Raw genomic sequence first — 61,570 nt, 5'->3', positions numbered from 1 at the left:
TTTCATCACACACCATCTTCCTAGTTAAACATCTTTTATTTTAGCAATCCCCTGGAAGTCCCCCATAAGACAGGCAAGATTAAAAAAAAACCATGAAAAACTGAAATCAGGAGTATGCTGCTCTGGATCATACCCACAAAAAAGCTATGTCCCAGCCTCGCTTTTGCTCAGCGTGGAGTGAGCTCTCCACCTGCAGTACAGCTCAGACCTATTCAGCTCTGTTTGCTTTACTAAGCACCAAAGCTTGTTCTGAAACTCAACCCCATATCTGACAACACTGTGTGTACTTTACACACCATTAATAATGGGGCTGACCATGCCTGCGCATCTGCACATGCAGAGAGTGCTGACCTTGCAAAAATAAGCCTGAGGGCACTGTCTTTAACAGAGTTTATTCACAGGACAATAATCTCTTTCCATTTGTAGCATTCAAAATTTCATGCAACACAACTGCAAGGATGTCTTCAAAATACAGCTGGCACTTTAAAAGCATATAAAACTTAAGACAAATGGTAAATAAAGTAAGTATTTACTGATACCAGAAAGAAATGTTGGGTTTCCTATGTTCTTAAAAATCAGACTCCATCTAAAAGTTATTTATACCACCTCCCAGGGAACTGTTAAAAAGGGAAAGTATAGCCTAGGAAACGAGGTACCATATACTCATAATTAGACACCAAAGTTCTGTATTATTATCACCAATACAGTCACTGGAAATGTCATTTATCATGCCTTTCAGGCACTCTCAGGTTCGTATTTAGTGCAATAGTCTGCAACCTTCCTTTTTAAGTCAGCTCTCAGTACTTCTCTCAGTTATTACAGCAGAAGAAAAAAACACTTTCCTGATAGAAAGCAAACAAAAAAAACCCTAAAAGTCTGAGCCCAAGCAAGCTTTCAGCTGACACCTGCCATCCTGCTTGTTCTGGGCATACTCCACTACCTTAGAGCTGGGTCTTTACTACGGTGCAGTGTTTTGAGCAGGGCGGCAGATAAAATGCAGGAGCACCTCTGCTGTAAGGTGCTGCGGTCTCAGACCTCAGCAGGCTGCTGCAGAACAGGACAGAGGAAGACGGGATGAGAGCACTTGACTTTGCAATTGATACAGGAAGAAAATGGACAGGAGGTACTGGGTACCTATAGTTACAGTTACCACTCATGGAAACAGAGCTGGCAGCACCTTGGCATTCAAGATTGGCAGCTTGGCAGATGACGATGTGATTCAAAACAAAGGGGAGCTGTTAAAGGGAAGCTTCAGTGCAGAGATTTCACTTTCAGGAATGACAAAACTAGAAAAACAGAATCTTAGTAGCAGCTCACTCTCAAAAAAAGATCTAAGTTTTTGGAGTTAGTATTATTTCTTTTTCCCAAAGTCCCAAGGCAAGTCTTTGGTTCTGCAAAGTGCATGTGGAAACATATGCCTGGATAGAATAGGCACCATCATCTGTGAAACACTCACTCAGGTATTCCTGCCCAAGTGAAGCTGATGGAAAACCCACTCCCATCCTCAAGGCAGTGTAGCAGAAACGACCATGTGAAGCAGGTGATGAAGCAGGGTTGGAGTACACAGAATCTTACTGAAACATCTTACAGGAGGGAAAATCAATCACTTGAGTTGCTGCTTAGTATTGAAGAAAAAGTTACTGGCCTGCAAGCTGTGCTTTCCAAAGCCCTAGTGCCCAGTGGTTTAGCAACAGTACCAGCTCTTGTCTCGGTCCCAAGTGAACAGTTTGGCTGTAAATGCTCCCCAGCCACCCAGAACAGTAACCTGGCATACGTGGACTTGACGCCCCTGCAGGAGCACAGCAGTAGGGGGAAAACATCCCTGGGAGTATTGCTTAATTTCCAAAATGTCAGTCACACAAACAGGGAGGCTTATTAAGAAGAAATACAATAAAAAGGGGCAGCTGATAGGGCTAAATGCTTGTGGACAGCATGTTAAATGTGTTGAGAATCCAAAAACATTATTAAAAAGCCCCAAGCAAACCAACCAACCCAACAAAATTGTTAGGGAGACCAAAAAAGCTGATGTGGTAGAAAAATAGCAAAGGAGCCTAAGTAAAAAGTTTGGGGAACACCATTTGTTTGCCACGAAGCCTTTTTTCCAATTACTTTCCTTGGATTCTAATTCTAACAGAACAAAACCCTCTGAAGAGGCAATTTAGCATAGAAAATACGCACATCCTCAAAGGCAGAGCTCCCTACCCACCTCCTGCTACTGGGGACAGGGGTTGCAGAAGCAGAGGGGAACAGCAGCACCATCACAAGAATGCAGGACTTTGGGGAGAGAGCAAATTCTACAGCTCTCTTGGACAAAATCCTCATGGTCAGCGTACAGAAAGACATGGATGTGGCTGGATCCATGGCTACAGCCCATACCAGACCACTTCTGTCTGGCTCTATTCTCAACAGTCTGAGATCTGCCAAGGACTTCTACACAAAGAGAGCTCACTCAACACGGCCTCTGTGAAAAGCATTACATACACATTTTCTTTCCCATGGAATTACTATGTCAGGAGTTCAAATCACTGCAGTGACAAAAAACCTTTTTAATGAACTGAAATTGCCATGAGAAATAAATGCTGGTGGAAGCAAAGGCATAGCATCACTTTTTGCAGATGCAAAACCCTACTTGTTTCTATTCAGATTTTTTTTTAAGCAACTATCTCCTCAAATCCCAGAACAATGAATGTCAAAAAAAAAACAAAACACCAAAAATCCAAACAAACAAACAAAAAACTAAGAACCCTTCTGTCATATGGGGAAGACATTCTGGTTTCCTCCATTTCCAGTTCTGGTTTCCCCCCTTTCCAGCACCACAGCCCCACACCGCCCATGTTCCATTCCCCTGCATGCCCTTGCCCTGGGCACAGCTGGACAAGTGGTCACCCCCTGCACCATCACCTGCAGCAGCTAGGCCCAAAGGACACACATCCAGATCGCAGGACACCATGGCACAGCCTGACCCTTGCTGGGGACACGTCTGGGTCCTTCCCCAATCCTTAACACAGATTCTTATGACATTCAAAATTATTTCAGATACGTTCCTTTTGCATGAAAAGGACCAAAGCTCAGGAGTCATTAGGTAACAGCACAAACCTCCTCCTCTTTGGCTGTAGCTACCCCCCAAATCACACTGCCCTCACTGATTCCCAAACAGCAGAGCCAAGGAGCTGAAGCTGGACATGACAACTACAGGAACATGGGGGTTTTAAATACCTATTTAAACACCTATATATCACTCTTCAAGAGAAACAGGAAAAAAGAAAGATGACTCTTTGGTCACTTCAGAGCTTATTCCTCTAGGTTGCTGCAGCAAAGAAACTGCATTTGGTACTCTCGTAACCTTCAGCTTCTAGGAAAAAAAATACTGTGCTCTCAACCTGCTAGAGGTTTGTATTCATCTCTTAATTGTTTGGACTGCTCCTAAATGTACTAAAAACCTCTCTATATAATTTTATTTAAAAGCAGCAAAGGTTTTTCTACCAACTTTAAAGATGTCTTTTTTCTTTTTGAAGTGGACTTCATTGTACTTTCTTTAGATGTGATTGATCAAGGTAACATAAGATCTGCAAATCTGACACAATTAGAAGAAAATAATACACCGTCCGAGAGAATTGGAACAACACATTGCTTGTTCTGCTTTGACAGCTGTCAAGGGCATTTCCAGGCAGATTTAACTCATTCAGCTGGCTTGCCTGAGACAAACCAGTACAGCAAAGAAACATCTCATCACATGTTTCAATTAAAAACCACTAAATGATTTAGTTCAGCCACAACCTTTAAACCTAAATGTCAAGACAGGACAAGTAAACAGAAGCCAAGTGATAATTCAGCTGAGGCACATCTTGGTATTCCCCAAGCACACTCTATTCCAAAAATGGAAACATTCATTGTTCAAATTGACACATTTCAAAGGTGGAAGCACATTACAGCATCTGAGAAAGGAGACTGTTCTGGTCTGGAAAAATACACCTTGATTCTTGGGAAGCAAACAGGAAATACAAAAGATCCTGTCCTAGAGATCTAGGAATCCAACAAGCATTGGCTCCAAATTTAAACTCGGGCATGAACATCTGTGTCCCAGCTCACATCTCCATTGTAGTCTCAGGGAAGCTGTTAGGACAACTCTTCAGTCTTCATACGCCCTCTTTTCCAAGTCACAAACTGCAAAATTTACTGGATGCGCAGGATGGGGAGTATGATTTTCCATAAACTGGTTACACCACAAACACTGTCAATCCCAACACGTCCATAAATAGGGCCGAAGGGTCTCCATCTTTGGCAAAGGCAGACCGCTGTTCAGAGCTGATGGCCAGTGCAGAAGTTGTGGCTTCTTTGCTGAAGAGGGATGTCCCCTCCTCAGGAGGAGGGCAGACCAAAACCTGCACACTCTGTGTGTTCCCCCTTCTCCCAGCCACACAGTAAGGATTTATAGGCATCGCTTTACAGCTGTTTTCATACTACAGGAGAGACATTCAAGACTTTACATCCATCTACTTATTAAACACTGGTTTTTTTCAGTTTTGACAGGGTAATTCTTGGGGGACAACATCAGAAACAAAAGTATTCCAAAGAAGTGACTGTTTGTAAAGAGTTCTTGCTGATAAATAAGTGATATGCATCACATTTTTATATATCCCTGATACTTTCAGCTGAAAGTTTCATGGTTTTCCCATTATTAGACAGCTTCACAGAAATTCAGTTAACTGTTTGCAATAGTCTTTTACCCTTGGGCTTAGAAGAAGATTCTGCCTTAGTGAGGTTTCTGTGTTTCTTTTAAACAGTAAACAGTCATGCTGCACTTAAAAAATAAAAATGTCATACAAAAAAAATATATTTTTTTTTTTTAAATCTTGAAAATAGTGATTGTTCTTCATATGTTCCACTCAGCTCTCACGTCAAATTGACCACAAAGTTCTTGTCTATAAGCTTCTTCAAAAATTTCTGTTCAGCATTGATGTTGTGGTATTCATTCTAAAGAGATAAAAGGAAATAATAAAAAGTTAAATTCAAACTATTACCAGAAGCATCACTCTGTTGTTCTTTCCTTTTAATTACCTGTGGTACTTGGAAGATCTAAGAGTAGGAAAGCTCTGAGGAAAAGACTTCTCAGCAAAGTTGCAGCATATTCTTCCAAGAAAACAGGTGAGGGACTTTTGCTCAAAACTAGATTAGATTTTCCATTAGGACAAAAACCAAATTGGAAGATCCTTCAGTGGCAAGAATGGGTGAGATGTGGTCTCAGAGAAGACCTTCCATTGCTACCTCTCCCAACTCCTCCCTGTGCTGAGACGGAACAGCTGCATAACCACATTTACAACACAAGTGGTGAAAAAATGATTAATTCTCAAAGCTCAACGCAGGTTCTTGAAAAGCACTCATCAGGCATCTGGAAATCAGATGCATGCTGCCAATCAGTTTCAACAAGCCAAAACTAGCCCATCTTCTGGGCTGTATCCAGATCCTGGATACACAGAGACCACTGAGGCTGGGGGAGGACAGCACAAGGGAAGCCAGTTTACTGACAATCTTAGACACTGAATCCAGTAAATTAAAATGAATACAAATACTGCATAAAAGACTGTACATATACAATATTTGCAACTCAATGCCACTAAAGAATTGATGACCGGTTTAGTTAGTTATTTTTTAAAGTTTCAAGATCTGAGGAAGCTTATAGATACCTATTCAACTAATGATCAACCTTAGCCAAGCTTGGTGTACAGTGCAAAAAAGTGCCTCAAAATGAAGCAAGTTCAGTGTCAGAGCAGCAGTCCAGAGAGACACAAGAGGCCCCTATGAGCATTGTCCCTGTCCTTCCTCTCCAGGAAAGGGAGGAGGAGAGAAAACGGTGCCCATACACACTGGGCCATATCCACATGGAAGAGAAAACTGGTGACATTGAGGTAAAGGGCTGAGATGGAGTTGCTCACAGTGTGGAACTGAAGACAAGAGCAGAGACATAAAAGAAAACAGAGGCATGACCATAGCAAAGCAGGAGGGAGGAGAAGGCACCACAGATGTCTGCCAGCCTCCTGCTGCTCCTCTCCTAGTGAGCTGTGGCTTCCCCCTCCTGGAAGCAGCTCCTCTTCCTCTAAGAGCCGCTTACCTTTTCTGCTTTCCATTTCAGAAATTCAGTTCTTTTCCTAACTGCAAGTGTGTAGGTCTTAGCTTCTTCAGTTTCCCTTTGCTTTTATTTCTTTTTTAAAGAATTTTGGCATCTGTGACAAACTGCGCAAGTAGGTGCCAAGGAAAAAGAGAATACAAATAGAAACAACACTATTCATGTTCCGACAGCGCTAGCTAATACACTTCTACGAACAAGAGCTGTGTAGGCTTAAGGATAACACCAGCAAAGCAAACAGAACATACAAATGGTTGTATCTCATGCAGACATTGCAGAATACAGTGGTGCACAAGGGACATAAATACCATTATCCATATTTTTCAGAAACAAAAGCAGAGATGAAGAGATTCAAGCAATGATAATACATGAGCAGCTGACTCAGCATCAAACAGGAGGCCTGTGGACCTGGAGTCCACACTTCTATCTACTCAATTGACTTCCCCAGTTACCAGCTATATTTCTCTTAACATAAACAAGCGTTTGTTACCTGCATCATCTGAGACATTGTGTCATTGCCGTAGTAGTGCAAAGAACTGTTTCTGTCAGTGAAGTCGTACTTGAAGCCTGCCAGGTGAACTTCATGGCATATGTGAAATGCTAGTGTAATGGCAATTAGCCCTGTTGTTGGATGCTTGGGTTTCTAAAAGGAAACACAAAAAGCACACGTACATAAATAACCAGCAGCTTGATGGGAACAGCAAGAATAAAGACAGTGGAAATCAGACAGCCTCGCTCTTCTACAGATGGTTGGGTTTGTAGTTTGATCCCCTTGTGTCTCCTAAGGGGTAAGGTACTGCCTGCAGGTGTTTCATGACTGAGGTGTTGCCATACTGGCCTTTCCTGGCATTCTCCATTTCTAGCGAGGGCTGAGCCCACACTGTAGCCCTTCCCTCCACACAGGCATCAGGGAAGTCTCCCCATTGCTCTGCTCAGCACCTACTTTCAGGAAACTGGTCAAGCTTCAATGTATTGGAGACCATTTCACCCCATCATATTTGACATATGTGTTCAGAAGTTTCTAGATGATGGAGATCCAGATGAACAGAACAACATGACATTGCACCAATCTAAAAAAGCATGAATGCTACTGCTACATAAATTTCACTGCATTTGAACTTTTTCAAAGAAAGAAAATTCCAGAAGACCACAGCTTTAGAACTCCCCCCACTATCTGCATTAAGAAGAAAAGAAACTTTAGATGAAATTGCTTATTTCTCCCTACAGTGAGATAGCTCAGAAGTAAATGCAATGTAAAATATCAAGAGCAGGTCAGAAACAGGATTTAAGTGGAAAATTATGAGCATCTAACTGAAAATAAACATTTCTTACAAGAACATGGAGCAACTCATTGCAACCATCTGTGCTGTCTTGTGATCAAGTACATCATGACTGTTTTAGCAGCAGCAGGGGGTAACGTGATCTGGGGTAGTAAACGAGGCAAGGCTTGCAGATAGTGAACTCTTTCATGAGACCAACATGCTAAGGGGATGCTGGTCTAACAAAAGCTGCGGGGGGGGGAAAGCATCCCCAGAAATGGACGAAACTTTCAAGCACTGATGTCCTTTGCTAAAATAACAATTTTCTCAGAGACCAAATGAGCTGCACACTCTCAGTATCTGCAATCAAATCTCAAGCTGAGTGCAAAATCATGCACTTTTCTGAACTCCTACCCAAGGCTCAGTTAATTTGCCTCTGAAAACAAAGCAGACAAACCAGCATGAGACAGCTTTGTACAGAGAGAAGGCAGATGCACTTGATGATACAGAATATTTTTCTGTAAAGAATAATATACAGAATATTTTTCTGTATCATAAGATGAAAGAACCCCAGGAAAAGGCTACTAACATCAACTCTGTAAGCCTATTTAAAGTCACAGAACTGAACTATCAACTTTTATGTAGATTTTTTGGTACCATTATACAACTCTTGGAGTGCTCCAGAAATAACATCAACTTAAAATGCGTGCTATTGTCCAGGGCTCCTGCCAGTTAGCAAAATAACCTTTTGCCCTCAGGTCCCAATACCATCAATTTAGTGGTGACTCTGCAATGTCCACACTAAACAGAACACAAAAATGATGGCAGGAATGTGACATGTCAGGATTAGTGCCATTTGGAAATAACAGGAATTCCACAGGTTGCAACTAGCTCTGTTTACCTTTAACTATCATAAAGTTCATCTCAAAAAAAATAATATAAGCAACACTATTAAAATGTATTATCATGCCAGTGCCCTAGCAATATCCAGATATCCTTGGCTTGTAATTAAACTTGTTCACATTTAATGGGGATAAGCACAGCCCTGGAATGACTCTGCAACACTTTCTGACTTCAGTGCTGCTGGAGCAGCACAGCTGATTTTGCAGTTGTTCTCCCAGGTCTGCTAACACCACCACAGCTCCTAACAAAGAAACAGAAAAGCTTGTTGGACTACTCATAAGTGCCACTCAGGGAACATGAGGTTGGCTTAATGCAAAAGGCAGACAGCAATAGTGATCTTCCACATCTCCTGCAGGCAGAGGGAGCTTAAGTGCAGGACAGTAAAGGCAGGACCAGGGCTCCCCAAGGACACGCTAACTTGAGAATGAAGACCTTGCGCCCACTGTAGGAGAGGATCTGGTTCAAGACCATCTTAAGAACCTGAACATGCACAAGTCTGTGGGTCCTGATGAAATCCATCCGTGGGTCCTGAAGGAGCTGGCAAATGAAGTTGCTAAGCCACTGGCTACCACATTTGAGAAATCACGGCAGTCAGGTGAAGTTCCCGATGACTGGAAAAAGGGAAATATAACCCCCATTTTCAAGAAGGGAAAAATGGATGACCCAGGGAACTACAGAGCAGTCAGTCCCACCTCTGCGCCTGGCAAAATCTTGGAGCAGATTCTCCTGGAAGGCATGCTAAGGCACATGAAAAACAACAAGGTGCTTGGTGACAGCCAGCATGGCTTCACTAAGGGGAAATCCTGCCTGACCAATTTGGTGGCCTTCTATGATGGGGCTACAGAACTGATGGACAGGGGTAGAGCAGCTGACATCATCTACCTGGATTTGTGTAAAGCGTTCGACACTGTCCCACACGACATCCTTGTCTCTAAATTGGAGAGACATCAATTTGATGGATGGATCACTCGGTGGATAAAGAACTGGCTGGATGGCTGCACATGAAGAGTTGTGGTCAATGGCTCAATGTCCAGCTGGAGACCAGTAACGAGTGGTGTCCCTCGGGGATCGGTGTTGGGACCGGTCTTGTTTAACATCTTCATCGCTGACATGGACAGTGGGATTGAGTGCACCCTCAGCAAGTCTGCCGATGACACCAAGCTGTGTGGTTTGGTTGATATGCTGGAGGGAAGGAATGCCATCCAGAGGGACCTTGACACACTTGTGAGGTGGGCTGATGCCAGCCTTACGGAGTTTAACCATGACAAGTGCAAGGTCCTACACCTGGGTCGGAGCAATCCCAGGCACAGCTACAGGTTGGGCAGAGAAGAGATTCAGAGCAGCCCTGCGGAGAAGGACTTGGGGGTGCTGGTTGATGAGAAAATGAACATGAGCTGGCAGTGTGCGCTTGCAGCCCAGAAAGCCAACTGTATCCTGGGCTGCATCAAAAGGAGGTCAAAGGAGGTGATCCTGACCCTTTACTCTGCTCTTGTGAGACCTCACCTGGAGCATTGTGTGCAGTTCTGGTGTCCTCAACATAAAAAGGACATGGAACTGTTGGAACAAGTCCAGAGAAGGGCCACGAGGATGATCAGGGGACTGGAGCACCTCTCGTATGAAGACAGGCTGAGGAAGTTGTGTCTGTTCAGCCTGGAGAAGAGAAGGCTGCGTGGAGACCTCATAGCAGCCTTCCAGTATCTGAAGGGGGCCTGTAGGGATGCTGGGGAGGGACTCTTCATTAGGGACTGGAGCGATAGGACAAGGGGTAATGGGTTAAAACTTAAACAGGGGAAGTTTAGATTGGATATAAGGAGGAAATTCTTTCCTGTTAGGGTGGTGAGGCACTGGAATGGGTTGCCCAGGGAGGTTGTGAATGCTCCATCCCTGGCAGTGTTCAAGACCAGGTTGGACGAGGCCTTGGGTGATATGGTTTAGTTTGAGGTGTCCCTGCCGATGGCAGGGGGGTTGGAACTAGATGATCTTAAGGTCCTTTCCAACCGTAACTATTCTATCATTCTATGATTCTACTGGACAGAAAGCTCCTAAATGGGTCCTGTAGAAGTCCACCCTGACAACAGGAACCCCTGAGGTACAACCTGCAGCTTAAGAGAGCAACTACAGATGTGCAGGCTCCTGTGACAGCCAACCTCTGAGACGGAAAAAAAAGCATGCCTGATCTTGATCATTTGCTGTCACTGGGGACATTTGCTGCTACCAAATGCCTGGGATGAAGCAAGCGCAATGTAGAGGTAGCAGAAGGGGGCTCCAAGAATGGATGTGCTCTACCTAGCTCTGGGCAGGAACGCCCAGTGAGCTAGAGAAGAGCAAAGGGCATGTATGCTACACAAGCAACTGAGAGGCCTGTGCCTCCATACCAGCTCGAGCACACCACAAACATATCTAGCTCAGCAACAGCATTGCCTCACTTTTACACCCACTGAGAGAGGAGGAATTTCTGGAGCCATGGAGGCCATGAATGTTCTATGGCCCTTTAGGAGACAGTCAGGCACCCAACTACTATGCTGCTTTCTTCCCACCCTTGGCTGAAGAGCTGAAATGCCATGGATCCTCAGCAAGCATGCAGTCAAACTGGGTATTCCAGTTTTCAGAGTTAACAAGGGAGGGAAAAAGCCACTGGTAGGCTCGAAAAGACAGAATTTTACAAAGATTTTTTAAAAAAAAAAAAAAGGCACAAAACCTCCCCAAAGCAAAAAACCCTCAACTCCCTCAAATATTACAAAGTTTAAACCAGAAAAAGTTGTGGCAGACACTGTACAGTGACAGCCTGTCAAATGTTTCTGCACATGTCAGTTGGCTGATCCTGATGAGGCAGCTCTGCGCAATGATGTGACCCTAGGGAACTGCATCTGTGCTACACAGCACGTGGTCAGTCCTGACTGTGTAAGAGAGGTCTGCAGCTTGAAGCCTTACCTTTCATCAGAAACATTCCTCAGTCATAAACTGACAGTTAAAACTATTTTTGTGTCCAAATTGCCAGTTAACTCATTACAATGCTTGGCATCAAATCAGTAAGCACACAAATGCTGCCAGACATATGTCATTAGTGCAGGGCTGGAATATCCTGTATGCGCCTCAGTCCTTACCCACCCCCAGCAGTGGGAAACTGCAGCAGTCTTAGAATTACTGCGAGCTGTGTGCGGGGGTATGTGTATTTTTGTGTGGGGGTTTTTATGGTGTTTTGTTTCTGCTGGGATTTTGGGGGGATTTTTTGTTTGTTTGTTGTTTTGTGCAGTTTGGGGTTTTGTCAATATTTGTGGTTTTGGTTTTGTTTTTAAGGAAAAAAAATATATAACACCTTGCATTTAATATTTCAAGACTCCTTAATATTTCCAGAGGCTCTCTGGATCTGCCATGCTCCAATACCTCTCTGGTTTTCCCAATTTTGTAAAAGACATTACGTCTGTGTGCAAAAGCAGTCTCATTTAATACTAATTACAGAATAGGTGTACAAGGCTACCCACTCTTTCTGGATTCCATTTTTCCATCTTTTCTAAGCATCATTCTAAATGCAAACTACTGCAATGTGAACCTAAAAGATGTTCTAACATAGTCCACTATAATAAAGAGAAAATTACCTCTGAGTATACATTTGGTTGCATGAAACTGAAAGGCACAATTAAAAACCCTACCTCCTTCTTGGGAAACCTTGTTGGGAAACGAAGCCATTCATAAGCTGTTTTTCTGGTGATGCTGGGATCAAGAATCCTGATTTGACTAGATTTGTATATCATGTTCAGAGCCGGTTTCTTCCAAAAGCCTTTAGCACTCTGTAACAGGTAAGCAAATACCCATTTTCAGCAGCTATAAATGGCTGATTTTTGTTTTTTAGCAGCTCTAATGAGAATAAAATCCAAGGGCAGGAGGTTGAAGAAGGAGTGCTGAACCTCCCGAAGTTCAGCAAAGACATGTGCAAATTGTACTCCTGCAATAGATAACCCACTGCAGCAGCAGAGACTGGGGCCAGCTGCCTGGAAAACAGCTTTGCAGAAAGGTCCCTGATGGACCAGCTGTATGCCCCAAAGGCAATAAACGCGAATTGTGTGCTTGGCCACATTAGTAAGAGCATAAGGAACACTTAGACAGATGTTATCATTTTCAAAGCACTTTGCACTGTGCTTTTCTGAGATCTCACAAATGCTGTTTTGGGTTCTCCCCTTTTGTGCAAGTGTCAAACTTTGGCAAGCTCAGCAGGCAGCCACTAAAATGGCCAAGGGGCCAGAGAGCAGGGCAAACAAGAGGGTCTGAGAAAACTGTGTTTATTCAGCCCATCTTAACTATTTGGTCAGGGTTTACAAAAAGAGATAGCATCAGACTCTTTTCAGATGCACACAGTGAAAAGATGAGAAATTCTTTCCTGTGAAGGCACTGCAGTACTGAAACAGACGTTACAGAAATATCCCTGGAAATACTCAAAATTTACCTGGACCATGCCCTGAGAGCCTGGCATGGCTTTGAACCTGGCCTTCCTTTCTTTCAACAAGGTTTTGGACTAAAGACCTCCAAAGAGAGGTCCCTTCCAACATTATTCTGCAATTCCACCAAGTGTGCAGGATAAAATATTCTGGGAAATGGCTGGAACATGCATGCCATAATATGAAACAGTGCTAGGAAGAGGATAAAAAGTTATCTTGAAGAGGAAAAGGGATGAGGAACTGATTAAATATTTGTTCAACTATACTGTTCTGATCAAGTATACTGATCAAATATATTGTTCAAGGTCAGGCTGGACAGGGCTTGGAGCAACCTGGTCTAGTGGAAGGTGTCCCTGCCCGTGACAGGGGGTTCGGAACTGGATGATCCTTAAGGTCCCTTCCAACCCAAACCAAACCAATCTATGATTGAAATACTTGTTGTGAGAAAGAGGCCAGAAACATTTATGGGAAAGGGATACTGAGTAGACTGACTAGGAGATCCAGTGCTCCTTCCAGCTAGGAGGACTAAAGTTCAAAGCAAAACAGGTGTTTTGAATGAGAGGTGTGTGGCAAGCTGAAGCAAAGTGCATGAATAATTAAACTCACTACTTTCTGACCACCCAGTATCTCCCAAAGCCACTTCAAGTCACGTGGTTTGAAGACAATGAGAACAACAGTTGTATTAGGGTCGTAGTGGATCGGATCTGAGAAGATGGATTCCGGGTAAGAAAGGCGGAAAGTCGTCCTCCTCCCAACATCATCTTCATACCCTATAACAGGGCCATTATTCATTCTGCAAAGGACAGACACAGAGATAGCAATGACCACCCTACCCACAACCTTACTGTGCACTGGCTGGCACACACGTTAGTCTGTTGGAAAGACAGCATGTCCAGGTACAGGAGGGCTTGTTGGCCAGCATTTAGTTATTACATTACATGGTGGATGAGCAATTATCAGGTACACTCACCCTCTAACTCTGAGGGATCAAGCACGCATGGGAACTTGGCCAAGATGGTTTAGAACACAATCACACAATTGCTTATCACGTGTCACTTGAGCAGACAGCCTTCTGATTTGGCTCAAACACAGAAACTAGAGAAGACCAAAGAGAGTATCTGGCTTGGAGAATTACCAATTGCTCCATTCACACTACTAGATGATCTGAGTCATACAGGAGGCAACTGAAGAATGTTCTAATATTCTTCACTATCTACAGCATAAAAGAACAGGGATTATGACTGCATACCTGATGCTGATACATCTTTATGTCTGCCTTTTTTGTCTGCTTGAGGGGTTTGGGGTGTTAAGTCTCTGTTGTTTTTTTTCGTTTTTAAATATTACTTGCACAGCTGCCACTGCTTTGGGATACAGCAGATAAATAAGCAGTGAGCAGGTGGGTCAGAGGGGCTACATTTAAGCCTCCGCCTTGCAGTTTCTGCTTGGTAGGTGTGTTGTGTATTCTTTGGAGAATTCAAGCAGTCCCTGTATGCTCCATCTTTGCCAATGTGACTGACTTCTCAGCATTAGAGGCATGCTGCTTAGAAACAAATGTTTGTAAAACAAAGTATGCAGACAAGGGAGTATTTCAAAGTTTTATCAAAAGTCATCATGAAATACAGAATGCAAACATGACCTCTTTGTTCCTTCACAGTAAGTAAATGCGTACTGTATTTCTGAGGCAGTTTTGAATTTAGAAATGTTTTTAAATGTGTAACAGTAGTCTACACAAAGATTTCCTTTTTAAGAAGAGTAGACAGATCACTGAGGAGCCCAGATACTTGAAATAGGTTTAAAATAATCTCTGGAGCTTCCATGCATCATCATACTACAGAGAAAATAAATGCAAGGCAGGTTTTATTTGTAAAGCACAAAGCTGGCAGGCAAGAGAAGCTTCCTAAGAACAAGGACATTATCTGGAGTCTGAACTTTATAAGAGGAGCTACAACTGAAGAATTCCATGTATTCATTTCCACCTTATCTGTGTTTTCAAATGCATGTCAAACCCCAGGCTTTGTATACAGATTTTTTTATGGTAATGCCTGATGAGTGAAACACGACTATGAAAAAGAGCATTAGGACTGATGGGAAAGTAACAAAAACAAGAACACAATGTTGAAGCATGAAGCAGACAAACTGAAACGGCAGCTCAGATTTTAGCAAAAGAGGGCTTCGGTACACTACCTGACCGACTAAAGGCAGAAGGGCTGTTCTTGCAAAGGAGAAACTGATTTATCTTTTTCTTAATGCGCAGAAAATTGTTATAATTAGCCAAATACTGCATTTTCAGTTTGCTTGGCATTTGAGCTTTTTTCCTCCCCTCTCCTTGCCTGTTCCTCTCTAAGCAGTTCCCCAGTTTCCCCAGCCCAACCCAGTCTTCTTCAGGGCACAGCATTCTCTGGTCTGTCAAAGCATCTTGTAAACTTCCAATGTGAACTAACATGCTTGAGAAAAATGGGCAGACATCAACATCATCCTCCATGCATAAACATTTAATTCACTCCAAGCAATGCACAAACCAGCACAGGGGTAAGAGGTGTGGTATGGAAGGTCAGAGGCAGAGCTGCCCAGGATGATGCTCACAGCAAGGGCCACGTGCTTGGACCTATCCCTGATGGCAGCATCTTGCACATGTGTATCTCTGTACATGAGTCAGACTTACCACCCAGTGATCTCTCCTCCCCTGTATCAGTCAATCTGTGTAATAAAACACTGATCCATTTTTTCCTAATTTTTTTAAATGAAGGCTGTGACAGGACAAATAAACCAATCAGTTTTATACATTTGCACTTGTATAATAACTGAACTCTAAAGCAAAAGTTTGTTAATTCTTTGCATGTACACAAAATGAAAAGGAGATACCATTTACCTGATTATCACATCATATGAGTCAATTTTCTCCCCTAATGTCTTATTTCGAAGTACTCCTCCATTACCGACCACGACACAGCGGTGACAGGCGATGCTGTGGAACAAACAGAGCTTTTAATATGCATGACTTCCTTTGCTTCATGTTGCTTTTCATGAGATATTTGCATTTAGCTGGCTTTTTTACTAGTGGAAATCCTGTATCTTTTACACTCCTTGGCCTTTACAGGGTACTCTCAATCCTTTATCATACACTAAGGCTGCTTTCAAAAAAGTAAATGCAGTTGCATTATTTCAGGAACTGCCAAACTTGGAAACTGGCTTCTCTGAAGTAAAACCAGTTTTATACATGTTCTTCTTCCAGTGGTTTGCTGTTTAAGATATCTAACCCAGTTGGTGATATGGGTAATGGCCGTTAGATAAATTATCTTCCACAGTGCTTCAAACTTGTCCCAGTCTGGAGGTATACTAACCAGGACAGAGTACGTCTGAAAAAAATAGCTCAAATTAATGTGCTTCTGCCATACTTGTGACAACTTCACAAATCTAAAGATCTCTAACATAAGCTAAAGCAGTAAGATTTATGTTCACAATTTACCTTACATGCCTCTGAATTGTACGTGTGCAAAACTTTAGCCCAATGACACGCACGATGGCCATTCAAATACTGATTTTTCTCCTTCTACTTGAAAGTGCTGCCTAAGCATGTACTAAGTGCATGCTGTCACGACTTAAGAAGGATATACTTAATTAAAAGTTGCATTCTCATATGACTAGATACAAATTAGACACAAGAAGTATATAAAACACTGTGAGCGTCAAGTTAAATCTTATACTACATGCAACCAGAATAGCTATTCCTCTCAAATTTAGAGTGTTCAAAAGCACCCCAAAAAGGCATCATGAAAAGCGTAAACTTACAAAAAATAGATTCTAAAAGTAAGATTTCTTAAGTTCTCCCTCGTTTTCCAAGTGCATCTTTCACTCCCTACTGTCTTATTTTAATGCTAGTAAAATGTGTGCTTTACTTAAAATAAAGAAAAAGTGCACAGACAGGCTTGCTGGTTTTTTACTCAAGAGAATAGGCCTCTTTTGGGAAGGTTTACACCAAATGTATTAGACTGCAAACTCCTTCTTACAGGACAAGGACATCATTTTTCATTGTAAAACTGCTTCTTCATTTAGAGCATTTCGGCTGCAGCAGGAACAATGGCAAAATAAAAAATTTGGTATTTTCTTCAGACACAAACAGGCTCACAGCTTACTGGGAATGAGTCATCTCCCAGCATCCCACTCCCACAGTTCTTCAAGCAAGCAAAAGGCTCTTTTCTTACCATAAGGCACCTCACGACTATCCCCCAAATACTATAATCTGTATTAAATGCCCAGTGTGTCACTTTATGAAGACTAATTAATATGTTCCTCCTCAGGCAGTCCAACTTGTTTTTTCAGCTGAGAGTATTGTTCAACATCAGTGAAAATAGCTTGTTCCAGCCAAGACCAGCCAACACCTCAAGGTACAAAGCAGTTCCCTGTGTCTCCTACAGAGTTAATGCAGTTACGCTGTATTGCATGTGGGCTATGGGAAAACTGAGCCTCACAGTAATGCTGAAAACCTGAAGCTTACAGGAAAGGTGAAATGTGAATAAATGCCAGAGATAGAAGGCACTGCATTTCAAAAGAAATGCTGGGATGGCACCTTCTCACCTGCTGCTCCAGAGCCACATCAGCAGAGGGAGTTGCCTCTAAAAAATTTATACATACATGTAAATATATATTTAAATAGTGCTGCTAAACACAGCTTTTAGGGTGGTGTGACATGTAAAAACCTGGCATACCTTTCTCTAGTGTTTCCTGTGCAGCTTAGCAGAAGCCAAGCATTCATAAAAACATTTCCAGCTAATACCACAAGTCTACGTGACTCAGTACCTCGGAAATCAGAGTGGTGAAAACCTGTTCCATCAATGTTCAGATGCCAGAAAGGGACTCTTCATCAGGGACTATGGCAATAGGACAAGAGGTAATGGGTTTAAACTTCGAACAGGGGAAGCTCAGGTTAGATGTAAGGAAGTTCCTTACTGTGAGGGGGGTAAGGCGCTGGACCTGTGGAGAGAGGAGCCCATGCCAGAGCAGGTTTGCTGGCAGGACTGGTGACCCTAAAGGGACCCATGCTGGAGCAGTCTGTTCCTGAAGGACTGACCCCACGCTGAAGCAGTTCATGAAGAACTACAGCCCATGGGAAGGACTCATGTTGGAGAAGTTCATTCAGAACTGTCTCCTGTGGGAGGGACCCCACACTGGAGCAGGGGAAGAGTGTGAGGAGTCCTCCCATAAGGAGGAAGGAGCAGCAGAGACAACGTGTGATGTACTGACAGCAGCCCCCATTCCCTGTCCCCTTGTTGCTGCTGGGGTTGGGGATGTAGAGAATTCGTGAGTTAACCCCAGGAAGAAGGGATGTGTGTAAGGCGTTTCAATATTTGTTTTTGTCATTATCTTACTCAGACTTGATTGGTAATAAACATTGAGTCTGTTTTGCCAATGATGGTGACTGGTGAGTGATCTCCCACTGTCCTTATCTTGTGATAGAGTGGCTTTGGTGAGCACTTACCATCCAGCCAAGGTCAACCCACCTCAGCTGACTAATACTACTTGGATGGGAAATTGAATTTGATTCAGAATTTGAAGTCTGATTATGCTTTCAAAGTCCAGTGCCCTTAATAACACACACACTCAAAAACAGAATTATTGGCTGCCTTCAGATAACCCAGAAAGCATCTAACGTTAGTACACGGACTTTTCAAGTGTATAAAGTTAACGAGCAGATCAAGTATTCCTGATGAATTGTACATGAACACAGTCATAAATACACTCAAGCAAATTAGAAAGACCAGCTTTTAATGTCTGTCAAGCTCAGGAAGTCCAAGTGGGCCAACTGAAACAGGAAGTCTGGCACAAATGCCCTCTTGCTGAGCTGTATTTTCTCCTTTGCCCCCCTTCTCTGTATTCAAGCGTACTCAGTTACAATTGTAAGTCTGTGTCCACAGTAACACAGATTTCACTGACAACAATAAGCAGGGAGGGGAATGGTTTATGCTAGCATAAAAAGATTGAATATAATATCACAGAAAACTGACATATTAAATTGAGATAAAGAATATGTAGCCAGGCTGGACTGTATTCAAAGATACTTAAGTTAAATAAACTGACCTGTACTTACTGTCAGACTGTTACTCCCAGATATTTTACCAACCATACTTCCAAAGTTTCCTTTTTTTTTTTTAATTAAAAAAACTCCACTCACCCTAAAGGGTGAAAAACACTCTTTCTCCAAATCAATAAATTGGCAAGAAGAGATATAAATTCAGATGTCTTTAAACAACATCAGGTGTGCTACAAGTGAAATGTAACAGACTGAAATGCCTGGAGGTCTAGCTTACAACCACGAGCACAATACTGATGAAAGTGAAAAACAGTAAAACCTCAGTTATAACAATTGCTAAGGGATTGCATTTAGATGTTCAAGATCTACTTAAGAGTATAAATGGACCCTGATGCAATCACATGGTAATTCATCTCCAACATCTGAATGCAATCCCATTAGTAACTCAAACTATTGAACTATTGCCCTATTCACATGGTGTACAAGAGCATCTTAATCTCAAAGCCGGGCATTGCTTTACATACATTGTTTATGTGGTGAAATACTAAAATAAACATTTTCCTAGTCTATGAAAAAAAAAAAAATTTGTTAAATGGAAACGTAGCTTTTAAAGGTCAGCAGGTTTGCATCTTGCACATTCCACTGAAATACTGTTTCACTCAAAAAAGCAAAAAGATGATCTCAACGTCAGCTTCTTTAGTACACACCCCCCATAGTCAGTTGGGGAATGCAAATTATTTCCTCTGAGGTATTTGGTAAAAGGAAGATGCAGAGGTCACATTTTCTTGACTCAGAATTGTGTAAATGCATTTGTAAGAATTCACTGCTGTCGAAGTCCTAAGAGTGCCCAGCAAGTAACCCTGAGGAAAAGGGTAGAGGAGTCAGTGTTCAGAGGTTACTTTGTGGATATACCCTTAGCCTCGAAACCCTTTTCCTACAGGCTATTCCACTGAAGTCAGTGACACTGTTCACTTCCAAAGAGTTTTAGAGAACTGGGTCTTTACACAGTGAGAACACCTAAGTTTGGAAAATGGCACTGTTTGGAAAGAAATCCTTTATAGCTCACACTATGTACAGTTTTACCTAAGCTGCACACAAATACAGCTACGTATACAGCAAACCACAGATTTGGTGCTCATATAACCTAATATTTGTTAAAATACTTCATAGCAGGTTCCCCCAGGAAATGCTTATAGGGAAATTCATTTCGCATTCTGCCAGGAAGGCTGAATTAGGCAGCAGCATTGCAAAGTTGCCCAATAATTCTGTATTACCAGAGAAGGTTGTTAGGATTAATTCCCAAAGTGTTTCACATTTAAAAGCCACTGTATCTCAGATAAATGTGTATGTGTAAAAGCTCTTCTTTACTACCGCAGTTCATGCCCTAACAGTGCTATGCACAAAACCCGATAGATCTAGAAAGAACAAATCACACTGAAGTCATTTTTGTTTATACTACTGCCTATTAAATATTAATAGTTCTCATTTTGCTTCAGTACTATTGAACTATATTACTTTTATTAAAATGAAGCATACTTCATGAACCATGAAACATACCTATCTCAGAGAACCTACATTCATTATACCAATTACCTTACTTTTGAGGACAGACATTTCCATTTAAAAGGTACTATGTCGTACCGCAGGCATCACAACAGCCAAAATGATTATAGCTGAACTTGTGATATCAGGAAATTTATAATACGGCATTTGGCATTCTCTTTCAATCTCCAGAAAAAATAATAGCCTTTCTCAGCCAATTCTGTATGAATTTCCCCAATTATTGTACTCCTGATAGAACAGTTTGGGTTGGAAGGGTCCTTAAAGATCATCTAGCTCAAACCCCCCTGCCATGGGCAGGGACACCTTTCACTAGACCAGGTTGCTACAAGCCCCTGTGTCCAACCTGGCCTTGAACATTTCCATGGATGGGGCAGCCACAGCCTCTCTGCTTCTCTGGGCAACCTGTTCCAGTGTCTCACCACCCTCATAGTAAAGGAGTTCTTCCTAATATCTAACTAAATCTCACTTTGTTCAGTTTAAAGCCATTACCCCATGTCCAATCCCTACATGCCCTCATAAGAAATCCCTCTCCAGATTTCTTGCAGGCCCTCATAAGTTACTGGAAGCTGCTCTAAGGTCTCCCCTGAGCCTTCTCTTCTCCAAGCTGAAGAAGCCCAAGTCTCTTTGTCTTCATAGGAGAGGTGCTCCAGCCCACTGATGATCTTCAGGGTCCTCCTCTGGATGTGTTCTAACAGGTCTACATCCTTCTTATGTTGGGTTTTTTCCCCTTCTGCCACCCCCAAGAGTAAACCTGAACATCCTAGAAGTAGACACTAAACACACTGGAAGGAAGGACTATAGTAGGTAAAGAAAAGCACCTAAAAGGAAAACTGGGTATTAAAAACAATTATTTTGCTCATATTCCACCCAAGTTAATTAAAATGTGATCCTACCATTTGTCTTGAAGCAATAATCTTCTATTTGATCTCCTTGATTAAAAAAATCCCCAAATACAGCCAAGCACAGCATTATATGCATTCAACTCTATTAAGAATTCTCACATTAATGTGACATAGGGCAGGTTGTCAGCCTGTTTGCTAGACTGCAAACCTAAAAAGTCATTTGCATCACTTGTTAAACACAGGATTTCAGTATACTTTCCAACTTTACTACCTCCAACAAAATAAAACAAAACAAAACCCCTAACCAAAATAAACCCCAACAATCACACACACGCAAAACTAAACAAAAACTATGGGCAGAAGTAGCTTCTAATCAAGAGATTTAAACAGTACAATCTAATACATAGGAAGGGAGTTATCTAAGGCATGCTTCAATCTGTGCCACACCCTGGTTACTCCCAAAAGGCCAGAAGAGCCTTTCCTGGCTGCTTAGGTCTCCCTTATTCACAGGAAAAGTAAGCTGAGCACACATACAAACAAGGGCATGCAGCAGGCCAGCAAATGCAGCGTCACAGGGATATGCATAAGATTTCTTTTGCTTAGAAACAGTCACTGGTCTGCATATGCTTATCTCAAAAATTATCTAGCTTACACTAATAATGATTCTGAAAAAGGACACCACATTGAACTTTTCAGGGGTGGTTTCACTTTCCTGAAGTATGGAAAGATACTACAGGAAGATGGGACTGCATTCGTTAGCAAACTCCTAATACACTTAGGAAAAGAAATCTGTAAGTTCAAGTTCTCTCACAGAAGAATTATTCTTAAATGCTAGTGCTATGTATGTATAAAACCAAACTTACTTAAATCTTGGGATCAGTTACAGATATCAGATAATGCTTGGACACTGTCAATCAGATCTGCATCTTGGCTAATAAGAGCAATTTCAAGATAACACTACTATTTCCTTTTCAGACATTTAATATTTAAAATGCAATTAACAGAAACAGTATCAAATAAACCATCTCACCTGTCATCTTCATTAAAAAGCCCGCAGTTCTGCAGTCTTGAAAGGGCTAAACGAAAGAATTGCTCTAGAAAGCAAATATGAAGAAGGTTAATGAAAATGTTCAATGCTTTTTGAGACAAAAATAAGCTTGCCACCCTGACTACAGCAGATACAGCAGTTTTTACACACTGTGCATAAAAAACTCAAAATAAGAACACTTGTCATTTAGGGCCACGAGTCAGTCAATGATGCCAAAGAAAATCAGGGTTGTAGGAGCTCCTCTCTAGGAAGCTTTTCCTGCCCCAGCATTCCCCTGTTGGAAAACAGCAGGGGATTTGTATTCAAAAAAAAAACAAAACAACTGCAACAGTAAATAATCATTGGGAGTCAACTGCATTCCAGTTGACTGGGGTTTTCGGTCTACCCAACTTCAGCTGAAACAGAAGCAGCCTTGACTCAAGAGGGGATGCACAGCCAGAGACAGTAACAGCATTAGGTATCTTGTGAGAAGACATCAATCCAGCCTGTGCCCACTAGCAAAGCTGGGTAGAAGCACTTTCCCAGCTGTCTCGTGGTGGGCAGGCACCTGCTGGACACTCAATGTGCCTCAAACTGAGAAGGGGACTCAGCTCGTTCCCAAACATACTTTTTCTCACTGCAGCCTCAGAGATGCAGAAAAATGCATCATCCTCTTTATACTGATGTAGGGCAAATAGAGTCTAAAGCCCAGATCTGCACAGTACTAGGAAGTACAGTTCAGTATTAAAAACTCTGGGATTTGAGACTTACAACCCTTTCCAAAAGGATGACTAAGCCCCTTAGGGTCTCTGCCTCTGTTGACTATGCCCTGATCAACACAGGTAGCAGACATGAACAAGCACACACAGGCACAGCAGCTGTGCAATGGCAAGAATACCCCCTGCAGCCACAGTGACACCTCCCCTAGTGGTAGAAGCTAGTTCAGTAAAAGGGAAAATTTGATGATATAACTGCCCCAACCTGCAGACTTCTGCCTCAGTAGGACTCTTCATTCTGATCAGCTTAAGTGTGTTGATCAAACCCCACCATATTGACCCAGCTAATACTTCACCTAGTAAGGTGCTAGCTAAATATCTTTAGCACTTCAGTCCACACACAAATGAAAAGAAGCTGAATAAGCTCCACTCTTCCTCACCTCCACCTTTTTGGAGCTTCTCTGCTAAGAGGGGCAACCCCAACATGGTGCTTTATTTGTTAAAAAAAGGAGGGTGCTAGATCAGAGGGAGTAAATGAACCCACTGAGTCACTGCTAGATACCCCCAAAAGGATTTGCGTTGGTGAACAGGAAAGACCAGAGCCTGAGATTCAGTGGCTTTACATGCCATTTAGGTATTTCTATTTAAAAACAAGGTACATGGAGAACACAAACCTGCTCTCTTTATTCCATAAGGTAGTTCAAACTTATCACTCCCGTGGAACTCCGCCACTCTGATAAAATCATTAGCACACAGGAACGGGTATATTTTGTCAACACTAATGAAAGGGAAAAAGTTTCAAAAATCCAGATTATGTATTTCAATTAGCCAGTAATTCATGCAATTTCTTTAAAAAAAAAAAAAAGCTTTCTTCATCCTACTGCAAGTATTATCAATTTTTAAGAGAAGAAAACTCATGAACACAGGGAAAGAAAGCAAGTGACAAAAGGGAAAGATTTTGTATTTGTATTTGGTGGGTAAAGTGTGAAATAAAAGGACACTCTCACTTTCTCTGCTACTATAAGTTATAAAGTCATTAAAATCACATGATGAAAGCTTAAAACATAAGAACATGTTTAAGAGAACATGTAACCCAGAAAGACAATGAGTAATTTCAGGTTTGAAAAGTATGCAACAGAGGCAAGGAATATTAAGTTCTTATTATATACTGCAATTTACAGAATTGGATTTGAAACAAGGCGTTTTAATTTGAAAATACCATCTCCTGAAGACTTCAGCTTATTTGAGATACATTCCCATTCCAAACACGTGGCTGTATTCACATTAGTAAGTACTCTGCAGCAACAGAGGTATACCCATACAGGAAAAAGAATGGAGTTCTCACATCCACATTCTACACATCTCGGTTTGTTTTTTGTGCTAGGCTAACTCCAGTAGGATGCTGCAGACTGAACACTAGCAGCTGCAGCACAGCAAGTGTGCTCCTTCAGTGCATTTTCTGGCTTAGCCAGATGTCCAAAAGGAGCCCAGACCACATACGCCAGGGTCACCCTGTGATGAGAAGAGTGGCACATGGGGATCACAAGGAGGACTGCCTCAAAAGCACATTCCTCCTACAAACTAGAGTAGGATGGCATCATACCCTATAAGCATCAAGACAGAAAGAATGGGTCAATTCTTCAAAAGACGGCAACCACAGACAAGGGTTCTCTCAGGGAGGCACTCATGTTACCATACCTGCCAAGTCAAGTCAAATAAATGCACAGTAGACCCAATCCTGTCACATGCCATCATGCCATTGGCTTTACCTTGGAGTTAAATAGTCACACACTCACTGAAATGGCTTACTGGAGTGATCCTGAATACCAGGCCTTATATTAAAGTGTTAACACAGGAGTATACAGTCACAGCAAGAGAGCCTAGTGTTGATCATAAATACCCACAGCCAGCACATGACTTGTTTCTCTGTGAAGAACATTAATAGCTGTTAAAATAAACCCCTCCATTTCAGCTTTACAAAGCAAGTACCTCACTCTAAGCTCTATGTATTCAGAAGATACCAACAGTAAAAAGGAAAAAAAACAAACCAAAAACCCAACAGAATACCACAGCCCACACACCAAGAACTGGGCCATAGGTTAACTAAGCAAGACCAGCTAACTTTAAGACAACATGCACTGAACACCACCTGTATTAAACGTAGTAACTTGCCTTGCTGTTCAGAAGCAGCTGCTAAGCTTAGACATAATAAATAAATAATGCATCTACTGCAAAGAGATTCTTAATTCTAGCTCTGGTTCCTTTCCAATAAATAATTCTGCCAGGTTAAAAATCCTTGCAACCTCCCCAGGCTATTACCAAAGTGCACAGACCAGCTCTTCAGCTCACACAAACTATCTCTGTAAAGGAGCTGTGGAAATATGCAAGAGATTCTGTTCTAGCTCTGAACCTTTTTTCTTGCTGTGCATCCGAGTCCATCCCTGCCCCCCTTGCTCAGCACCAGAGCTATCCTGCTGAGCCTGACATAGAGACAGCCTGGGCACACTGGGGGAAGTAAGGAGGGAACTAGGACTACTTTACTGGGCCACGCAGCTAACTAAAACTCAAAGACCACAGGACTGTTTTGAGTAGAACAAACTTAAGATTGTTCCATGTTCTTTAAAATAATAATAGCACTGAATCAAAGCCATGTTTTCTTGTACAGCAAAAAAAGCAATGGTGCCTTTACTTAGAGCTTTAAGACTCCCTCAGCCAGGGATCTAAAGATCTTCCCAAGCCTTCCCAGGACCATAATCAATGTCTGCTAAGGCAAAACACAAAGCCAACAATACAGCTTGTCTGCTTCTGGTCCCGTGGTACTTTCTTGACCTCTCATTTAAGACTTGTGCTTCTAATAACAAAACCTCCTATTATTTCCTCACAAAACTCTTGGATGCACTTTTGTGACCAAACACCTCCTTCATTTTGGGTTGAAGCTCTTTCTTTTTTCATATGATCGCTTCTTTACAAAGGAAGCTTTCTATGAGTATACTAAAATGGAAAACATCTACGCACAATTCAACAATACTATTAAAGGAACAAAAGCATGAATAAACTCAAATTTCATTAAAACTCCACTGAAGGGGAAGAATCTTCTATCATTAAAGATTAGATGAATTTTTGCACATTTCATTCTTCACTTTCCAAATAAATAGAAGAAATTTTCAAAATCTCTCTTGATTCCTGGCTGCTACAGAAATACTTAACTATCAAAAACTCTTTTAAAGTGCAGGTTTTTAATAACAGAGTGACTGAGTTTCGGTCTTTGATATGAAGACTTTTTTACATCAAAAACATGGAGCAGAGGGAACCTAAGGCTTGTATTTCAATCATTAAAATAGCTTCACTGTTACTAGCTAGAATATGTGAACAGGAAGTACGTATTTATTCAGTACAGACACCAGCATTTTGAGCTAGTTGTGTGGTATTGCACAGATGCTGATCAGTGGCAAGCTAAACAATTTATGTTGCAACAACCAGGAAGAATAACAATGAAAAAGCTGTACTTTTAGAGGTAAATCGAAATGTGAAATAGGTCAGAATATGTAAATAGCTCATTTCTACCTCAATCAGCACAGACTTTCCTTTTCCCTCTACTTCCCACAGAATACTCACCCCAGTAAAGATTCAAATGCTGGTTTCAGGAGGCAAGTGTCCAGCACATTCCTTCTCTCCACAGCCGTAGGTGGCAGCCTGCAAAAGAAGAATTTCAAAGAAATAGCAGTAATAGGAATCAGTAGCAGCAACAAGGTAGGGAAACTTGGACAAGCCAAATTAGTAAAAGCTAATTACTGAGTTAACACCACACTAAATTTTCATGATTGCCTTTGCATCATAAAGATGGATTTTTATCACTGCAGCATACAATTACTAGCAAAGGCTTTTATCTCATAGCACTGTTCCAAAGGGTCTGTAACCTCCCTCTTCTCAGTAACTATCAAAGAATCCATAACCAGGTGAGATTTCAGACCTACCTGTAGAGAAGCAGGACACCTGGGCTGAATCAATCCTGCAGCCAAATCAGATAGCATCACCAGCACTCCTCAGAGAAAGAGTCTCATTTAGAGTGGGGAATAGAGAGAGTACCACATAGGGTACTCTAAGGAAAGTGAGGTTCTTTAGGCTTAAGTCATTCCTCTCATAAGGCAAAGACATTTCTAAGAACATTCCCACCTTGGTGATTTAGCCCAATTAATAACAAATACAAAGCCCAGAAGGCAGGACAAAGTTCAGTGTGAGCATCTGGGCTTCATTAAAAACAGAAGGATGAAACCACCACACTAGAACCACAAGCCAAACAGACCATTAAGGTTAATTGCTTTTAGTAACCCCAAGTTGTCATGTGAATACATACACTAAAAAAAGCACCCTGTGAAAGGTATCAGCTGGCCAGCTCGTTGCTTTCCAGCATAAGCCTCACAGATGGCATTTTGCAGGATGGCTTCAGAGAGAAGAGGCCTGCTTTTAAATTTTAGCATAGACACTTATTAGTCCCAGAAACCTAATTGCAGGAATTTACTAGCACAAGATATGCTTATACATCCATCCACTTGCACATCACAAGTTAACCACACCTCTGATTTATTAAACTTTAAGTACAATAGCTGCCCTTGTAGCTCTGCTCATTTTATTCAGGTAACTCAGAATTGCAGAAATTTGGAAGTTGTAAACAAATGTCCTTCCATCAATTCACTGCTTGTTATAGACAGTCACTGTAAATGGCCATAAATATTAACCGAACACTGGAAACATGACATGGACAAGCTCCCTTTGTCAGACATGTTACAATTGTGTTCGTAACAGAAACAGCCAACAGACAATAACCAGTACAATAACCAGCTGAATGGTGAGCCTACAGACAAAGGCTACTGATTTTAGTCTTAATGCCTCCCACCTACCCAAAAAACAACCGAGCAACCAAAAAAACAAAAAATCCCACCACAAAAATACTCAACTGCTGAACTTACTGGGTAACTCCACTAGTCTCATAGGAAGGAGAAGCCCTCACAGAGGAAGTCTGTCCATAAAAGCTAATCCTGCAAAAAGGGAAATGTCACAACACTGTGGTTTGCTATAAACAGAAACCACAACAGAAAGCCACTCTATCAATTGTATGCTATAAGCAAGACAAATAGAATCACATAAATCACTACTTTTAAAAGCTATCACTATTATCTTCATAACACAAACACACTGCTCAGTCCTGGTCACAGCTATGCAAAAGGCAATGGAAACTCAACTTCTTCAATAACTATGCTGAATTTTAGGTGCCAAGACACCTGTCCCAAGGAGTCTGGAGACAATGAAGGTTCACTTCCCACAAGGATGTCACTGGGGCAAGCCTCTCCCATGACATTTATCAGACACCTAAAGAAACAAGCTAACACTAAGCACATGTGGGGTGGGAGGAGTTATGGACACGACACACAAATAGGATATCCCTTCTCACCTAAACACCTATTTTCTTGAAACTCAGAGTGGCTATCCCTGTCTCTGAGGTCCTGACATCCCCACACAATCAGGCTCAAATCAACCGCTGGGTTTAAAAGTGACATGACGGAAGGTTGACAGGACAGAATAAATCACAGTACAAAACAAAACAACCACAAAACAGAACAGAGAGTAGTATTCACTTCCGCTGATCACTATTAAACAGCTTTCCAGCAACATAGCAACTCCCAGCCACATCTCTTACAGCCATGAGGGTGTTTGCAATGTAATTGAACAAAGCATCACCATACCAGTAGAGGTTATTTCTCCACAGATTTCCATGCAGTATGCCATACATAACAGCAGCAGCCAGGATGAAAAACAGAAGAATTCGTTTCATGACTGATAGATCTGAAATGTAAGAAAAACAAGACATTTAAATCCAAGCCGTGCTATTAACATGAGCTTTTATAAAGCATCTTGAAACCTGTGAAAGGAAATCATCGTTATTACAAGCATTCATCACCACCACAAATTTGACACACAAAGTCACAGTGACAGGAACTGAACGTTGCTCTGCACCTAAGACATGTGCATACTCTGCACAGAAGCACTGAGAGGGTCTCACTCTAGGTTCTCTCTGAAGGCACAGGAAGAAGATGGGCTCTTCCAGAAGCCTATCAGAGTAAGAGCTCCTTTCTGCCCATTTGCAGCCCAAAGAAACCAGCCTCTTGGTTCAGAAGTTGGCCTTACAGGTACATTCCTGTGCTTCTCCTCTTTCTTGCGCCACACGCTACCAGTTTCCATAATTACGCAATTAAATAAGCATTAGCACTTTGAAGGAGGTAAATAGGCTGATGCCAATGAAACCGAACAGGGTATGAGCTACCTAAAATTGCTACCAGCTTTTTTAGGACCACTGAATATTCTTAAAGTCTGGTTTTGGTCATCTAAAGCTGTACTGAAGCCATCTGCTTATGCCCTTAAGGACAGACTTCATAGAATCATAGAACAGTTTGGTTGGAAGGGACGTTCAAAGGTCATATAGTCCAACCCCCCTGCAACGAGCAGGGACATCTTCAAATTGCGCAGGTCACTCAGAACTACATCCAGCCTGGCCTTGAATGTCTCCAGGACTTCACTGCTCAAGTCACAGAAAAATGCTATTTTCACACATCACTAAGCAAGGAAGACAAGTTAGGATCCAATCTATGGAACTTACTAATCATGGAGAAATAGTGTTCATTTTTTAAAACACTTCATTGCACAGTCTACTAAAAGAAAACTATAGACATATCAGAAGCTCAGGAATCTGGCAAGAAACACTGAGGGAAAAGAAACTTCTGCACTGCTCACATCGAACACACTGAGCTGCCCTCTCAAGTAGTTATGAATAAACTGTTACCGCTTAATCTAGTAGAAGTCCAAAAGACCCATTCTGGCCACAAGCTACTGTGGAAATTTACTCAAGAGCTATACCCTTCTATTATTTTCACTTCTTCCCCTACCATGGTAAGAAGGTTCAATATAAGCAATGCATGAATACCTACTTGCATATCTATATTTTTATAGTGAAGGTATGAAACAGCTGTTTAGCAAACACAAGCCATATCCAAACATACTGCTGCATTTTTCTGCTGAGCAGAACCTTTGCATTTATGGTTTGGTTTTTTCCTCCTTCTATTTTTTTTTATTTTCTTTTTTAAAATTCTGTGTTGATTTTTTGAATATTTAGAGTTGCTCTTATTTTAAACCTGTGTTAAACAGCCCTAAGGCAGTAAAACTCAAAACAGTTATAGTCCAGATGATTTACAGCAATATGCTTTATGCTAGTAACATCTTAACATCATACCTTGCATTAAAGACCAATAAACTACTAGAGCGCACTGCATTTTGTTATCAGAAATAGAGACACAAACTACTGACTAAGACATACACTACTGCCACTCACATGAACATTTCTTTGAGGTGAAGCTAACAGTGAACTATCTGTTACAATTACTTGAGTGCAACAAGACACTACTTCCTTATTTACATATACACCCCTTGCCCCATCCTTCACACAAGCTTAACTGTAGGGTCAGAGTTTTATATCAGTATCTAACTGTAACAAAGCCACACAATTAACAAGCTATCATCGGTCAACCTTAAGTATACCCTCCAGGCTGTCCTGCTCTGTTCTAGATGAACTACAGGCTGCAGCTGTTGCGATTTCAACCTTTCATCCCGCCCTGGGAAGTAACATTGCCTCCCTTACAGCTCCAATTCCCTTAACTCTTCTGGAAGAGTTACTACAGAATTTTTTGACAGTCACTCTCAAATTCTAGAGCAAACTCTGAGTTTTTTTGCAATAATTTTGTAAGTCTTTCCCTAAAACTGCAAGGACACTACCAAAAAACCCTTACCTACTGGGTTTAGTCAAATGTCATTAACAGCAATTAGCTCATCATTTTGAGTACCATCATGCACACATGTACAGGACAAACAGGTGATCAGGCCCATTCAGCATGTCCTTATGAAAGGCTGCTCGACTAACCTGATCTCCCGTGACAAAGGTGACCCACTTAGAGGATGAGGGAAAGGCTGTAGATGTTGTCTACCTAACTTTAGTAAAGCCTTTGACACCATTTCCCACAGCATTCTCCTGAAGAAACTGGCTGCTCATGGTATGGACAAGTGTGCTCTTTGCTGGGTAACAAACTGGCTGGATGACCAAGTCCAAAGAGTGTTGGTGAATGGAGTTAAATCCAGTTGTCAGTTGGCCACAAGTGGCATTCCCCAGGGCTCTGTATTGAGGCCAGTTCTGTTCAGTATCATCATCAAGGATCTGGATGAGGAGATCAAGTACACTCTCAGTAAGTCTGCAGATGACATGAGGCTGCATGGGTGTGTTGATCTGTTTAAGGATTGAAAGGCTCTACAGGGGATCTGGGCAGGCTGCATCAATATTCTGAGGTCCTGCATTTGGGTCACAACAACCCCATCCAATACTACACACCTGAGGAACAGGAGATGGAAAGCTGCTTGCCAGAAAAGGGGGCCCTGGGGGCGTTGGTCAACAGCTGGCTGAGTATCAGGTAGCAGCATATCCAGGTGGCCAAGGCGGCCAATAGCATTCTAGCCTGTATCAGAAACAGTGTTGCCAGCAGGGTAAGTGCAGTGATGATGCTCCTGTATCCAGCACTGGCGAGGCTGTACCTCAAAGCCTGTGTTCAGTTCTAGGCCTCTCACTGCAAGAGATACATTGAGGTGCTGCAGTGGGTCCAAAGAGCAACGAAGCTGGTGAAGGCTCTAGACCCCAAGTCTTATGAGGAGCAGCTGAGGGAACTGGGGTTGTTCAGCCTGGAGAAAAGGAAGCTCAGAGGAGACCCTATCACTCTACAACTCCCTGAAAGGAGGTTTATAGCAAGGTGGGTGTTAAGTCTCTTCTCCCAAGAGAAAACAGCTTCAAGCTGCACAAGGGAAGGTTTAGACTGAGTATTAGGAAAATTGTTTCACCAAAAAGGTTGTCAAGCATTGGACCAGGCAGCCCAAGGAGTGTTTGAGTCACCACCCCAGAAGTGTTTAAAAGATGTATAGATGTGGCACTTGGGGACAAGGTTAGTGCTGTACTTGGCAGTGCTGGGTTTACAGTTGGACTCTATGATCTTAAAAGTTTTTTTCCAATCTAAATGATTCTATATTTGAAAAAGATACTGCTCTCCTTGGGTTGTTTTGTTTGGGTTTTTTCCATTGTCAGTATTTTACCCCCTCCTGGTTTGCCGAAGTTTGCTGAAATATCCCACTGAAATGGAAATTAACTGTTTATTTTTATTCCCTAATTCAATCAATGCAAACATCAATTAAACAACAGAACATAATGAACCAGCTCTTCAAATAAAGTTGCTAAATTAGCAACTGATTAAATTGCTGATTTTGCTGACTTTAATGGAAGAGACCTTGCTGAAGGGTCAGACCAGGGTACGAAACAGAGCAAAGACAAAGCAAAGGGTATTTAAAAAACAAAACATTATGAATAACAGTACTAGTCAGAGGAAAAAAAAATGCTTGTAAAGTGTTTACAAAGATATTCATACAGCCTGCAAAACACTAATTTAAACAAGAAAATGTAGGTCAGCATTCTTCAAACAGGATCATAAGGAATCTGTAGCAGCTTTCAGTATCACATGTAGGACAATCAGCATGGCACTCACATGAGAATGTAGGGTGTACCTAACTCAGCTCTTGGGAACATAAAACGGCCATAGTTACACATGTGTCTTCTCACCATCCCAACCCCCAGTGCCTGGCTTCATCCAGTTCTTTAAGAAGAAAATTATGTAGTCAAGAAAGACAGTCTTTTTAGTGAAGACTTTCTTAACCTGGTTTAGTAAACAAAACCATTGCCTTGTTTATGGAATAAATTATTCTGGCTGCATTTTTAATGGTGACAGCATTTTCCAGCTCTGCCTATTTTAAAATAGGCAAGTGTTACAGAAAGCTAATCAAAGGAAAACAAAACTCCTACAATGTAAATATTGCACTAGAAAATTCCCAGAGTCAGAGATGCAAGAAAAGAGAAGACACAGCTCAGATGTAAAATGACAGGCCCATTCCAGCTTATTTATCACAACACAAAATCCTGCATCTTGATTTAAGCTCATCAACCTGACTGACAGAGGTCATGGTGCCCTTAGGCCAAGGTCAGTCAGGGTTAAGCAAAACAAGGTGGACAAAACTGGAACTCAACTATTCAATTCCCTCCTCTTTCTGAAAAGCCTATGGCGATCCACACAAAGGAAGGGGCGAGGAGCCCAGCATGCCAGTGCACAATGTTCATAATGTTAGCTGGTCAATTTTCTGAAAGTAAGCAAGCAACAGAATGCATAAGCATTATAAAGAGATTGATGGGTATTTTTTATTAAGAATCTAAGACCAACTTCCGCTGTTCAACTTTCTACGCCGCCCAAGGCAGAGCTACAGTTACAGAATTACCAGACCCTGTTATGGTATTAAGTGATCTCAAGATCAGCCTGCATCTCCTATGGACAGATGGGTCCACCCCAGCTCCCACCAACACACTGAGTACATTGCAAATTTATTATATAATCCCAGAGGCTAATATTTTCTTTCCTTGATGGAAGTGGAAAACCAATGTCCTTGTCAGAGCTGCATCTGTACATACAATTAGTCCCCATTTTGCAACTTCATCAAGTGTGGTATCCGATATGAGTCACCACCTCAGAGCTCCAGTTTATCTTTCAACTTACATATGCAGTTGATGCAGCCATGCCACAGAATAATCACACAGAAAACTACAGCTGTTGGACTGGGCAATCACATGACCACATTACAAGCACCTTTTTTCATTACCCTTGTAAGCCTTACTTTTGTTTTCTTCCTTGAAATTAGGTTGTCAATAATACAATGCAGGAGACTTTTCAGTATGTGCCACTCATTTTATAAAGCACCTCTGACTATTACTAAATATTTAACTAAAAAGTGGTTACTGCTAAATTAAAAACTACTAATCTTAAAACAATGTTGGCTCCATACGTAGTCCTGTAACAGTTTAACTCCTTGCTGCTGGAATTAACTGACACCATGAAAATTTCAGCTCACTCAGAACTCAAATTCCTAGCTCTTGTAGTTGTGGGGGAGGAAGGGAAGTGAGCTTGAAAATATGATTTGAGTGGACCTTGAAATTTGAAGGGACAGCAGAAAAAGCACAAAAAAAAAAAAGACTAAAAAGTTTGAAAAAAAAAATCAGGATTTTTAAGATGTAGCCAATCTCTTGTGGGTTTGCTTGTGATCACCAGTACTGCAGCACTGCTTCCTTTTGGTCAGGATGTAGTGCATGCCTGGTAGAACAACTACACAGCAAGATGACAGTCTCAAGTTATGTGCCTTAATGTACTCACATTATGGCAGCTTATCTATATCTTCTGCCAAATATATATAGTATTCATCATTAACTCTTCCAGTTCTTGCTCTTGCACAGCTCATTAATTCTTCCCCTCTTCAGGAAGGAAATGCTGTAGTGGACAATACAACAGCACTCCAGCAGAATCTTAAAGGCACTGAAGTAGCTGAGTCAGTTTAATGCCTTCCTCACACACTCCTTATATTTTTTCATCATTTCCAATCCTCCTTTTGATTTCAGTTTATTATGAAACAGAAGGCCTTAGGAATATTTAGTTTCAGAGAGGATATATTGGGTTACCCTAGAAAAGTGGCCATGAATTAAAATTATATTACTAACTCTCTAACAACAGTAGCTTAGCTTTGAAGTAGCAAGGCTTAGTTTTGAAGTTGCAAGTTTAACAGCATCTTAATTGGAAAAGATTCTTGCTAACCTGCCCCACCCCACACAAAACCAAAGCAGATATTCCTGTTCCTGAAGGCCTGTGCAATCCATGACACCAAAAAACTAAGGTTTTATTATGTTAAAATGTCACTGGGGACTTCCACCATCTCACAATATCTGTACCAGCACTGGAATACTCTTCCTACACTGGAAGATACTATGTATGATACTCTTTCAATGATGAGGGGATAAGCAGCTGAGAAAGAAGTCTGGTGACTTGGTATGAAAACCAGAGCTTTCTTCCCCTGCAACAGCTTACCAAACTAGCTATTTACTTCAACAGGATCCTGGTAACTGAAAAAAAGATGATCTTCCTCCAGTGCTCCTTTTTGTTAAGGAAGGTTTCCAATGTTTCCCTAACATTCTCCCTAACACTGCAAAAGGCCTGAAAATAAACAGCAAAATATTTTTTTCTCCATGTACTCAACTGCAAGCAATGATGTCCAGTTTATGTCACAGTAGTAGTGACGTTTAGTAGATTTAAGTCAACTGTTGTTCTTTACCAGCTATTACAGCCAGAAATGTAGCCTCTGCTGACACTAATCTATCTAGTGGGAAGAGATGTAAACTAAAGCTATGCCCACCTCTGACTTTTTGCATGTTTGCATGCCAAGTACTGCACACAAATTCAGGACAGGCTGTGAGAGTTAACAGATTTGGTTTAGGAACTAAGTGCTTGCCTGCCTCCCTTTCATCATCCTGCTAACGATGAAACCTACTATGCACCACAAGAGACAGCAATACATTTATTTTGTGGACAAGTCATCACCATTTTATTCCATTTTTGCCCTTCAAGTACAGACACCAGTGTTTTGCTTCTCACCAGAACATTCCCAACAGCTGGGTCAAGCAAAAAGGAAAAACAATTTAATCTGTATTTTTCAGTGACAAACTTCATTTCCATTTGCTTCTGTCTAAAATATTCAAGGAGATCTCTGCATTTCCCATGTGTGTGACTCCAGTTTTACTTAAAGCTCAGAAGCATACCTGGACAGGATGGCTGGTGGAAAAGGGAGGTTAGCTCCCCTAGAGAAGGCTGCAGGCAGGTCTGGGAACAAGCACAGTTTATCTCCGTGTTTTGGGCATAACAGGCAACACAGCATCTACTCCCCTCCAAGCCTTCATCTCAAGTCTCACACTCTCACCTCAATTCCCATTATTTTTTCATGCAAGAAATCAGGTATGGCAGTTTGTTCTAGCCAAACCTAAGCCTTTCAGCATTTCAGGCAAGATCTGAAAGACACGAGTTCATAGCTTTCCAAGGAAAACATGCCATCAATAGGGAGAGTATGGCAAAAGCTGCAAAAAGCCTGTAGGTCCTGACTCACTCTTGCAGTCATTAGCAGGCTCAGACCCTCTTGTTCTTACATCCTTTTTTTTTCTAGTGCAGTATGATCATCTGTTCAGTGGCATAACCCCTTTTTCACTCCTCTTCCCTCCCTCTGCCTGACCACCCAGGAGCTTTTACATGTGTCCCACAGTGGGAGCAGGAACAGAAGAAATAAAAAGGTCAGAAGAAAAAAAAAAAAAAAAAAAAGGAGGCTGCTTGCACTCAAGTCCATTTCTTGGATAGCAAGAAGACACGTGTAAGTCTAGGTCAAGTTACTACAAGTTTTTTTAAAGCTTACTGAAACAGCCTCCCTTTCAGCTGCAAAAAAAAACCTGCTGTGATAACAGCAGTTCTCAGAGGTACCACAATCAATGATGTGCCTTGTTTCACAGAGATATATCATTTTTGGATCTACCAATGCAAAATATAATGTCACTTAAACTGACACCAAATACTAGATCCACAGATGAAAAGCAGGAGTATACAGCATCAGCCAGTGCATCCTGCCAGAAAAGCCCGATGAGCAAAACACAAAGGATCACAGGTATTGGGTCTCACTGAAATGGTCCTCAATAGAAACAGTATTTGGTGCAACTGCCTGATGCTGAGTTAATTAGCCATGCTGAGAGGCAGAACATGTTACCTCCAGTTTGGGGCTATCACAGAGTTGCTATGTCACCCTTGAGATCCAAGCTACTATTTTGGCTCAGATCACAGTGCAATGTGGATCGCTGGCATCAGGTCAAGGTGACAGAATGCTCCACTGCATGGTGTAGACATACAATTAAATCCGCAAGAGTAAAAGAGCTGGTTTGATATATCTTAGTTGGTGAATGTTGTTTTCAATTATTCCACACACACACCCCCCAAGACAGAAAATGATATTCCCTAACGTTCCAAAATGGCTTGGGGCTCCTTCCAACAACAGACACACTTTTTGTAACACAGTTAAATACTGCTAACTTGAGTTTAAAAGCCCTGGGTAGATCCCAGTCCAACTTGTGGCTTTGAGGGGAAGTGGAACAACAGTAACTACTGGATTCTCATCTAACCGGTGCTTGCCAAGTATCAGAGTTCCAGAAACCTTGCCTATAACTGTGACCAAGAGTAAGATTAAGTCCACAGACTCAGCTTCTTGCCTGCTTTTGTGCCTTGAGACAAGGACCAGTAGGAAGCATCCAATTTATGCAAAGGTGCACAAGTTGGGAACAGATGTTTCCATATACTTTCCCTGTCCTCTCTCTCCACAAGCCTCCTCCCCCAACACACTTCACCCCTCTCTTCCTCCCACCCCCAGCCCTTTTTCTTCCTCCAGTGCACTTAACACAGACCAGTAGTTCCTGCCATGCCCACCAGCCACAAGGATACAGTGCCATACAAAACCAACTACTTTGGATTCAGTCAAAAGATACTTGTGCATCAAACAGATAACTTGTGCATGAAAAGAACAAAGCTGGTATCAGCTAAGCACAGATAGCTCTGCTTCACCTCCCAAAGCTTTAATCAAGGCAAACATCAACTCTAACTACACCTTTAAAAAAAAAAAAACAAACACACAAAAAAAACAATCACAAATGCAGTAACACAGCCTTGACTGAAAGATTTCTTCCAGCCCTCTTGTGCTGTCCCAGATCAACCTTTAAAGCTTTAGCCAGCCTAACCTAGGCTGCTATTTATATATTACACATCACAGGTGTTGGTATAACACATGACAGAATAAAATACACAGAGAATGGATGCCATAAATCCACACAGCTCCTCCTGCATACTGTGGTCACAGCACTGTTCCTTCTCAGCCTATATCTTCCCCCTCCCTTCAGCTCTTCTTCCAGAAAGACTGGAATATAAACAAGCCATCCAATGCATTCTGGGGGTCAGAGGTCAAGTCTTTTTCTCCTCATATCTTGACTTGCCTAACTGACAAGGTTTCTGTCAATTTGAGCTGCTCTTCCTGAAGGAACAGAGCATCACGATTTTGAATTGCTCTGCTGCTTCAACCTCCTTTTAAACCAGAAAGACAAAAGACATGCTACATGTAACAGCTGAGAAAACACAAAACCATTTAGATCCCCCTACAACACCAGTAACTCATTCACACTCACTCTTCTTTGTCCATGAGTGCCTGCAGAGCCAGAGGCTTGAGGTCAAACGAACAATCCTTCTTAGGTTTCCCACAGGGAAAAGATGGAAAAAAGTGGAAGGAACAAAGGACAGAAATAGCCAAATTAGTCAGGTTTCAAACAGGTCAGTTATAAACCGTATCAGCTCACCGGTTCACTCCCTTCCCTGCCCTGAAACCATACCAATCTAAATAAATAAATGTCCAACAAGAGAACTTTATCTATATCATAGCATGCACATTCACTACAGCATTACGTTCACCTTAAAACAAGGCACGCTTTGTCTCCTTATAATGCATAACTAAAGCATTCAGCTCTGGCTGATTGGGAGCTAGTGATTTAACCTCAGCTCTCACAAGACTGGCTAGTAATTACAAAACTGTATCTACCAGTCATCTTAGGAAAAATAAAGAATAATCTCAACCATAGGCTAAAATAAATAAATCACACCAAAAAAAAACAAACAAACCAACCCACCCCACTCACAGGCAAATTAGGACTCTCAAGGGCAGAGGGAATAAAGTTGGGGGTGTGGGTGTTTGTTTTTAACAACTGTAAGTGAGAGGGCCAATTTACTTACTTCCCTACCAGCACCTAGAGAATGAAATGCTCCCTATCTACATCAACAGTAGATACTAAGTAAATCAGCCTAATTTCTCAGTTAGTCATAACAGTATAAATCCTGATGACTACCCATCTCAGAATCTGCCCCTAAAGAAACACAAGTGCTTGCTGTATGACCAGTCTTCACAGTAGCATTTACAAGCCCTAGTTATGATAAAGTACAAAAATACATGGACCACCATCATCTGATGACACAGCTCTTTTTATAAAAAGCAACAAGTTACATTATGCTGGTTTGTGTGGATTAAGAGGCCCAGCACACAAAACTGAACAGTTTAATTTTCACTTAGATAACACACAAAGCATGTCTGTGGTCAGAGCTCCAAACCTAATGTTCGCTGATTTTTGCTGTGTTGCCCCCAATCTTGCCTCAACTGCTAAAAACCAAAACCAAAATAAAAACCAATACACATAAAAAAATACACATTAAAAAAAAATAAAATCAAGATTCCCAGCTGTCTGAGATGGAATTTACCCCAACAGCAGATTCTGCAAGTCAATCTGCTGCAATACATATGTGCCAACAGAGAGCTCTGGGACTCTCAGGAGTGCAGCAAAACGAGTCAGTGAAAAGTGTAAAACTAAATTAATTCAGGGAGGCAAGAAAATGAAGATAAGTGGTAGCATTCACCCCACACTACTAAGTCCCACAAGTTTCCTTGGGCAATAATCCTGACAGCCCAGGGGTAGTGGGCTGGCTCTGCCTGGACACCAGATGCCCACCAATGCTGCTCTATCACACACCTAAACTGGATGGAGGAGAGAAAAATACAACAAAAGCGTCATGGGTCCAGATAAGGACAAGGAGAGATCAGTCACCAATCACCATCATGGGCAAAATAGACTTGACTTAGGGAAATGAGTTTAATTATTAGTTATTAGTATTAGATATTTGTTATATTACCAATCAAATCAAATAATGAGAAATAACACCAAATATTGAGAACACCTTCCCTCCACCCATTCCTTCTTCCTGGGCTTAACCTTACTCCCAAAATCTCTACCTCCTCCCCCCGGCAGCACAGGGCACGGGGGCTGCTGTCAGTACATCACACATTGTCTCTGCTGCTCCTTTGTCCTCAGAGGAGGACTACTCACACTCTTCCCCTGCTCCAGCGCAGGGTCCCTCCCACAGGAGACAGTTCTGAATGAACTTCTCCAACATGAGTCCTTCCCATGGACTGCAGTTCCTCATGAACTGTTCCAGTGTGGGTCCTTCCAAGGGGTGCAGCCCTTCAGGAAAAGGCTGCTCCAGCATGGCTCCCTGTGGGGTCACCAGTCCTGCAGCAAACCTGCTCCAGCACAGGTTTCCCACAGGGTCACAACCTCCTTTGAGCATCCCCCTGCTCTCGCATGGGGTCCTTCAGGGGCTGCAGGTGAATATCTGCTCCATCCTTGGAACTCCATGGGCTGCTGGGGGACAGCCTGTGCCACCTATATGCAGCCTGTACCACAGGCTGCTCTGGCACTTGGAGCACCTCCTCTCTTCCTTCTTAAGTGACCTTAGTGGTTGCACAGCTCCCACATTCTCACTTCTCTCTCCAGCTGAAGTTGCACAGCAGATTTTCCCCCCTTGTTAAACGCGTTACCCCAGTGGTGGTACCACCATCATTGATGGTCTTGACCAGCAGTGGGTCCATTTTGTAGCCAGCTGGCTTTGGCTCTATCAGACATAGAGGAAGCTGCCAGCAGCTCCTCAGAGAAACCACCCATGTGGCCCCCTACCAAATATTTGCCATGCAAATGCAATACATCAGGAGAAAGCTGGAGTTCACCAACAGCTTGAGCAGCTTCTCTGATAACGTTAATGCCTTAATTCAGCATTGCAATGAATACATTCACATTGCCTTTCGATTTTGACATTTAATCAGAATACACACCCTAGCTGCTAACTACTATAAGAAAGCTATAGCCAAACTGACGGTGCCAAACTGTAAAAACTTGAATATTGTAAATATGAAGGCTATTTTCAAAAGCCCTTCTTTATATGCAGCTTTGTTTTCTTAGCACTAAAGCTCAAAAAAAAAAATTATTTACAATAACAACAAAAACATCCATAGGAAGAAAAAAAAAATTAGCAACTTTGTAACTATGAGAATGGTTTGTGGACATGAAGTGGTTTTGATCTAACAAAGAACTGTTGTACAGGTTGCAGCAGAGCCTGTATCTGATCCCCTAAAGGCGTTTAGTGCTTTGCTTCATTTCTTAGATGTGAACAGAGGAGAAACTACCACATACAATATTCAAACAGTACTTCTCCTGAGGATTTTGAGAGCTATGAGATACATAGCATAGTTGAAAAATGTAATCCTGAAGAACATTTAATGCAGCATGAGAAATCTTTTCTGAATGGGAAAGGTTGTCAGTAAGTGTACATATGTTAAAAAAAAAAATCATTAGATTTGTAAGGTAATGAGCTTTCCAAGGGAAACAGACATATAGCTGTATCCAGCTTAAGCATTCAGAGTATCATTGTGCTTTTCTTTAGACAATGTTAAAATCAAATTCACAGTAAAAGCCCAGAACAAAGATCAGTCTAAAAGACGAAAACCAGAACTGTAACTCTTCACAGACTGTTAGTTGTTTAAGGGAACTCAGGTCCTTATAGAAAAGTTTACATAAGTTAATTTATGTATTTCTGCATATAGAGAGCTATAAAATAACCCTACAACAAGCCATACTGCAGTGCTGACTTTTAGCGGTTATCCAAACTATAGTGGAGCTCATAGCCCTGATTCATGCACCTTCGTTTCCTTACCTATACATTAGGAAAGCTAATTATCTCTGACTGTAATCTTCAACTCCCATCTGTCTGGGAGGAAAGCTGCCTAAATTAGTCCAGTACAGAATGCTGGGAAAGCTTATATGCTACACAGAGGCACCCACTTATGGCTTTCAGACCTCAATCCTCTCTGAAGGTTAACCACAACCCATTTCCTCCCAAAAACTGAAAATCAGTGTATCACTGCTCGGAGAAGGGGGGTGAGGAATGGAGGGGTGCTGGGTTTTTAGGTGTCAGTTGAGGGTTTTTTAAGAGGACAGTCACCCCTAAAACTGAGGAGAGTCAAAGGTGCATTTCACCACACCCACACATCCTCTTTCAGAGTCTCACAGCCCTCCAGCTGGGGTTGCCCTGCAGTGGCTAAAATGCCTCGGGTCCAGCTGAGAGCCAAAAGCATGCAGGCAGCTGGGCAGCCTTCCTGCGAGAGATAGATTGCAAACACACAGTACAGTCCCTGCTGCAGTGATGGCTTCACACAGGACCTTCTGCTACATATCATCAGCGCCCTTCAGTTTGATTTGTTCCCTTCTGAGCCAAGTCTGGCTGCTGCAGGTGAAACACAGTGTCTCTTTCTGCTGTTTGATTCTCAGTTTCAACAGTCTTGAAGTGCTACACAAAGCAAACAGCAGTTTCTTCAGGACTACACTACTCTCAAACAGATCAGCCATCCTCCCTTACCTGAACTTTGCTGAGCACCAGATTTGACCTGAGCTGTATGCGTGAATACCTCTTCTTAAGACACAACAGTAAACGGGTAAGCCCTTAGACAAGACTGAGTTTGCCTCCCCATGACTCACCAGCAGGGTGATGGATTTCTGTCGTAGAACAGATCTGCTCTTCCTGCCAAACTGACCCACGCTGCAGCAGGGATAAAACATAAGGATAAAGTCTGATATTTGCTTCAGCATAAAACTGGAAGTCCTCTAGAACAAGATACACAGTAAGCATGACCTGCTTTCTTGCCTATTGACATCTCTTTCTTGCTACCCTGACCACATCAAATCCACCTCAGCCTCCAGCACCACCATGTCCTCTCAAATTGTAAGTCATGCCACAGACAGCACAGAACTCCATTAGAGCATGAAACGCAGTACAGTAAAAGGCTTTTTGTTCTGTTAGAGCACATGCTCTTAGCATGAAATGAAATTTATGCAATCATATCCTGTATGCATGCATACATGTCCTTTCCTTCCTTCCGTATAGAACTTTTGAACCCCTCTGGCTAATTTCAGTCAAACTTGACAGATTAGGAACTTGGTGTGTTTAAGACCTACACAAACTTTGCAAAAAATAGACAGCTTAGTAGCTCAAACAAGCTCTATAAGCTCATCTTTCATTAAAGATCACAAAGTCTACATATAGAAAGACATCAGAAGCCTGGTTTCATTATATCTGCTTATCACACAATTGTGGCAGATGTAAAAGCCTCTGGCCATTAAAGAAGTGCTAAAATTTGGAAAAGCCTTGCACAAATATGTAAGTGTCCAAATTTCACAAAACAATGGCCTGAAGTTAAACATTTTAAATACCCCTTTCAGTCACTTAGTGGTGTTAGCTGACTTCAATCACACAACTTCAAAAAGTCACTGACACCAGCTAGTATTTATCATAGGAAATATTTGCTGAGAAATCTGAAGAATGATATGAATATTGTATTTCACCATTCTTTCTGAAAAACTCTGAACAGCATTCTCACTGTAGATTAAAATGTACATTAAAAATCCTTAAACTAAGGTTTAAGGCTTAAACCATCAAAGAGCCTATGTCCCACACTGAAAGCAAATTATGGCATGCCATTAGCACAAAAGAAGGAAGGAATGAAAACAGCTATTCTGTTCAAATGGCTTCAATGAAAATGAAGTAAGTGTTTAACATGTTTTGCAAGAAAAGGCAGTCAATCTTGAGAAACTGTACAACTGCTATTTACACTGACCAGTAATTTTAACCACCTGGATATTCAAAATCCAGCTTACATGCATGGCCTGTGCTCCACTGCACAAAGTGAGCAACACAGGCACAAGAAACACTCTGCCATGTCAGACCAATGTTCATCTCGCCCACTAGTCTGTCCCTAGCAGTGACAGAGGGAGATGCTCTTTAGGGACAGCACATTGTGGACTTTCTGGTTTGTTCCCCTTGCAGCATCTGCAATTGCTTCGTACAGGATTTGGAAGATAACATCACTGCCTACTCTTTTTAGCATCCTCTTATGGACCCACCAGTGTCTATACTTGGGAGCCAGGGCAAATAAAAGGATAGGAAACCCACCAAAGGAGACTGAAGTGGTACTGCTACATCAGAGCTGTTGAATCACAGGGCACTTCACTACAGACACAATCCTGAGGCCCTCAATTTTATGAGGGTGGGGAATTAAAACTGCCGTGAGTGGCTATAAAATTAGGGGGGGAGGGGAAATAAGCTTATACAGCCTTCCAGAGTCTCATCTGAGGCAATTAAGTCAATTCTCAACTAAGGCAAGCTAATCACCCTGTCCCATTAAATATTGCAAAACATTTGGGCAAGCTGTAGTTTTCCCTTAACAGTCTCCCAGCTAACCAAATGAGAAGGCAGTAACTTGTCTACACTAGGGGCATGATCAAGACTCGCTACCACATGCTAGCAAGCCTTGTATGCACTCACCAATACAGACAAATCCTAACTTGTTCTCACACTTCAAGTGGATTTATTATTAATCTTGTGCAAATGTTATGTTCAAACAAACCCTACAGGGTACCTCCCATCTATACCACTAACCCTCCTGTCCTGGTCTCAGTCCCACACATTTGACTTCAGACTACCCTAAAGCACTGTGAAGATGCAGGTGATAATGTTTCCAGGGTGCTCAGACATGACATTGGTGGAGGACAGAGACAGGCAAGTTCAAGAACCTCAAAGAAACAGGATTTATCTATTTTGACTGTCAAAAGATGAATGAGGTTGTGCCTTCATTTAGCAGGAACACCTCTTCAGCAGCAAGCACCTCCCTCTCTCTTCACTGCAGTGAGGAAAACCCAAAAGTTCCTTCCCCGCACTGTCCCTTGTGTTACGCTAGGGTACTTGTATTCTCCTTTACGTAAACAGATCAGTGACCCACCACGGGTCATTGTGTAGCCAAAAAAATCTCAGCCCAACACCCCTGCAAAAAATTAGCTGCCCAGAAGAGAGCCCAGCTATAACCAATATATATATATACTAGAAAAAAGATAATGGCAAACCCAGAAACTCTCCCCCCAGCCCTCCATCCCACATGGGGTATAATTTGTATTTTATACACACATTTTGTATTGACTATTAAATAACCATTACATAGGCATATTATTTCCTCTTCCAAGGCTCCAGGTAATCCAGTGACATGCCCCTCACACCATTCTCATTGTACCGCTGGCCATAGCACTCTGAAAAGCGGCAATGAAAGAAAGCAGTGGCCAGCTACCACTGTGCAAGTGCCAGTCTGCAGATCCAGTCTAACAAAGAACTCTTCTGAGCTCTGCAGCAGCTGATCCTTATTTCAGTGTTTCCTGAACCTGTACTCAAAAGGACTAGAAACTTTTCTCAAAGTGAGCTGAAGACTCAGTGGAAATCCAAGACTGCTAGCCACACATCTCACAAAGTTTCCTACTGGCTAGCAGCCCAAAAGAAAGCAATATTCCCCTATGGAATGCAAAATTGCACTCTAAATCAAGAGATGTTAAGAAGAGGTTCAATAATTAAGTCTGAACTTCATTTCATTTCTGTCAGCTCTTAAAACCAGTTCCTTCATTACTCCATTCCTGCCCTCCTAACAGGAGGGAGGATCAGCTTTGCGGCTCCTCAGACTTTCCAGCCTTCCCTTCCCAGCCAGAGCAAGTAAGAGCTATTCAAGTTTTTGCCTTGCTCCTCCTGGCTCCCCACGGGTGCTGGAATGTAAAGAATAGCTCTAGCACAATGTACTCCAGCTTTGCTGCTACTGCCAAGGCTGGAAGCAGAGGGAGTGCAGAACAATTACATGCAAAGTCTGGGTATTCTCCAGGGGAAGCTTAACATTTGCTCATTCTGTTGCAGCGCTTTCTCTGGAGATATCAAGACTTTTGCCTTCAAGACCAGAGAATGACCAACCTTGAAAGCTGAAGAGACACCCCACTCAAACAAAATGAAAGGAGGTGGCGATATTTGAAGATGACAGGTACAGAACACAGCAAGAAGCAGTACCAGAAAGTATTTTGCGACATTCTGCACCTCCATTTGCTCAATGCACTTTTCAAAAGGCAGCAATACTACACACAAGCCACACGTTCACTATTTTTGTTTCATAGTACACCTGAGCTAATACTGCCCATCACTTTTCAGCTTTTCAACCTTTCTGCACAAACAGTAGCTACAGATATCAGCAATTACTGCACTGAGCCACAAATTTTCACACACCGCAGAAAGGTGACTTGTAAAGGAAACAACAGCCTGCACATCATGTTTTCCTTCCAACCTCAGTACACATCAAGAAAAGCTGAGGGTTTTTTTTTATTCTTCTGTAGCAGGATGAAAGAAAGATTTAATGCTTCGAGTAGTTCATACACCAAACAGTCTGATAAGTTTTAATCTCCCTTGAAGACTATGCAAAGGTACAGAAGTAGCCACATATAACATAGCAAAAATGGAAGTAGGAGAAACTGGATTAATGGGGAAGTCTAGGGGGAGGGGAGGGCATTCTGCTACGAAGCTCTTGTTCTTTTGAGTAAACAGGTGGTAAAAATTAGAGACTGAAAAACAAAAAACCCTGTATATTCAGTTACCCCATAAATTAATTTCCCAATATTATTTACTAGCTTCCCTATAAGGCCAAAGAAATCAATGAACAAATTACTCAAAAAATGACGAGTTGTCAGAAGCTTGATAAATTTAACTCCACTTAAAACACACAGTGCACATTTCAACTGATTTAACTAAAACAGTGCAACCATCTGTAAGGAAAGAGGTCTGTAAAATGTTTTTCAAGTAATCCTGAGCCTGTTCCTAAAATGCATTTAACTAGGGAGACACAGCAGAGTATCTCTCATCATACACACAGTAAAAATAACCTTTCATGCCTCTTTGTAAAATAACCTTAATGTTAAGGTAGAAAGACAAATAAACCAAGATGCTGTGCTACAGCTCAAGCTATACCGTGGAGAAAAAAAAATAAGCAAGAGCCCTTCCCCACAAGCCCTTGGAGTCAATGATGTGGACCACCTCATGTACATGTTCTATCTTCAAATGGCCAATCTCACTGCATCCTCTTCCAAGCCAAAATACTTGAACTAATCTCCAGCAGCATATGAAGCAACACATAAGAGAAAAAAAAAACAAAATCAAACCAAATCACCCAAAGCAGTGTATGAGAACTTTACCAAGCCTGTCTTGGGAGAACAGATCAAGCCTTTACTGAAAGGCACTAATCGTGGTGTACCCAGAAACTAACAATGAAAACAAGCCAGGATAAGTGTTAATGACAAAGAAGCTATCATAAAAAAAAAAAAAAAAAAAAAACTCTTGACAGTCCCTGCCTTCTATCCAAAAACAATCACACAAGGAAGAAAGCAATCATATGAAATGCTCTAAAACTGTCTCTCCATGTAAGCAGTGGAGGAGGAGACAGTGGAAGAGAAGCATCTCAAGCACTTGCCCCTGCAAATGAGACCCACCACCCCATCAGCTACTGTATTTTCCTCCTCAGGGAGGCAACTCCCCTGCGTAATTGCAAAAACTATTATTCAGCAGCACACACAGTACATATCTCATAACTACATAGTTATACTATAGCACATACTACCTCATCAATCACCTTTTATAGCCAGAACACCGTAACTCACCTATTTCTCCACTCGTTCACAACTCAGGACTCAGGCACTTGTGATCTTCCTGCCGGCTTTCAGGTTTGGCTGTCCTGCCTACATGCTCTGCAGCTGCTCCCAAAGGCACTTCAACAAGGAACTGATCTCACAGAGAAACTTTCCTGCTAGTTTTGAACAGGGACGTACTTGAACACGGGGAGTCTCACAAGTCTCAACAGACGAGTCATACATCCAACAAGCAAGAGAGGTCTCCTACAGCCAAAATGACCTTTAGGGAGATCATGGATTTACCCACCTTTAATACTATAGCCTTAAGTTTAAGAAATAACTTAAATTGACTCGCAGAGAGACAGATATGCTAAAGAAGCAGGTACTGCATCAAGAAAGATGAAAAGAAAGATGAAAAGAAAGATTCATAGATTTATTTCACGTGAGAAGAATAAAAACAAGGATACAGTGGTGCTGTCTTACATGTGGATGGAAAGTTATTTTAGTTTCAGTTCTATGAACTAATCAGATAAGAATATATTCTATTCAAAAAATGGATGGGTAGGAAGCCTCACTCCATACACATTTCCTTTTCCTTTAAGCCGACTCTGAATGTAGCTTTTAAAGTCTAGTACCGTGGCATTCACCACAAAGTATATATACTTTTTAATGAACAATCTTTTTAGACAGTCCAGCTACAATGGAATTGCCAGATTAAAACAAGCAGTTTCACCCCATCACAAAGTCTGTCCTTTCTAAATCGTTTTGCAACCACATAGTATGGAAGAACAGATTGGCATAAAGTGGGTAATGAGAGGGACAAAACCTAAAGAAACCTGGACAGAAAATTTCAATTGGGTAGCAGGAGCACAACAGCTGAGCTGTTCATCTCGCTGGAAATTTTAATTTGCGAGAGGACAGCAAGCCTGACCTCACAGTTTGCCATACCTAAAATAGAAGCACCACCCCCACTGACAGAAAATAATCCGAAGACTTTTTTTTTTTTTTAAAAAAAAAAAGCAGAGAACATAAAACTTCCAGGGTTTGTTTCTTCCCTAAACTATAAGTAATGGATTCGCGTAGCTTCAGGCTGAGTCTACCCACACAGCCATTGTTCCTTCCCCTAGGCCTTGGGCATTTCCAAGGGGCAGTCAGTCTCTCCCTTTCAGCGCCCCCAGTAAAAGCAATCCTTTATCCGAACCTGCATGACCAGCAGCCATGGCAACACGCTGGGATTACCAGACCCAAGCATCTCAGCAGAAGCCACGAGTCTCCCCTCAAATTCCACTTACGGACCGCTGCCGGCTACCGCCGCTAGTTCTGCCTGGAGGCTCCCCCTGCGCGGGGCTGCGCGTCCCGCATGTGTCCGCTTTCCCCTTGCCCTGCCCAGCTCTAGAGCCCCCACCCGGCGCCCCACCACTGGCTCCCGCCCCGTAACCACCCGCCGGGCCCGCCACCGCCCCGCCACCCGACTCATCGCTCGCGGGGGACCCCGAGGCCGCCGCGGGGCGGCTCTCGGGGCCGGCAGCATGCGGCCCGGCGGCTGGCGGCAGGGTTGGGACCGGCTCCGCCGACCACCCACCAGCGGGGCTGCTCCAGGAGGCCGGAGAAAGGCGAACGGCTTCCCCCCCGCCCCAGCCAAGCTGCTTCCCGGAGGAGCCGCCGGGGGAACGGGGACTGCCCTTTCCCTCATATCCCGCAGCCCCGAGCCGCCTACCTGGCTAGGTGATGGCCGGCAGCCCACCGGACACCCCCTCGGCGCTGGCGCTTCCTCCTGTGCTGCCCAGCGGCTGCTGGAGCGAGGCCCCGGTGCCCGCGGCTGTCCCCGCCGCCCGCTGGGGAGCGCGCCCCCCAGGGGGGCCCTTCTCCGGCCGGGGGCGAGAGCCGGCCCCGCATGCGGCCCCTCAGCCCAGCCGGTCCCAGCACCGGGGGCGTGTATGGGGAATCAAGCGCATTCAAGTTCCTCCGGCGAGCCGGGCGGCGGCAGAGCTTCAGCTTCAGTCAGGGTCATCCCCAGCGGTAACCGGGTCCCTGCGACGCCGCGATGTTAATTTTTACCAGGAAGTTCCCAGGAACCTCTGGGAAAGGTTTGAGACATCTCATCTCACCAGCTCTCAAGCCGATTAAAACTGTATTCCCTTCAAAGGAAGCTTTTAGAGGCAGGCTTCATCTCTTTGGAAATTCAATTAATTCCTTGAATGCTTTCACCCAGGAACACACTGATGTATTCGAATAGCCAGCTCTACCTTTGAATATGTAGTCATTTACATTAAATAACAATGTTGTTGGCAGCTGCTGCCATCAGTACTTACCTGAAGGAGGTTTTAAAATTGGAAGCACACGTAGGCTTTACACGAGGTTAGCTGGAAGCCTTCCCAGCTTGAAATAATGCAAGAGCGTGGTGGGAAGGAAGATGGCTCACGGCAAGAATGCCGGCAAACCCGAGAATAAGGGCTTTCGTCGTGCCCGGTCCTACGGGTTCGGGCACCATCCAAGAAATCCTCCCAGCCAATGCTCTTTACAGAGCTCGCTACACTTTATGAAATAGAGGAGAGGTGTTCACTTACCAGTTGTCAACACACCAGATGTTTTAAGTCATCTGAGCAAAGGGGACAGAGCTTGCCGCTTATCAGGGCCGCTCAGGCTGCTATCGGCCTTACTCCCGCCCGGCGGTGTTTACCGTAAGGATAAAAAAACAGAACTGGTTCCAGCTGAGACCCGTCTGCAAAAGAAAACGTAAAAGGAAGCACGTTGTGTGTTTAGAAAGACGTAATACTCAGCTCGAGTCTGCTGAAATTCCTCCTCGAATTATAAAACCAAAACCTTCAAGGGAGAGGAGAGACTCACGTGAAGAAAACTAAAGCGTTGCTCCGTCTCCCCTCAATAATGACCGTATCTTCTGTCTGACTTCAGCTGCAGCCACTGTTTCTCTTTCCTCCTCCCCTGGGCAGGAGCCGTCCTCTCCGCGCCCGCCCCGCCAGCCCGGGGGAGGCGGGAGACCCACAAAGCGAGGGGCAGAGCCTCCCTCAACCCGCTCTAGAGCCTTTCCCACCCCGCCAGCCCCTCCCTAGCCTCCAGGAATTAACAAACTCATTGTCACCTAGGGGAGAAAAGGGGAGGGGGAAACCAAGGAAGCTGAAACCCACAGCGGTTATTTCAGATGGAGGATTCTCCTTCCCCGAGTACCTCGCCCCCTTCTAGCCAAGCCCCAGCGAATGCCATTAGGGGATCAACTACTCCCCTGAAGAGCTCGAAAAACGGACCACCACCCTGTATGACCAGCACAGGAGAGAGTCATGGGGCTCCTGGAAAACTCTTCACACTACGACAGCCAGCCACGCGGGCCTGAGTATTACTGTTTGAAAATGAAGGTTATAAGTAATTGTGTCAGCGATAAAGGGGCTGGGAAAAAAGTATCATTTTATCCAGAATCCTGTGCTGTGTCAATGGGGTACTTTGCTAGAAGACGTCTGAGGGGTTATTAATAATCTAATTGTTCTCTCCTGTTTCAAACGTAATCCTGACCACTTTTAACAATTTTCTATATTTTTGTGGTATGGCTTTAGCATTGTATCAGAACAAGATGCTTCCGTTATTGGAAGAGCAGCTCTTGGGATTTTGGTGATTGTCACTGGGAATGACCAGAGGTGGAGGCTCTTCTCAGCAGCAGTTTTATACAGCCTACATGTAACAAAAATAACAGATTAAACGCAGGGAAATTTTAGCTATTCTTAAGGGACTATCCCACTCTGTACCCTGCTGAGATGGCTTTCAGTGTGTTGTGGGCTGGGAGCCAAAGTTTGGTTCTCTGTAATTTTTCCTTTGAGCCGAAAATACCTTCATACATTTGCCCCCTTCTCCCAAGAGATACCTCAGGTCTTCACCCTTCACACCCTGGTCTTTACAAAACCTAGCTACTTCAAAGTATATAGCTAAACTACCTGCCTTCTAAAATAAGTTTAACTCTGCTACATGTTTTTCCTATTAGCCCTCATCTCTTCTGTCCTTACCCTTCAACTCACCTAAGTATTACAGGCACAAAATCAACTAAAAAGAAAATCATTAAGGTTGCACAATGAAGGAGTCAGAGTTAGGAAATACCAGAAGATGGGTTATGTGACCTCACATCCACCCCCTTGCTTATACTCAGTCTTAAATTATGTAGTCCAGTATTATTTTGTGCTGGCCTTGCTTTATTTTGCATGGCCTCGCCTTTGTTTAGGATACAGGATGAACTTACTCTCAGGATGTGCCAGATTTTTGCAGAACAAGATGCTGAGACTATTCACCACAGAGAAGTGTAGGAAACCTTGAGGAAATGGATGCTATTCCTGCCTCTGTTCCAGACAGGATGCATGTGCTGCAGCTGCATCTTTTGTGCATGAGTTCATGGGCATGAGCTCATTTCACACTAGCTAACCTGGGTATTAATAACAGTCTAACATGAATCTTTGGACAGGCTGAAAAACATAGGGGAGAAGAATATGGAACGTGCTGTTAGCAGGGCTGAGCCACTGGCGCAGAGAGACCAACCCAAGTCACCGATACATCTCTGAAGCTAGTTAGACATATTCAGTGTTCCTATGGGGATACTATGTGATGACTTAGAAGTCATTTGATTTTACAGCTGGCTGCAAGTCTTGCACAAGGTGTTTAGGTCTATGAAGATCTAAGCATTCACATTTGCAGCCAAATTCCATAGGTGATGTAGTGCTGTGAACAGAGGACCTGTTGCTCACAGTTTTATTCCCTTGCTTAAAGGCTGCATGTGTAAGAAATTCAAGGGATTGTATCGAAGACATTGGAATACATCGCTATTTGCAATAAACTGCAAAATCCCAAATTCCAGCTACATTGGTCAAGCAATATAATAGTCTAATTTGTAATAATGTAATTTCACTTCGGTATCTCTGGCAACTGTAACTGTCCAAGATCATCAACAGGATGAAAGCTGGTGTTTGTTGTCATCTAAATATGTTGAACTAAATCCAAGGATTCAATGGCAATTTGAACAATTAATATAGTGCAAAAAAAAAGTTTAGCTCCTTGGTATTTTCCGAATGATCTGCACAAGCAGGAAGTTAGTAACTCATCTGCAACACTGATGAATTTACTTGATGAAAAGTATAAGGAATCACTTCTCTGGGACATAGTCTATTGCACACAAATGGTATCAGCAATGATTTGACAACAGTGAGTAGCTTTCAAAATGCTTTGGAAGAGGATGACTAGCAGGAAGGCAAATGAATGCTCCTGCAAGCAAAAACAATGCAACCAAAAAGTCAACAGATTGTTTTTGCTATTTCAGTACAAAATCAACTCTCCCAAGACACAAACCTCTCCCAAACCAAACCTAAAAGCCACAGAAACCTTTAAATGCAAAATAAATAAATCTATTTTTACCTCCTGAAGAAACTATGTACCTCCTGAGCTAAACTAAAAAACAAAGAAAAATGCTACAGTCACGCTGTACCTTGCATGAAAAACTGGAGAAAACAAAGAGAAAAAATACAGGAAATGGAAGGAAAAACTGTTGAACATGGGAAAAGCAAAACTGAAGAGAATATGGAATAAACAGAATGGAAAGTTGCTGCATCATAAAAGTGATTTCCTCTCCAGCAAACCAATAAGCAAGATGACTAATCAGGCTCTGTGTACACAATGCACTATTCAGTCTATCATAGATTACACCTCTGGTCCTAGAATTAAAATGCAACTGAACTGTCCCCCTTTATTAATTACTTTAGGAGATTAATGCATTTATAGAAATACAGACTGTCACAACGTCATTTTTCTTTTTACTACCTAGCATCGCAGTCTGATCCTAATCTTCTTTATGTCACTCCATGAGAACGCTGCCAAGTCCCGTACATGCACAGATCTCTGCTACTGAGATCCAAAACCTGTCTCAGCACAACTCTGTTTCACAAAGTTTCTCTCAGGCCCTGTGCCCTGTATATTAGGGGACTGCTCTCCACTGCACTGACCGCTCAAGCTGAAGTAAGCACCATGCCTCACGTAGCTTGTTTAGTCACCCATTTGTTATTGCATGATACCTCTTCCAGAGACTCTTTGCCAGGAGACAACTTGCTAAAGCATGTCTCAGGAGCTTTAAGAAGTCTGGTTAGTTGCTGTAGGGCGTCTCATAGGAACCCACAGCACTTTCATAGCATGCAACCCACACCTAGTTCAAGGTCACTCTCTCAAGACCTGGTAGAAGAACTACAGTAGGCTGTGACTGCTCTCATGGTCCCTAGGGACTTTTTTTTTTCTGGGAAGTGCACTGCTTTCTCCTGCCCCAGGCTGTGCAGTGCTGCTGTATTCTGCCTCTGAGAGGACACAAGCAAACAAAGCATAGGACACAAGAAATGTCACAGAGGTAACCTGGGTAGGCTGAGACAACCTCCTTGCCAGCCAATCCAATGCAATCTGAAGTGGTAAGCACATTAGGAAGTGCTATTTGCCAACCAGAGTGAAGACCCCAGGGCAAGTAGCTATACATAAGAGCATCTGCAAACTCATAAAGAAATATGTTATCCAATAAGCACTAAAAATCCCTATGCTTCACTAGGCATGTGCAGACGAAGAAATAGGTCAAAACACACCCACCTGAAGAGCATTGCAAGCAAAACAGCAGGAAGGAGAAGGGGAAACAGTTTCCAAAATTATGGAAAATTAGTCCTCAGCTAGTGGTTTTCATCAGATCAAAAGCAATATTAAACTGAAGATTCCTCCCCTCCACTTGTTACCTTGTTTCCAGCTGTCAAGTTTCCCACTTGTCCCCCCCATCCTTAAAATGGATGACAGTATACTGGTATAACTGCACTTCTACATGCATCCAAAGGTAACCCAAAGTGAATCTTCACAGCACTGAAAGCAGCCCTTCCCACACGGAAAGGGGACAAGAGTTGGTGCTTCCTCCCCTGTTAGGAAACAAACCTCTCAAGACCCAGGTCATCCACCCATCTGACAGGGACATGGCAGTACCCTCCCTGTAGCTCACAGGCACACAGTGGACTGCTGTTCACAGAGGATGCTGGCTGTGGCATCCGGCATGAGGGAAGAATTGGAGGCGAGGTGAGGTGGTGCACAGGAGGGAGTAACCAGCTGGGGGAAACAGAGGGAGGGGGCAGTCTGCTTCTAGGTCACAGCCCAGGTGCTAAATGCAGATGGGCTCTTGAGCTCAGAGAACAAGAAGTCCTTGAACCTGGGGCTCCGGGTCCCTACCCACTTAGCCTTGTGTACTCAGATGACTGACATAAGCCTCTTTCGGAAGATGAAATACCTGTTCCTTTTATGATTCCTACAGTACTACGCCAGGACTCATTGCTCCTTGTCTCCTTTCCAAGGACAGGCCAGCATGTGAAATACCTTTGCAATTTTAAGCACAGCTTTATGCCCAGTTTCTTTCTGTGCATTTTTTTAAAAGATCTCTCTGTTATTCGCATAGACTCCCCATTGCACAGCCTATCATTCCAGCCTCCAGATTCCCAACTTTCTGTGTCCTGCTGGCTTCACCTCTACAGCTATAGTCGTTATTACAAGCACTAAGGCAGCTACTGCAGGTCTGAGATAGACAACCTTTCAACTTCAAACTCTTCTTTGGCCAGTGTTAACTGGCTTAGATTCCTTTACTGGTTTGGAGCAGCAGCTTTTCCACCAGGTCTTCTTCAGATTGTGTCTGTGCTTGAAATATGATGAAGCAAGAGAAGACACAGAACAGGGTTATAAAAGTGATCAGATAGCTGTGATTAGACTCCAAGGAGGGTGAGAAGGCCAGGTGAGCCATTATAAGTCAGGAGTGGTATAACAGAAGCTGCTTAGAAACCCTGTCATACATGAACAGCAGGCTAATTTCAATAAGAGACAGGCTGAGAAGGAGAAAAGTGCTTTGCATGTTTCTTAGATTCAAGAGTTCAAGCTGCACTCAGTCTTGGATGTAGGTACAACAGCTGGGAATATTTTAAATGCATTTCCTTCGCAGGACTGACTTACCCACTTACAACTTCTGCTAGATAATGATCATTGCTACAGGCCAAACAGTCACTTGCCATAGGCTGGAAGAATCCAGTTGGTACCCCCATGAAATAGAGCTAGTGGTGTGGGAGAGGGAAGCCTTACTTCACAGCACTCCAGGTTAACAAAGCAGCCCTGCAGTGGAAAAGGCTGTCTTGGTCTCCATAACCCAGGAAAATGATAGCTCATGGAGTGGTCTTTTCTAATTTACTGCTCTACTCCTGTTCCAAATGAAAGCCATATCTGACCTGTGCGAATATGACCAATAGGCCAATATCCAAGATATTTGCAATCTTACCACATTACTTCAGTGTTTAGCCATTTCATCCAGACACGTGGAAAACATCAAGTGATCTTTGTAAGTGATTAAAAAATAAGCCATCTGTCACTCATCATCATCTAACTCATCATAAAATTCACCATTATACTTGAACAGGAAGCTCCACTTCCAGCAGCCCAGACCACCTGCTCAGAGCCTTTGTTTTTTGGGGGGTACTTGTTTCCGATTCAGACCCTCATTGAAATCTGGCTTTTCTGGTTTGCAGCTAAAATATAATGGTGCAAGAAGAGGTCTGTCACTGAAATGTTATTATAGAAACACTACTGGGAATTGTGCCAAGGTCAACTTCAACTTCCCAGATACTATTTGGGAAACAAATACTTCTAATAGTAAACTTGGTCCCAGCTAGCCATGTGTACAATTGCTGCCACATTTCTTCTCAGTAGTCGACATAAAGAGACAACCCCAAGTTAGTAAGTAATGAAGATACTCAAAAAAGCTAGTCACAGAAAACAGCACTGGGCTGAGTTCTCAGCAACTGTTTCCATTTATATTGAACAGAATGACAAACAGAAGCAGATTGGTAACTAAATTTTCAACTTCAGAAGGGAAAATTGTAAAATTAAGGAATATCATTGTGAATTTACCTGGATTGAAGAGCAGAGAAACTTGAATGTGGAGGAAGATTAGAATATAGCTAGATCAAAGGTATAAAAACTATTCCATGTATATATCCAAGCAAAAGAAAAATCTTCTTGGGAAGCACTTTAGGCCTGAATAGGTGGGTGGAAAAAAAAACACACCATAGAGAGTTTCTTAGGAGTAACAAATAGTAAACAGTCCTGGTCAGTAAAGATACAGTGTATAGACAGATGTATAGGATTGAGGCTGGACTTGTCAGAAGTCCAATGAGCAAGGACATACAAAAGATGATTAAAGTAAACAACGAATAAATCTTTGGCCATTCACAGAAAAGGAGAACAAGCCTTAGGTGAGACAATATTTCTCTGCTAGAGGTAGGGAAGCACTGATGCAGGTGTACCAAATTCTAGGCTTTCCCCCAGAACACAGCATACAATTTGGGTTCTCACACTTCGGAAGAAAACAGTTCTGGAAAAGATGCAGAGAAGGGTTACACTGAGAATGGCCAGCCTGTCAGCTTGTGAGAGCAGCTAAACAATGCTGTCAGGAGAACAAAGGGGTACAGACTGGCTGCAAATTTAATGAATTCCTTGCCATAGCAGAAGCCTGGAGACTTGGTGCCCTTGGTCCGCAGCACATTATCCTTTAGCTCTCTGGCCTTGTCCTAGAAACCTTATGTTTGTTGTAAAGCATTGGCACAATATAAATTGGTGGAGTAGGAAAGAGATGTTTTATGGACATTTTGAACAAGAAACTTGCCATGCAAAGTTGCATGGCTATGCCACAAACGTTCCAAGTCCCTGAGCACTACAGCTCTTTTGGTGTGAAATCTCTCCTCCTCTCTTCACATCTGCTCCCATAAAGAACTCCATCCCATTAACATCACCCTCAGGTCTGGCAGCCATTGCCTTTGCTCTAGCTAGAGAAAACATCCCCTTTTTGGGAAACCCACTTGTACCCACCTTTTCTGGGAAACTCCCTGTCCTAAAAGGCATGGATATTCCTCTAGCCTTTTCCCACCTTATGGAATAAAGCCTACTTAAGTATGCCAGCCAAGAATCAGAGTCTGGGGCTCTTTCCTTTCTCACACCTACAAAGAACAAGACAACTACCCTTCTGGATACTTAAAAATGCCCACGTGCTTATTACATGTAGTTACTTATGGTAGAAGGAGGACTGAATCAGATGATGCTAGTGGTCTTTTTGGTCCTGGTGAGCGCTTCTTAACAGTGATACTGGAAGTTGCAGAAAATCATAAGAATAATCATAAGTGAAGTGCAGGAGATGCCCATTGCCGCACAAGGCAGGGCAAGAAGCCCTGCTAATTTCCTGTTGATTGGCATAAATAAATCTGAAGCAGATACCTGCACTCTTGGCAGATGGGTCTCAGTACGCCTCTCATCCTGTCTTTTCCTCCATGGTATTTTTGTTCATGCTCTGGATCAGCATTATAAGCAGGAAAATGATGGTGATCCACTTGAAGTCAATGAAAACAAAAAACATCCAGCAATTCAGGATGCAATAAAAAGGTGATATCCCCAATCCAGACTCTCAGTGGTGCTTAGCAAAACTGTGCTGTACAAATAATTTAAATGAGCCTTTAGCTCAGCAGAGGAGTCTTGCCTGCTCAGTCAGCTCTTACTGGGTAAAGGCTAACAGCACTGACAGGAGCTTTTAGGCAGCTCAGATAGTCCCTTCCCCCTGCCCTGACCTTGGTACACATTTGGGCTACACTCTACCAACTATACTCTACTGCAGGCATATTTTAACCTTGATCCTTAACTAAATGTGGACTCTTCTGGCAGCAGAGGTGAATCCAGAACACTCAGAACTGGGTTCTAATCTCCATGGAGATACCAGTTTGGAAAACAGAACAATGGGATCGGAAGTAAGATTATTCTTTTATCATTAACAGTCATCTCCTTCAACTAACAGAAAAGTTCAGGGAGCAGCTCTCCTCCCCTGCAGTTGCCTCTGCAGGGAGCACAGGGTCAGGTTACTCTTCAGAGCCTGTCTTAGGAGCTACCTTGGAAGCAGCCTCACCAGCATTCACTTAGTATGACTCCGGCACAATGATGCCAATGAGGCTTCATAGTCTTGTTACAGAAACCATGATGTTCTACTTGGTTTTATTTAGCTGCAAGGGAGATTTAGAAAACAGATAAATGTATCTGCCGCAACATACTATGTAAGTGTACAGATAAGTGGGTGAAAATTCAGAGTGAGATTCTTCCTACATAATCAGCATCATTTAAAGCCCTATGACTCCTTCTTCCCTTAAAAGCATGGAAGGGCTAAGTCAGAATATCCACAAACACAAAAAAAAATAGTAGTTTTTTGTAACTGGCCATTGTTTGCAGTTATCTAGCTGAGAAAGGGCTGCAAACTTGCAACTTCTCTTACAGAAGTACGACCAGAATTAAGTAACTTTCAGTTATGTTTCTCTCTCCTGGCATAGGTGATGCTTGCATCATTTCCCATGCTTTTGAGTTGGTCATTGAACTTGGTATGACCATGTAGAAGTGTCTACTATCCAGCAAGCACAAAGGAGGCCCAGCTGCCACTGCAACACAAGCAGTGAACCAAATGTTGCCTTTCAGTTATGCCTATATAAATGTAAATTTCATGTCAGTAAACCAACTTTTATTTAAATCTATACAGCTAAGAGCAGAATCCATCTCACTGCCTATTTTCACAAACATTTTTTATTCTCTACTGCAGATTCTCTCTCTTTTTTTTTCCTTTTTTAATTTTAGTAATTAGGAAGCTCAGTTTTGCAAAAGGCCTTTTCACTTTCTTGTAAATATAACTGAACCAGAGATGATTCTTGCCATGCAGCATACAGTAAGAGGGAGAAGTTACTTACAGAATTAAAGTACCTGGGACAACCAACCTCGCTTTGCCAGGTTACCTATCCCATGAGCTACAGCAATTTGGGTAACACAGTATCTGGGAGGGTCAGAAGTCTCTATGCAAATTAACTCTAATGTACACACATAATAGTTTTTTCAAAATAATTCTACTTAAGTAAATACCTCTGTTAAGGATTTGCCAGTACAGTGCTCAGTAGGAGCTGATAGGAAGTACCCTTGTATCCCCACAGCAAACAAAGACAATCTTGATGGACTGCTGCCTGTAAATTTTGTCTAAACATTTACAGCTGAATTGAGAAACCAGAGGACCCCTTATAAAGTGAACAGCTCCCTTTAGGTGACAGAAAAATTGATCTAAAGTCAACAGTAGAGGCCGCGTCCTGCATGTGGATATGTTCTTGTAACTCCTCCGACATTATAGAATCATGAACATGAAGATCAAATACAGTAATTACTCCAGAGCTACTGTGCCACTGCTGTTGACAAGCAATCATGAACAGTGATTTACAATAGAGAACAATAGAGAAATCTGAAAGCAGAAACTGAAACATGGATTCTGCAAGTGAAAAGGTACACTTTATTGGAAAGAAGGATCCTGTGGCATTTCCAGAAGAGTCAAATAGCATACTAGCACTAACAGTTGCAGTAGTTACATGCCCTGCATATTTTAGTAGATGCAAAGGTGGTCTTTGCAGAAGTCACATCAAGGACTAAAGTAGTATTTTCAGAAAGAAGAGGACTCATAAGGTTTTCACCTTTTCCAGATGGAGGTTCTTTGCCTTTACTCTTTCCAGTGTTTCCAGTTTTTCCTTCTACCCAAAGGCTGTTCTTTCAGAAAGGATTCATCCGCTTATGTCTCCGCTTGTGAAGGGACAGTGTTTCAGCATGTGTGGTAGGTAACACAGCCTGCTTTCTGAACAGGCTTCCTTTTGTCTAAAATGCCTGCAAGATGAGTGATTACTAAAACCTTCATATTAACCTAAATATCACTTGTCACTATAGCTTACTGGATATTTTTAGAGTGTTCTCTTGAAATTTGTGAAAGCATCTTCCAGTGTTAAGAATCTTCCACAAAATGAACGCAGTAATACTGTAATGTGGCACTCTGAGTGGAAAAAAATTTGCTCTCTAAGCACAAAAAAGGTGGCCTGTTTGCCATCTTCAAAACATATGCCTGGCTGTGTCTTGAACCAAGACACCAAACTGCTGCCACATAAGCGATGACATATATCTTGATTTTTCAGGTCTTTCAGACCAGTAGGCAAACAGAGAAAGAAGACTGGACTACATGAAGGGAAACAAAAAGGGTGGCTTAAAAATATTAGACAAACAAAACAAAACTGTTGGAAAGCATTGGGTTTTATCTTGACATTGCACAGGTTTAGTTAGTTTTGTTGTTTTTTTTTAATCAAATATTAACTGGTTTTGACAATAATTTCTACATATGTCCAAAGTGTCATAAAAAAAGAGAGTTTGAGCTAACACTGCAGTTCAGACACATCATGGGTCCAGATCAGTCTTCAGTTGCTGGGATCTACGGGTCCTGCGGACAACTGTCAGATGACTCTGAAAGCATTTCAGAGTTTAGGAATAAGATCAGGCAAGCTGTGGCTATAAAACTGAGGAAAGGTGCCAGTACTGTTTTAAGTCAGTGTAGATGTGATGTCACTGTGAGACACCATGAGGCAGAAATTCTGTGAGATTTATGTTAGCTGCATCTGACTTTGCAGCCAGTCACTGCTGGCAACTTTCCCTGGGATGTTCAGTCATTGTTATGCAGACCACTTGCTTTTCCTCATCTACAATTACAGTTGTTAGGGAACTTTTAATGAATACATTTTAAATCAAAGACATTTCCCTTGGGATCCTGCTTGAACTCTTGGTGCTTTACTCACTGAGCTCCTCAGTTCAGTAGACAGACTCTGGGGAGTGCTTCTGTTGTCTTGGCCCACAGACAGCCTACAAAGCAGATTTGTTTCTTCTAAAGTCAGAAATATCAGGAGCCTTACAGATCCTGGCAGCCCTCTCAGGAAGGATTTTCAAATTCCTTGCCCCAATAGCCTAGAAATCAGAGAATCACAGATGCTCCCCTCTATCTCCTGCCATCCCACTACATGAAAGGGAACAAGGAAGTCCCAGCTTCTGTGGCAAACCCAGGGGCTTTTGGAATTGGAAGCCTGCACTCTCTTATTCTGCCTCAGTTCTAATTTGTTGAAATTGGCAAGCCAACATTTTTCAGATTGCTGTTCTGTGGGGAGCTTCATAATTATCTTTCACTCTAGTTTGGAATGAAAACAGAATTGCAGAATTTGCTGATTTGTAAATCTCTTTCTGCCCCTGGTTTGGGAAGTGTCAGAATTATGTCTTTGGAAGGACAACTGGCAAATACGAGCCTGAAACACAAGTAATTAATAATTGTCTGAAGATATTACAGTGGCTA

The 61,570-nt window shown here is 42.4% G+C and overlaps 1 protein-coding gene across 4 annotated transcripts; it reads right to left on the bottom strand.

Annotated features, from left to right (window-relative positions):
- Positions 1 to 3,724: 3,724 nt before the first annotated feature.
- Positions 3,725 to 50,181, bottom strand: ST3GAL6 (ST3 beta-galactoside alpha-2,3-sialyltransferase 6). 4 transcript variants are annotated; one of them, XM_057413137.1, is made up of 11 exons: positions 49,632 to 50,174; positions 28,637 to 28,736; positions 27,863 to 27,931; positions 26,511 to 26,588; positions 23,570 to 23,673; positions 22,183 to 22,246; positions 15,589 to 15,684; positions 13,326 to 13,512; positions 11,937 to 12,074; positions 6,615 to 6,767; positions 3,725 to 4,974 (listed from the first exon to the last, which is right to left on the bottom strand). In XM_057413137.1, the coding sequence occupies exons 2-11, from the start codon at positions 28,723 to 28,725 to the stop codon at positions 4,894 to 4,896; spliced, it is 1,059 nt and encodes a 352-aa protein (XP_057269120.1). In that variant the 5' UTR covers positions 28,726 to 28,736; positions 49,632 to 50,174; the 3' UTR covers positions 3,725 to 4,893. The 4 variants fall into 4 exon arrangements, with proteins under 4 accessions (XP_057269120.1, XP_057269123.1, XP_057269122.1 ...); XM_057413140.1 differs by lacking the exon at positions 11,937 to 12,074 and having other exon boundaries at positions 49,632 to 50,181; XM_057413139.1 differs by lacking the exon at positions 15,589 to 15,684 and having other exon boundaries at positions 49,632 to 50,175.
- Positions 50,182 to 61,570: the final 11,389 nt, after the last annotated feature.

Source organism: Pezoporus wallicus, unplaced genomic scaffold (assembly GCF_028554395.1).
Source record: "Pezoporus wallicus isolate ANWC-B61680 ecotype Strahan unplaced genomic scaffold, APGP_CSIRO_Pwel_v1 contig_6484, whole genome shotgun sequence".
NCBI classification, from domain to species: Eukaryota; Metazoa; Chordata; class Aves; order Psittaciformes; family Psittacidae; genus Pezoporus; species Pezoporus wallicus.
The sequence above is the reverse complement of the archived record's forward strand: the minus strand, read 5'-3'. Positions and strand labels throughout refer to the sequence as shown.

Excerpts from the sequence above, each read along its gene's own strand:
- ST3GAL6 (XM_057413137.1), bottom strand. The coding sequence starts at position 28,725 with ATGAAACGAATTCTTCTGTTTTTCATCCTGGCTGCTGCTGTTATGTAT. Across the intron at positions 23,674-26,510 it reads GCATTTGAATCTTTACTGGG|TGTTGACAAAATATACCCGT; the intron begins GTGAGTATTCTG and ends CCCTTTCATTAG. Across the intron at positions 6,768-11,936 it reads CAAGGTTTCCCAAGAAGGAG|AAACCCAAGCATCCAACAAC; the intron begins GTAGGGTTTTTA and ends GTTTCCTTTTAG.